This window comes from Oncorhynchus mykiss, chromosome 6 (assembly GCF_013265735.2).
Source record: "Oncorhynchus mykiss isolate Arlee chromosome 6, USDA_OmykA_1.1, whole genome shotgun sequence".
Lineage (NCBI taxonomy): Eukaryota > Metazoa > Chordata > Actinopteri > Salmoniformes > Salmonidae > Oncorhynchus > Oncorhynchus mykiss.
In genome coordinates, this window is record NC_048570.1 from 98,508,082 (window position 1) to 98,568,081 (window position 60,000).

Consider the following 60,000-nt stretch of genomic DNA (forward strand, 5'->3'; position numbering starts at 1 on the left):
TAGACCCGGGAATCTGATCAGATGTAGTGCACTACTTTAGACACAGGAATCTGATCAGATGTAGTGCACTACTTTAGACACAGGAATCTGATCAGATGTAGTGCACTACTTTAGACCCGGGAATCTGATCAGATGTAGTGCACTACTTTAGACACAGGAATCTGATCAGATGTAGTGCACTACTTTAGACCCGGGAATCTGATCAGATGTAGTGCACTATATAAAGAATCGGATGGTATTTAGGACCAATCCTGTTTCTACTATCGAGGGACTCTGTAAACATTTGGGTATCCCTGCGAGGGGTCGGAGGTCAGCTTTCAGGACGTAGCAACGACAACATTTGTAAAGTGGTTAACGTTACGCAACGCCCTGTTGTCAAGGAGACAACAGGACGTCTCCTCACAACTTCTAAAAGGACAACACATAGAAACACGAGAAATAGAGCATGGGTAAACTGTACAGTGTGTTTCCTAGACTGTTGAAGGCTGAAGGAGCTGTGTAGTGTGTTTCCTAGACTGTTGAAGGCTGAAGGAGCTGTGTGGTGTGTTTCCTAGACTGTTGAAGGCTGAAGGAGCTGTGAGGTGTGTTTCCTAGACTGTTGAAAGCTGAAGGAGCTGTGTAGTGTGTTTCCTAGACTGTTGAAGGCTGAAGGAGCTGTGTGGTGTGTTTCCTAGACTGTTGAAGGCTGAAGGAGCTGTGTAGTGTGTTTCCTAGACTGTTGAAGGCTGAATGAGCTGTGTGGTGTGTTTCCTAGACTGTTGAAGGCTGAAGGAGCTGTGTAGTGTGTTTCCTAGACTGTTGAAGGCTGAAGGAGCTGTGTAGTGTGTTTCCTAGACTGTTGAAGGCTGAAGGAGCTGTGTGGTGTGTTTCCTAGACTGTTGAAGGCTGAAGGAGCTGTGTAGTGTGTTTCCTAGACTGTTGAAAGCTGAAGGAGCTGTGTAGTGTGTTTCCTAGACTGTTGAAGGCTGAAGGAGCTGTGTGGTGTGTTTCCTAGACTGTTGAAGGCTGAAGGAGCTGTGTGGTGTGTTTCCTAGACTGTTGAAGGCTGAAGGAGCTGTGTAGTGTGTTTCCTAGACTGTTGAAGGCTGAATGAGCTGTGTGGTGTGTTTCCTAGACTGTTGAAGGCTGAAGGAGCTGTGTAGTGTGTTTCCTAGACTGTTGAAGGCTGAAGGAGCTGTGTAGTGTGTTTCCTAGACTGTTGAAGGCTGAAGGAGCTGTGTGGTGTGTTTCCTAGACTGTTGAAGGCTGAAGGAGCTGTGTAGTGTGTTTCCTAGACTGTTGAAGGCTGAAGGAGCTGTGTAGTGTGTTTCCTAGACTGTTGAAGGCTGAAGGAGCTGTGTGGTGTGTTTCCTAGACTGTTGAAGGCTGAAGGAGCTGTGTGGTGTGTTTCCTAGACTGTTGAAGGCTGAAGGAGCTGTGCAGTGTGTTTCCTAGACTGTTGAAGGCTGAAGGAGCTGTGTGGTGATCCAACATGATATCATAGGAAAACGTCCTCATGGTACGTTTTTGCATAAAAGGTGTTTGTCACAGTAGCTGACGTTTTTCTCAATTTATTGTATACAACGGGAAAATATATATGTCACAGGGTTGACGATTATGTCAATACATTGTATTCAATGGGAAAAGATGCCACAGACCTTTTTTCTAATTTATCTCATCTTCCTCTCCATCTCCCTCCTCTAATCTCTCTCCCTCTCCTCTCTCCCTCCTCTCCCTCCCTCTTCTCTCTCCCTCCTCTCCCTCCTCTAATCTCTCTCTCCCTCTCCTCCCTCCCTCTTCTCTCTCCCTCCTCTCCCTCCTCTAATCTCTCTCCCTCTCCTCTCTCCCTCCTCTCCCTCCCTCTTCTCTCTCCCTCCTCTCCCTCCTCTCTCTCCCTCTTCTCTCTCCCTCTTCCCTCTCCCTCCTCTAATCTCTCTCCCTCTCCTCTCTCCCTCCTCTCCCTCCCTCTTCTCTCTCCCTCCTCTAATCTCTCTCTCCCTCTCCTCCCTCCCTCTTCTCTCTCCCTCCTCTCTCTCCCTCCTCTCTCTCCCTCTTCTCTCTCACCTCTGTCTGTCTGCCTGTCAGTTTCAAGTCAATATAAAGAAATGTGATCAATATCCTCTTCAGAATTCATTCAAGAATTCATAACAAGGCTCTTAATATCTAAAACTGCAAGACCATTGTGTTCAATGGGGGGTCAAAACTGCAAGACCATTGTGTTCAATGGGGGGTCAAATCTGCAAGACCATTGTGTTCAATGGGGGGTCAAAACTGCAAGACCATTGTGTTCAATGGGGGGTCAAAACTGCAAGACCATTGTGTTCAATGGGGGGTCAAAACTGCAAGACCATTGTGTTCAATGGGGGGTCAAAACTGCAAGACCATTGTGTTCAATGGGGGTCAAAACTGCTTTTAGGTTGACTGACGTCAAATTACATATGCCAGGTCATGACGGTCCCCAGGTCACAAATATGTACAATTTGGGAACACCTTTTAAACCCTTCAAAACCCCCCATTTAAGTCAGTTCCTGAAAAGGCAGGAAGATGAAATCCCACGTATAGCCTCCAGGGGACACTCTTTAATGATGTCCTGAGTTTCAATGTTTAAGAATTAACTTTTTTTCACAGAGGATGGAAGACTGTGTTTTTTGTGTAACTGCAGGGAGAGAATGAAGCACCACTTTGAGGATGAATTAAAAACACTTCCTGTTGCCACAGGAAGCTCAACCTCAACACAGGGCTATTCCTATAAGGTCACGATCGGTTGTGAGCAAGGCCCGGTTAGCTAACTCAATCCCAGTTAACGGGGGTCGTCATGAGAGCGCGAGAGACCCTCTCCAATTCGCATACCGCCCTGACAGATCCACTGCCAATCGCCATGGCCATTGCACACTGCCCTCACCCACCTGGACAAAAGGATTACATATGTGAGGATGTTGTTCATCGACTACAGCTCGGCCTTCAATACCATAGTGTCCTCTAAGCTCGCAACAAAGCTCACGGCCCCGGGATCTGAACTCCTTCCTATGCACCTAGGTGGTGAAGGTAGGCAACAACAACAACAACAAGGTAGGCAACAATTCTATCCTCTACACTGATTCTCAACACGGGGGTTCCACAAGGCTGCGTCCTCAGTCCCCTCCCGAAGTCCCTGTATACCCACGACTGCGTGGCTTCACACAGTTCCCCGACTACTTCATCAAGTTCGCTGACGACACGATAGTAGTAGGTCAGATACAGGTTTACACTGTGAAGAGTTCACTCCACATGGTCAGATGCAGGTTTACACTGTGAAGAGTTCACTCCACATGGTCAGATGCAGGTTTACACTGTGAAGAGTTCACTTCACATGGTCAGATGCAGGTTTACACTGTGAAGAGTTCACGTCACATGGTCAGATGCAGGTTTACACTGTGAAGAGTTCACTTCACATCGTCAGATGCAGGTTTACACTGTGAAGAGTTCACGTCACATGGTCAGATGCAGGTTTACACTGTGAAGAGTTCACTCCACATGGTCAGATGCAGGTTTACACTGTGAAGAGTTCACTTCACATCGTCAGATGCAGGTTTACACTGTGAAGAGTTCACGTCACATGGTCAGATGCAGGTTTACACTGTGAAGAGTTCACGTCACATGGTCAGATGCAGGTTTACACTGTGAAGAGTTCACTTCACATCGTCAGATGCAGGTTTACACTGTGAAGAGTTCACTTCACATGGTCAGATGCAGGTTTACACTGTGAAGAGTTCACTTCACATGGTCAGATGCAGGTTTACACTGTGAAGAGTTCACGTCACATGGTCAGATGCAGGTTTACACTGTGAAGAGTTCACTCCACATGGTCAGATGCAGGTTTACACTGTGAAGAGTTCACTTCACATGGTCAGATGCAGGTTTACACTGTGAAGAGTTCACGTCACATGGTCAGATGCAGGTTTACACTGTGAAGAGTTCACTTCACATCGTCAGATGCAGGTTTACACTGTGAAGAGTTCACGTCACATGGTCAGATGCAGGTTTACACTGTGAAGAGTTCACTCCACATGGTCAGATGCAGGTTTACACTGTGAAGAGTTCACTTCACATCGTCAGATGCAGGTTTACACTGTGAAGAGTTCACGTCACATGGTCAGATGCAGGTTTACACTGTGAAGAGTTCACGTCACATGGTCAGATGCAGGTTTACACTGTGAAGAGTTCACTTCACATCGTCAGATGCAGGTTTACACTGTGAAGAGTTCACTTCACATGGTCAGATGCAGGTTTACACTGTGAAGAGTTCACTCCACATGGTCAGATGCAGGTTTACACTGTGAAGAGTTTACTCCACATGGTCAGATGCAGGTTTACACTGTGAAGAGTTTACTCCACATGGTCAGATACAGGTTTGCGGTTATTGGGAGCGTCTGTTGAACAATCCCATACCTGAATTTTGTTTCTAGCCTCAGCCGTCCTGCCGATGTCACTCAAAAGCACATTAACTCTAGGTCAGGCTGCAAGTGAGGCCTACCTTTCTGCCATGTAATGGGAGGAGGAGCATGTTCATTAATTTGTATATTGGATTGAGGTTAGGGTTGTGTCTAGTGTTGAGACCCTAAACCCACACTCAACTCTGACTCTGACCCTAACCCCACACTTCATGTCCACTCTCAGCGCAACTCTGACCCTGACCCTAACCCCACACTTCATGTCCACTCCCAGCTCAACTCTGACCCTAACCCCACACTTCATGTTCACTCCCAGCTCAACTCTGACTCTGACCCTAACCCCACACTTCATGTCCACTCCCAGCTCAACTCTGACCCTGACCCTAACCCCACGCTTCATGTCCACTCCCAGCTCACCTCTGACCCTGACCCCACACTTCATGTCCACTCCCTGCTCAACTCTGACCCTGACCCTGACCCCACGCTTCATGTCCACTCCCTGCTCAACTCTGACCCTAACCCCAAGCTTAATGTCCACTCCCAGCTCAACTCTGACCCTGACCCTAACCCCACACTTCATGTCCACTCCCAGCTCAACTCTGACCCTGACCCTAACCCCACGCTTCATGTCCACTCCCAGCTCAACTCTGACCCTGACCCTAACCCCACACTTCATGTCCACTCCCAGCTCAACTCTGACCCTAACCCTAACCCCACGCTTCATGTCCACTCCCAGCTCAACTCTGACCCTAAACCCAAGCTTCATGTCCACTCCCAGCTCAACTCTGACCCTAACCCTAACCACACGCTTCATGTCCACTCCCAGCTCAACTCTGACATTAACCCCACACTTCATGTCCACTCCCTGTTCAACTCTGACCCTGACCCCACGCTTCATGTCCACTCCCAGCTCAACTCTGACCCTGACCCCACGCTTCATGTCCACTTCCAGCTCAACTCTGACCCTAACCCTAACCCTAACCCCACACTTCATGTCCACTCCCAGCTCACTTCTGACACTGACCCCACGCTTCATGTCCACTCCCAGCTCACCTCTGACCCTAACCCCAACCCCACGCGTCATGTCCACTCCCAGCTCAACTCTGACCCTAACCCTGACCCTAACCCCAAGCGTCATGTCCACTCCCAGCTCAACTCTGACCCTGACCCTAACCCCACGCTTCATGTCCACTCCCAACTCACCTCTGACCCTAACCCCAACCCCACGCGTCATGTCCACTCCCAGCTCAACTCTGACCCTAACCCTGACCCTAACCCCAAGCGTCATGTCCACTCCCAGCTCAACTCTGACCCTGACCCTAACCCCACGCTTCATGTCCACTCCCAACTCACCTCTGACCCTAACCCCAACCCCACGCGTCATGTCCACTCCCAGCTCAACTCTGACCCTAACCCTGACCCTAACCCCAAGCGTCATGTCCACTCCCAGCTCAACTCTGACCCTGACCCTGACCCTAACCCCACGCTTCATGTCCACTCCCAGCTCAACTCTGACCCTAACCCTAACCCCACGCTTCATGTCCACTCCCAGCTCTGAACCGTTGTTTGATGATGTTGTCGGTCTGATACTGGGCTGGGTGATGAAGGGTGAGGACTGGAGGACAGCTGAACTGTTGTTTGCTGTGGGAACGCATCGTGACAGAGAGAGAGAGAAAGACAGAGAGAGAGAGAGGGAGAGAGAGAGGGAGAGAGAGAGTGAGAGAGAGAGAGAGAGGGTGACTGGCTGGACTCACAAATCACCAGGGACAGCTGATTGTATAAGACTCTCTGACCCTCAAACTCTCTGAAATCCCCCCCCCCCCCCCCCCCGTCCTCCTCGTCCGCTGGGCCACACATGGCATCGCACATCGCCAATACTCTAGGAAACACGAGGCTGCCCAGCACTGGGCCCTGGCTCGGTATGGGTCCCATTATGCCCTGGCTCGGCATGGGTCCCATTATGCCCTGGCTCGGTATGGGTCACATTATGCTCTGGCTCGGTATGGGTCCCATTATGCCCTGGTTCGGTATGGGTCCCATTATGCCCTGGCTCGGTATGGGTCCCATTATGCCCTGGTTCGGTATGGGTCCCATTATGCCCTGGCTCGGTATGGGTCCCATTATGCCCTGGCTCGGTATGGGTCACATTATGCTCTGGCTCGGTATGGGTCCCATTATGCCCTGGTTCGGTGTGGGTCCCATTATGCCCTGGTTCGTTATGGGTCCCATTATGCCCTGGCTCGGTATGGGTCCCATCATGCCCTGGTTCGTTATGGGTCCCATTATGCCCTGGCTCGGTATGGGTCCCATTATTTCCTGGCTCGGTATGGGTCACATTATGCCCTGGCTCGGTATGGGTCTCATTATGCCCCGGCTCGGTATGGGTCCCATTATGCCCTGGCTCGGTATGGGTCCCATTATGCCCTGGCTCGGTATGGGTCCCATTATGCCCTGGCTCGGTATGGGTCCCATCATGCCCTGGCTCGGAATGGGTCCCATTATGCCCTGGCTCGGTATGGGTCACATTATGCCCTGGGCCCTGGTTCGGTATGGGTCACATTATGCCCTGGGCCCTGGCTCGGTATGGGTCACATTATGCCCTGGGCCCTGGCTCGGTATGGGTCACATTATGCCCTAGACCTGGCTCGGTATGGGTCACATTATGCCCTGGCTCGGTATGGGTCACATTATGCCCTGGGCCCTGGTTCGGTATGGGTCACATTATGCCCTGGGACCTGGCTCGGTATGGGTCCATTATGCCCTGGCTCGGTATGGGTCCATTATGCCTGGTTTGGTATGGGTCCCATTATGCCCTGGCTCGGTATGGGTCCATTATACCCTGGGCCCTGGTTCGGTATGGGTCCCATTATGCCCTGGCTCGGTATGGGTCCCATTATGCCCTGGCTCAGTATGGGTCCCATTATGCCCTGGCTCGGTATGGGTCCATTATGCCCTGGGCCCTGGCTCGGTATGGGTCACATTATGCCCTGGGCCCTGGCTCGGTATGGGTCACATTATGCCCTAGGCCCTGGCTCGGTATGGGTCCCATTATGGGCACATCGCCAACACCCTAGGAAACACGAAGCTGCCCAGCACTGGGCCCTGGTTCAGTATGGGTCCCATTATGCCCTGGCTCGGTATGGGTCCCATCATGCCCTGGTTCGTTATGGGTCCCATTATGCCCTGGCTTGGTATGGGTCCCATTATGCCCTGGTTCGTTATGGGTCCCATTATGCCCTGGCTCGGTATGGGTCCCATTATGCCCTGGCTCGGTATGGGTCCCATTATGCCCTGGTTTGGTATGGGTCCCATCATGCCCTGGCTCGGTATGGGTCCCATTATGCCCTGGCTCGGTATGGGTCCCATTATGCCCTGGCTCGGTATGGGTCCCATTATGCCCTGGCTCGGTATGGGTCACATTATGCCCTGGCTCGGTATGGGTCACATTATGCCCTGGGACCTGGTTTGTTATGGGTCCCATTATGCCCTGGTTCGGTATGGGTCCCATTATGCCCTGGCTCGGTATGGGTCCCATTATGCCCTGGGACCTGGTTCGTTATGGGTCCCATTATGCCCTGGGCCCTGGCTCGGTATGGGTCACATTATGCCCTGGGACCTGGTTCGTTATGGGTCCCATTATGCCCTGGCTCGGTATGGGTCCCATTATGCCCTGGTTCGGTATGGGTCCCATCATGCCCTGGCTCGGTATGGGTCCCATTATGCCCTGGTTCGGTATGGGTCCCATTATGCCCTGGTTCGTTATGGGTCCCATTATGCCCTGGCTGAAAACCAAACACTGCATTCTACAGTAAGAACCTTAGAACTACGGTAAAGCATGGTGGTGGTGGTAGTGGGATGGTTTAGGTATGCTTTGCTGCCTCAGACCCTCAACGACTTGCCTTAATTGAAGAAACCATGAATTCTGCTCTGTGTCAGTGTGTTGTACAGGAGAATGTCAGGCCCATCTGTCTGTGAGCTGACGCTGAACAGCAGCTGGGTCATGCAGCAAGACAATGATCCAAAACATACAATCAAGTCTACATGAAAATGGCAACAACATTTTTTGTTTTTCATTGAGATGTTGTGGCAGGACTTGAAAAGCTCAGCTCATGTTTTGAAAACCCACTAAATGTTTCTGAGTTAAAGCAGCTCTGCATGGAACTGTGGGCCAAAATTCCTTCACAGCGACTTGAGAGACGGATCAACAACTACAGGAAGTGTTTGTTTTTGAGTCATTGCAGTTAAAGGTTAGTTAGTGTAAGGGGGGAAATTACTTTTTCACACAGGGGCATTTGGTGTCGCATAACTTTGTTTATAAAATAAATGAAATAAGTATGCAATTGTTGTGGTATTTGTTCACTCAGGTTCCCTTTATCTAATATTAGGTTTTAGTTTAAGATCTGATAACATTTTACAAAATTATCAAAAGGGGAAAATACTTTTTCACAGTACTGTATATACATGTAACTATGGTAACCTATATACATGTAACTACGTAACCTATACACATGTAACTACGGTAACCTATACACATGTAACTATGGTAACCTATATACATACTGTATATACATGTAACTACGGTAACCTATATACATACATGTAACTATGGTAACCTATATACATACTGTATATACATGTAACTACGGTAACCTATATACATACATGTAACTACGGTAACCTATATACATGTAACTACTGTAACCTACTGTATAAACATGTAACCTACTGTAAATACATGTAACTATGGTAACCTACTGTATATACATGTAACCTACTGTAAATACATGTAACTACTGTAAATACATGTAACTACTGTAACCTACTGTAAATACATGTAACTACTGTAACCTACTGTAAATACATGTAACTACGGTAAATACATGTAACTACTGTAACCTACTGTATATACATGTAACTACGGTAAATACATGTAACTACTGTAACCTACTGTAAATACATGTAACTACTGTAACCTACTGTATATACATGTAACTATGGTAAATACATGTAACTACTGTAACCTACTGTAAATACATGTAACTACTGTAACCTACTGTAAATACATGTAACTATGGTAACCTACTGTAAATACATGTAACTACTGTAACCTACTGTAAATACATGTAACTATGGTAACCTACTGTAAATACATGTAACTACTGTAACCTACTGTATATACATGTAACTATGGTAAATACATGTAACTACTGTAACCTACTGTATATACATGTAACTATGGTAACCTATATACATACTGTATATACACGAAACTACTGTAACCTACTGTATATACATGTAACTACTGTAACCTATATACATGTAACTACTGTAACCTACAGTATATACATGTAACTACGGTAAATACATGTAACTACTGTAACCTACTGTAAATACATTTAACTACTGTAACCTACTGTAAATACATGTAACTATGGTAACCTACTGTATATACATGTAACTACGGTAACCTATATACATGTAACTACTGTAACCTACTGTATATACAGTTAACTACTGTAACCTACTGTAAATACATATAACTATGGAACCTACTGTAAATACATGTAACTACTGTAACCTACTGTAAATACATGTAACTATGGTAACCTACTGTATATACATGTAACCTACTGTAAATACATGTAACTATGGTAGCCTACTGTATATACATGTAACCTACTGTAAATACATATAACTACTGTAACCTACTGTAAATACATGTAACTACTATATCCTACTGTACATACATGTAACTACGGTAACCTATATACATGTAACTATGGTAACCTACTGTAAATACATGTAACTACTGTATCCTACTGTACATACATGTAACTTCGGTAACCTATATACATGTAACTACGGTAACCTATTGTAAATACATGTAACTACTGTAACCTACTGTAAATACATGTAACTACTGTAACCTACTGTAAAGACATGTAAATGCTGTAACCTACTGTAAATACATGTAAATACTGTAACCTACTGTAAATACATGTAACTACAGTAACCTACTGTAAATACATGTAACTATAGTAACCTATATTCATGTAACTACAGTAACCTACTGTATATACACATAACTACTGTAACCTATATACATGTAACTACTGTAACCTTTATACATGTAACTACGGTAACCTACTGTATATACATGTAACTACCGTAACCTACTGTATATACCCATAACAACTGTAACCTATATACATGTAACTACTGTAACCTTTATACATGTAACTACTGTAAACTACTGTAAATACATGTAACTAGCAATGAGGAAGGGAGATATCAAAGGATACGGTGGATTGAGATACAGCCCACCGCAATGAGGAAAGGAGATATTAAAGGATACAGTGGATTGAGATACAGCCCATGTAAATATCTCCAGCTTAAACAGACGCATCTCCAGGGGATTTTTTTATTACGTTACTTAGATGTCCGCTGGGCCGCGGACATTGTAGGCTAAGGGTTAAAAGGAAAAGTACTGAGTCAAATTGCCAAGGTTACCTATCATGATGTCATGTCCTGACCTTAGTTCCAGTCCGGAGCTGCCAGAGTCGCCCGTCAGTCCGGAGCTGCCAGAGTCGCCCTTCACTCCGGAGCCGCCAGAGTCGCCCTTCACTCCGGAGCCGCCAGAGTCGCCCTTCACTCCGGAGCCGCCAGAGTCGCCCTTCACTCCGGAGCCGCCAGAGTCGCCCTTCACTCCGGAGCCGCCAGAGTCGCCCTTCACTCCGGAGCCGCCAGAGTCGCCCTTCACTCCGGAGCCGCCAGAGTCGCCCTTCACTCCGGAGCCGCCAGAGTCGCCCTTCACTCCGGAGCTGCCAGAGTCGCCCTTCACTCCGGAGCTGCCAGAGTCGCCCTTCTATTCGGGGCCCGCTGTAAGGGTGAGTAAGACTGAGAAACACTGTCTGTAAGGCTTCACCACACAGACAGACAGCATTCTGGGTACAGGACTGAGGAACACTGTCCGTAAGACTTCACCACACAGACAGACAGCATTCTGGGTACAGGACTGAGGAACACTGTCCGTAAGACTTCACCACACAGACAGACAGCATTCTGGGTACAGGACTCACAAACACTGTCCGTAAGACTTCACCACACAGACAGACAGCATTCTGGGTACAGGACTGAGGAACACTGTCCGTAAGACTTCACCACACAGACAGACAGCATTCTGGGTACAGGACTCACAAACACTGTCCGTAAGACTTCACCACACAGACAGACAGCATTCTGGGTACAGGACTCACAAACACTGTCCGTAAGACTTCACCACACAGACAGACAGCATTCTGGGTACAGGACTGAGGAACACTGTCCGTAAGACTTCACCACACAGACAGACAGCATTCTGGGTACAGGACTCACAAACACTGTCCGTTAAGGCTTGACCACACAGACAGACAGCATTCTGGGAACAGGACTGAGGAACACTGTCCGTAAGGCTTGACCACACAGACAGACAGCATTCTGGGAACAGGACTGAGAAACACATATTCATAAGGCTTCACCACACAGACAGACAGCATTCTGGGTACAGGACTGGGGAACACTGTCCGTAAGGCTTGACCACACAGACAGACAGCATTCTGGGAACAGGACTGAGAAACACATATTCATAAGGCTTCACCACACAGACAGACAGCATTCTGGGTACAGGACTGAGGAACACTGTCCGTAAGGCTTGACCACACAGACAGACAGCATTCTGGGAACAGGACCTGCTGGAAACGCGTTTCCCAGTATCACCATGCAAACCAAAGGCATGTGTCTGACTCAGCCCTGTATCCTTCCTTAACCACTAATTGGTAGGATTTGTAGTCCTAACTGGCAGAATCCTGGATTCCATTACATATCAGCATCGGGCCTCTTTAAAACGTCTGTTTCTGAAATGTAGATGACATTCCATAATAAAAACCCAGGGTTGGCGGAAACTGCTCTGGCAGACGTATCAAATGGCACCCTTATTCCCTATTTAGTGCCCTATTGTTTTACCTCACCGGTCTAGAGTAGTGCACTATGTAGGGAATAGGGTTCCGTTTGGGACATGCGGCCTCTGTTTCACATAAACTTAGAGGCCTGGCTCTTGTAAGGAACCTTGCGGTGCTGGGGGTTATGTTTTTTTAGGTTGTTTTTTTTTGCCGTTGCGCAGGAAATACTGATAGAGACGCTAACTCAAAGTGATCCTTTGCTATAACTGCATCTGTCATTGTATTTATATTTTGCTATTTCAATCTACCAATATAGAACTCTGGATGGTTGTAAAACATAATGTGGGACATGCGTTCTGTAGCTGAATGTTTTGCTATTCCTTATTGGGCCTTATGCACAGATACATGTTTAACTCAGGGCAAACTGTAACTAAGAATTCATTTGATGTCGGTGAATGAGCGGTTTGATGCTGTCAAGTCTAGTTGAAATTGTTTCTTTAAGTACAGTGGGGAGAAACAAGTATTTGATACACTGCCGATTTTGCAGGTTTTCCTACTTACAAAGCATGTAGAGGTCTGTAATTTTTTTATCATAGGTACACTTCAACTGTGAGAGTCGGAATCTAAAACAAAAATACAGAAAATCACATTGTATGATTTTTATGTAATTAATTTGCATTTTATTGCATGACATAAGTATTTGATCACCTACCAACCAGTAAGAATTCTGGCTCTCACAGACCTGTTAGTTTTTCTTTAAGAAGCCCTCCTGTTCTCCACTCATTACCTGTATTAACTACACCTGTTTGAACTCGTTACCTGTATAAAAGACACCTGTCCACACACTCAATCAAACAGACTCCAACCTCTCCACAATGGCCAAGACCAGAGGGCTGTGTAAGGACATCAGGGGTAAAATTGTAGACCTGCAGAAGGCTGGGATGGGCTACAGGACAATAGGCAAGTAGCTTGGTGAGAAGGCAACAACTGTTGGCGCAATTATTAGAAAATGGAAGAAGTTCAAGATGACGGTCAATCACAGCCAGCTCTAATCAACCCAGAACTTGTAACCAGTCATAGTAATGCACCCCCCCCCCCCCCCCCAAAAAAAAAAATGTCCCACAGCCAGCTCTAATCAACCCAGAACTTGTAACCAGTCATGGTGATGTGTGTGTGTCCCCCCCAAATGTCCCACAGCCAGCTCTAATCTCTAATAGGTAATAATAGGTAATAGCTCTAATAGGACAACAACCACCCGAGCCACTGCCTGTTCACCCATTCTATATATTCTATATATATACAGTGCCTTGCGAAAGTACCATTCCAGAACCATTCCATTGTAGATTTTGCTTTATGTTTTGGATCATTGTCTTGTTGGAAGACAAATCTCAGTCCCAGTCTCAGGTCTTTTGCAGACTCCATCAGGTTTTCTTCCAGAATGGTCCTGTATTTGGCTCCATCCATCTTCCCATCAATTTTAACCATCTTCCCTGTCCCTGCTGAAGAAAAGCAGGCCCAAACCATGATGCTGCCACCACCATGTTTGACAGTGGGGATGGTGTGTTCAGCTGTGTTGCTTTTACGCCAAACATAACGTTTTGCATTGTTGCCAAAAAGTTCAATTTTGTTTCATCTGACCAGAGCACCTTCTTCCACATGTTTGGTGTGTCTCCCAGGTGGCTTGTGGCAAACTTTAAACAACACTTTTTATGGATATCTTTAAGAAATGGCTTTCTTCTTGCCACTTTTCCATAAAGGCCAGATTTGTGCAATATATGACTGATTGTTGTCCTATGGACAGAGTCTCCCACCTCAGCTGTAGATCTCTGCAGTTCATCCAGAGTGATCATGGGCCTCTTGGCTGCATCTCTGATCAGTCTTCTCCTTGTATGAGCTGAAAGTTTAGAGGGACGGCCAGGTCTTGGTAGATTTGCAGTGGTCTGATACTCCTTGCATTTCAATATTATCGCTTGCACAGTGCTCCTTGGGATGTTTAAAGCTTGGGAAATCTTTTTGTATCCAAATCCGGCTTTAAACTTCTTCACAACAGTATCTCGGACCTGCCTGGTGTGTTCCTTGTTCTTCATGATGTTCTCTGCGCTTTTAACGGACCTCTGGGACTATCACAGTGCAGGTGCATTTATACGGAGACTTGATTACACACAGGTGGATTGTGTTTATCATCATTAGTCATTTAGGTCAACATTGGATCATTCAGAGATCCTCACTGAACTTCTGGAGAGAGTTTGCTGCACTGAAAGTAAAGGGGCTGAATAATTTTGCACGCCCAATTTTTCAGTTTTTGATTTGTTAAAAAAGTTTGAAATATCCAATAAATGTCGTTCCACTTCATGATTGTGTCCCACTTGTTGTTGATTCTTCACAAAAAAATACAGTTTTATATCTTTATGTTTGAAGCCTGAAATGTGGCAAAAGGTCGCAAAGTTCAAGGGGGCCGAATACTTTCGCAAGGCACTGTATATATATATATATATAGCAGATACCATCTACTGTATCTTGCCTATGCCATTCTGTACCATCACTCATTTATATCTTTATGTACATATTCTTTATCCCCTTACACTTGTGTGTAGAAGGTAGTAGTTGTGGAATTGTTAGGTTAGATTAGTTGTTGGTTATTACTGCATTGTCGGAACTAGAAGCACAAGCATTTCGCTACACTCGCATTAACATCTGCCAACCATGTGTATGTGACCAATAAGATTTGATTTGATTTCATCAACCCAGGCCTTCACCTCAGCCAAATGATAATTGCACCAAGAATTTGGCTAAGGAAAACAAGGCCTTTGGTCCTTTCGAGGCCCAGCCAACTGAGAAACGGTATCGTCGTGACTCTTAATTCATATCATTCCTACCAGACCCGGTTCGGAGGCCATTGTGACCATGTCAATCTAAATGGGACGAGCCTGTTGGTTCCCAGTAATTAAACTGTTTTAATGAGGACACACTTTATTCTCTATGACATCACAAAGGAGGAAAGATCCGACTGCAGGGTGCTGACGGGACGAGGGGGAAAAAGGGCTACGGGGGTGTCCTAAATCGCACCCTATTTCTTTATTTGGGCCCTGAACAAAAGGAGTGCACTACATAGGGAACAGGGTTCTGGTCTAAAGTAGTGCACTACATAGGGAATAGGGTTCTGGTCTAAAGTTGTGCACTATATAGGGAATAGGGTGCCATGGGGTCCTGGTCTAAAGTAGTGCACTACATAGGGAATAGGGTTCTGGTCTAAAGTAGTGCACTATATAGGGAATAGGGTGCCATAGGGCTCTGGCCTAAAGTAGTGCACTATATAGGGAATAGGGTGTCATTTGGGAAGTAAGCAGAATGACGACTCTTATCGCACAAAAATGAGGGATTGGACGTCTCCAGACCGGACAGAACAGAGGACTGGCCGTGGTAATGTGTAAGGTCATGAAATCACCCCTACTGCCCCCTTCCTCCCCATCCCCTCTTTACAAAACAGTCTGACCCAACTCCCGGCGTGTCTCCTCATCAACCGTTCAGAAATCATTCCTTGTCTGACGTGGATTTTGGGCCTAAATGTTCCAGAATGTTCCAGAATGTTCCAGAATGTTCCAGGATGTTCCAGAATGTTCCAGAATGGGCCCTGAAGTGTACCGACGCTGAAAAGGGTTTACATGTATCTTCTCTCCACACCGATACAGGCCTCTAAGAAACGGCACTTGTGGAGCACGATGGGCCACATTCAAAAGTAGTGCACTCCATAGGGAATAGGGAGCCATAGGGCTCTGGTGTAAAGTAGTGCACTATATAGGGAATAGGGCTCTGGTCTATAGTAGTACCACTATATAGGGAATAGGGTGCCATAGGGCTCTGGTCTATAGTAGTACCACTATATAGGGAATAGGACTCTGGTCTATAGTAGTACCACTATATAGGGAATAGGGCTCTGGTCTATAGTAGTACCACTATATAGGGAATAGGGCTCTGGTCTATAGTAGTACCACTATATAGGGAATAGGGCTCTGGTCTATAGTAGTACCACTCTATAGGGAATAGGGCTCTGGTCTATAGTAGTACCACTATATAGGGAATAGGGCTCTGGTCTATAGTAGTACCACTATATAGGGAATAGGGCTCTGGTCTATAGTAGTACCACTATATAGGGAATAGGGCTCTGGTCTATAGTAGTACCACTATATAGGGAATAGGGCTCTGGTCTATAGTAGTACCACTATATAGGGAATAGGGCTCTGGTCTATAGTAGTACCACTATATAGGGAATAGGGCTCTGGTCTATAGTAGTACCACTATATAGGGAATAGGGCTCTGGTCTATAGTAGTACCACTATATAGGGAATAGGGCTCTGGTCTATAGTAGTACCACTATATAGGGAATAGGGCTCTGGTCTATAGTAGTACCACTATATAGGGAATAGGGCTCTGGTCTATAGTAGTACCACTATATAGGGAATAGGGCTCTGGTCTATAGTAGTACCACTATATAGGGAATAGGGCTCTGGTCTATAGTAGTACCACTATATAAGGAATAGGGCTCTGGTCTATAGTAGTGTACTATATAGGGAATAGGGCTCTGGTCTATAGTAGTACCACTATATAGGAAATAGGGCTCTGGTCTATAGTAGTACCACTATATAGGGAATAGGGCTCTGGTCTATAGTAGTACCACTATATAGGGAATAGGGCTCTGGTCTATAGTAGTACCACTATATAGGGAATAGGACTCTGGTCTATAGTAGTACCACTATATAGGGAATAGGGCTCTGGTCTATAGTAGTACCACTATATAGGGAATAGGGCTCTGGTCTATAGTAGTACCACTATATAGGGAATAGGGCTCTGGTCTATAGTAGTACCACTATATAGGGAATAGGGCTCTGGTCTATAGTAGTACCACTATATAGGGAATAGGGCTCTGCTCTATAGTAGTACCACTATATAGACAATAGGGCGCTGGTCTATAGTAGTACCACTATATAGGGAATAGGGCTCTGGTCTATAGTAGTACCACTATATAGGGAATAGGGCTCTGGTCTATAGTAGTACCACTATATAGGGAATAGGGCTCTCGTCTATAGTAGTACCACTATATAGGGAATAGGGCTCTGGTCTATAGTAGTACCACTATATAGGGAATAGGGCTCTGGTCTATGGTAGTACCACTATATAGGGAATAGGGCTCTGGTCTAGAGTAGTACCACTATATAGGGAATAGGGCTCTGGTCTATAGTAGTACCACTATATAGGGAATAGGGCTCTGGTCTATAGTAGTACCACTATATAGGGAATAGGGCTCTGGTCTATAGTAGTACCACTATATAGGGAATAGGGCTCTGGTCTATAGTAGTACCACTATATAGGGAATAGGGCTCTGGTCTATGGTAGTACCACTATATAGGGAATAGGGCTCTGGTCTATAGTAGTACCACTATATAGGGAATAGGGCTCTGGTCTATAGTAGTACCACTATATAGGGAATAGGGCTCTGGTCTATAGTAGTACCACTATATAGGGAACAGGGCTCTGGTCTATAGTAGTACCACTATATAGGGAATAGGGTGTCATTTGGGACATAGAAGGTACCTGATGTCCTCAGGTAAAGCATCAGGACCGGTAAGCTGCTGCTGCAGGACAGGTGGGTGGAAGAGAAAAAAGCCCCGTGCGCCAGTTGGCATCTCCTGCGCCAGTTGGCATCTCCTGCGCCAGTTGGCATCTCCTGCGCCAGTTGGCATCTCCTGCGCCAGTTGGCATCTCCTGCGCCAGTTGGCATCTCCTGTGCCTCTTGTCTTTTCATACAAGCGGGAATTTACACAATTACACAACACCATGAGGGTAGAGAGCAGCGTCTGTGTAAACAGTAGCCTTCCTCCTCCTCCTCCTCCTCCTCCTCCTCTCTGACCGTGTGCCCAACCTGAAACCAACCACGAGTCTACTGACAGATATGTGGCAACAGAACATCAGTGTGGTTGGCTGACAGTGGGCGTGAGAGGAGTAGAAAGGGTTGACTGTCTAAAATGTATCAAGGCGGAGGGAGATGAGCTCCACAGGTTGTGTATCTAGTCATCTTTACCTGTACGTGCCTGAAACCATTCTACTGACAGATATGTGCCAAACGAAAACTTAGAGAGTTTTTTCCCCTCCTCTCCATTACTGGCAGTGGGTGGGTTGATGACTGTATAAATACACCTGGGGAGGAACCAAGCTTCACAGGTGGTGTAACCTATTCCCTATATAGTGGTACTACTATAGACCAGAACCCTATTCTCTATATAGTGGTACTACTATAGACCAGAGCCCTATTCCCTATATAGTGGTACTACTATAGACCAGAACCCTATTCCCTATATAGTGGTACTACTATAGACCAGAGCCCTGTTCCCTATATGGTGGCACTACTATAGACAGTTGCTTTGTTATTATGGCGTATTGTGATGTCATTATGGCATATTGTGATGTCATTATGGCGTATTGTGATGTCATTATGGGGTATTGTGATGTCATTATGGCATATTGTGATGTCATTATGGCGTATTGTGATGTCATTATGGGGTATTGTGATGTCATTATGGGATATTGTGACGTCGTTATGGCGTATCGTGATGTCATTATGGGGTATTGTGATGTCATTATGGTGTATTGTGATGTCATTATGGGGTATTGTGATGTCATTATGGGGTATTGTGATGTCATTATGGCGTATTGTGATGTCATTATGGGGTATTGTGATGTCATTATGGGTTATTGTGATGTCATTATGGCGTATTGTGATGTCATTATGGGGTATTGTGATGTCATCATTGGGTAATGTGATGTCATTATGGGATTTTGTGATGTCATTATGGCGTATTGTGATGTCATCATGGCGTATTGTGTGTAAATTGATGATGGGGTGGGAAAAACGATTTGATTCATTTTAGAATAAAGCTGCAACATAACAAAACGTGGAAAAAGTCAAAGGGTCTGAATACTTTACGAAAGGCCCTGTATCTACCTCAACTACCTCGTACCCCTGTACATGGCCTACCTCGTACCCCCGTACATGTCCTACCTCGTACCCCCGTACATGTCCTGCTTCGTACCCCTGTACATGGCCTACCTCGTACCCCTGTACATGGCCTGCCTCGTACCCCTTTACATGGCCTACCTCGTACCCCTGTACATGTCCTACCTCGTACCCCTTTACATGGCCTGCCTCGTACCCCTTTACATGGCCTACCTCGTACCCCTGTACATGTCCTACCTCGTACCCCTTTACATGGCCTGCCTCGTACCCCTGTACATGTCCTACCTCGTACCCCTGTACATGGCCTACCTCGTACCCCTTTACATGGCCTGCCTCGTACCCCTGTACATGGCCTACCTCGTACCCCTGTACATGTCCTACCTCGTACCCCTGTACATGGCCTACCTCGTACCCCTTTACATGGCCTGCCTCGTACCCCTGTACATGGCCTACCTCGTACCCCTGTACATGGCCTACCTCGTACCCCTTTACATGGCCTGCCTCGTACCCCTGTACATGGCCTACCTCGTACCCCTGTACATGTCCTACCTCGTACCCCTGTACATGGCCTACCTCGTACCCCTGTACATGGCCTGCCTCGTACCCCTGTACATGGCCTACCTCATACCCCTGTACATGTCCTACCTCGTACCCCTGTACATGGCCTGCCTCGTAACCCTGCACATGTCCTACCTCGTACCCCTGTACATGGACAAGTTATTGTTACTCATTGTGTATTTATTCAGCAGGTAGCCTAGTGGTTAGAGTGTTGGACAAGGAACCGAAAGGGTGCATGATTGAATCCCCGAGCTGACAAGGTAAAAATCTGTCGCTCTGCACCTGAACAAGGCAGTTAACCTTGTTAACCAGTTAACCTAAGTTCCTTAGGCCAGTTAACCCACTGTTCTTATGGAGATCTACCATCCTGGGAGGTTTCAGTCCAACCCTCTTCCTGGAGATCTACCGTCCTGGGGGGTTTCAGTCCAACCCTCTTCCTGGAGATCTACCATCCTGTAGGTTTTCAGTCCAACCCTCTTCCTGGAGATCTACCGTCCTGGGGGGTTTCAGTCCAACCCTCTTCCTGGAGATCTACCATCCTGTAGGTTTTCAGTCCAACCCTCTTCCTGGAGATCTACCATCCTGTAGGTTTTCAGCCAAACCCTCTTCATGGAGATCTACCATCTTGTAGGTTTTCAGACCAACCCTGTTCCTGGAGATCTACCGTCCTGGGGGGTTTTCAGACCAACCCTCTTCCTGGAGATCTACCAACCTGGGGGGTTTTCAGTCCAACTCTCTTCCTGGAGATCTTAACACACCTGATTCTACTAATTAGCTGAATCGGATTTGTTGGGACTGAACCTACAGGACAGTAGATCTCCAGGAAAAGGGTTGGGCAGCCCTGTTGTAGACAATACAGACCAGTCAGGTATCGGGTAGACAATACAGACCAGTCAGGTATCTTGTAGACAATACAGACCAGTCAGGTATCTTGTAGACCAGTCAGGTATCTTGTAGACCAGTCAGGTATCTTGTAGACAATACAGACCAGTCAGGTATCTTGTAGACAATACAGACCAGTCAGGTATCTTGTAGACAATACAGACCAGTCAGGTATCTTGTAGACAATACAGACCAGTCAGGTATCTTGTAGACAATACAGACCAGTCAGGTATCAGGTAGACAATACAGACCAGTCAGGTATCTTGTAGACAATACAGACCAGTCAGGTACCTTGTAGACAATACAGACCAGTCAGGTATCTTGTAGACAATACAGACCAGTCAGGTATCTTGTAGACCAGTCAGGTATCTTGTAGACCAGTCAGGTATCTTGTAGACAATACAGACCAGTCAGGTATCTTGTAGACAATACAGACCAGTCAGGTATCTTGTAGTCAATACAGACCAGTCAGGTATCTTGTAGACAATACAGACCAGTCAGGTATCTTGTAGACCAGTCAGGTATCTTGTAGACCAGTCAGGTATCTTGTAGACAATACAGCCCAGTCAGGTATCTTGTAGACAATACAGACCAGTCAGGTATCAGGTAGACAATACAGACCAGTCAGGTATCTTGTAGACAATACAGACCAGTCAGGTATCTTGTAGACAATACAGACCAGTCAGGTTATCTTGTAGACAATACAGACCAGTCAGGTATCTTGTAGACAATACAGACCAGTCAGGTATCTTGTAGACCAGTCAGGTATCTTGTAACAATACAGACCAGTCAGGTATCTAGTAGACAATACAGACCAGTCAGGTATCAGGTAGACAATACAGCCCAGTCAGGTATCGTGTAGACAATACAGACCAGTCAGGTATCTTGTAGACAATACAGACCAGTCAGGTATCTTGTAGACAATACAGACCAGTCATTTATCTAACACTTTAGGAAAGGATGTCACATGACGCTGGAGAGCCGAAGCAGGTACGAAGCAGGTACGAAGCAGGTACGAAGCAGGTACGAAGCAGGTACGGCGAGCCAAACGTTTAATAAAGAACGGACATGGAACGAGACAGAAACAGCGTCAACATAAAAGAAAAACAAAGACAGAAAACAATCAATGCATCAGCGGGGAACAGAGCAGGAAACTGATGAATAAAGGGGAGGAAATGAACAGGTGATAAGTGAGTCCAGGTGAGTCCAATATCGCTGAAGCGCGTGCCGAGGGAAGGCAGGTGATACGTGAGTCCAGGTGAGTCCAATATCGCTGAAGCGCGTGCCGAGGGAAGGCAGGTGATACGTGAGTCCAGGTGAGTCCAATATCGCTGAAGCGCGTGCCGAGGGAAGGCAGGTGATACGTGAGTCCAGGTGAGTCCAATATCGCTGAAGCGCGTGCCGAGGGAAGGCAGGTGATACGTGAGTCCAGGTGAGTCCAATATCGCTGAAGCGCGTGCCGAGGGAATGCAGGTGATACGTGAGTCCAGGTGAGTCCAATATCGCTGAAGTGCGTGCCGAGGGAATGCAGGTGATAAGTGAGTCCAGGTGAGTCCAATATCGCTGAAGAGCGTGCCGAGGGAAGGCAGGTGATAAGTGAGTCCAGGTGAGTCCAATATCGCTGAAGAGCGTGTCGAGGGAAGGCAGGTGATAAGTGAGTCCAGGTGAGTCCAATATCGCTGAAGAGCGTGTCGAGGGAAGGCAGGTGATAAGTGAGTCCAGGTGAGTCCAATATCGCTGAAGAGCGTGTCGAGGGAATGCAGGTGATAAGTGAGTCCAATATCGCTGAAGCGCGTGCCGAGGGAATGCAGGTGATAAGTGAGTCCAGGTGAGTCCAATATCGCTGAAGAGCGTGTCGAGGGAAGGCAGGTGATAAGTGAGTCCAGGTGAGTCCAATATCGCTGAAGAGCGTGTCGAGGGAAGGCAGGTGATAAGTGAGTCCAGGTGAGTCCAATATCGCTGAAGCGCGTGTCGAGGGAAGGCAGGTGTGCGTATTTGATGGCAGGAGTACGTGATGCAGGGCAGCTTGGCGCCCTCAAGCAGCCAGGGGAGGGGAGAGCGGGAGCAGACTTGGCAAAGGGAAGGAGTTCCCAGCCCGCTTTGAAATCTTTCTTCTTTCTATTCATTCCCAGAATCTTTCAATAGCAGTGTTTTATTTATAAAGATGAATAATGCTTGTTGTTTCTATGCCAGATAGACACATGTTGTTAGAAAGGAGGCTTCATTCAGTCCTGAAGCATGGTGTACCTTCTGCTGAGTCACGGTAGGCTCCTTCAGTAAGGGATGTTTTCAATCTAGTTAACATTGCCATCTGGTGGCAAGTTTATGATGGTACCAGTCTGTTCTGGTCTTATGATGGTACCAGTCTGTTCTGGTCTTATGATGGTACCAGTCTGTTCTGGTCTTATGATGGTACCAGTCTGTTCTGGTCTTATGATGGTACCAGTCTGTTCTGGTCTTATGATGGTACCAGTCTGTTCTGGTCTTATGATGGTACCAGTCTGTTCTGGTCTTATGATGGTACCAGTCTGTTCTGGTCTTATGATGGTACCAGTCTGTTCTGGTCTTATGATGGTACCAGTCTGTTCTGGCTTTATGATGGTACCAGTCTGTTCTGGTATTATATACTTGCCTTCATTGAGTATGTCATCACACTATCTTCACCATGGCATTACTGCTGGACTTCTGAAAGACACAATAGACAGAATCTCTTTTGATTCCTCACGTCCTTTCACCTTCTACTCGAAACCCACTGGATGGAAATGGAGAGGAGCCAGGAACCAAAGGAAGAGCAACGGACAGCGTTCCATATAAGATAACTCACTACCGGCATCCATCTAGCGCCCATCGCCACTGTAGTAAGGGGACATAAACATCTGAACAGCCTTAGTCAACCATTACACTGTATTTTCATTTAAGCAAAGGTCTGTATTGTGACACTACTACGACAAATACAGTATCTCATGTGTGTAGGCTTTTATGAAAATTAACCAGTTTATTAAAGATGAACTGAAGCCCAGGTTGTCTATTCTAGTACACGGTAGTGAATACTAGTTGATTAAAGATGACCTACTGCCCAGGTTGTCTTTTCTAGAACACGGTAGTAAATACCAGTTGATTAAAGATGACCTACTGCCCAGGTTGTCTTTTCTAGTACACGGTAGTGAATACCTAGTTGATTAAAGATGACCTACTGCCCAGGTTGTCTTTTCTAGTACACGGTAGAGAATAACTAGTTGATTAAAGATGAACTGAAGCCCAGGTTGTCTTTTCTAGTACACGGTAGAGAATAACTAGTTGATTAAAGATGACCTACTGCCCAGGTTGTCTTTTCTAGTACACGGTAGAGAATAACTAGTTGATTAAAGATGACCTACTGCCCAGGTTGTCTTTTCTAGTACACGGTAGAGAATAACTAGTTGATTAAAGATGACCTACTGCCCAGGTTGTCTTTTCTAGTACACGGTAGTGAATACCTAGTTGATTAAAGATGACCTACTGCCCAGGTTGTCTTTTCTAGTACACGGTAGAGAATAACTAGTTGATTAAAGATGAACTGAAGCCCAGGTTGTCTTTTCTAGTACACGGTAGAGAATACCAGTTGATTAAAGATGACCTACTGCCCAGGTTGTCTTTTCTAGTACACGGTAGTGAATAACTAGTTGATTAAAGATGACCTACTGCCCAGGTTGTCTTTTCTAGTACACGGTAGAGAATACCTAGTTGATTAAAGATGACCTACTGCCCAGGTTGTCTTTTCTAGTACACGGTAGAGAATACCAGTTGATTAAAGATGACCTACTGCCCAGGTTGTCTTTTCTAGTACACGGTAGTGAATAACTAGTTGCTTTGAACAGACTTCTCTTTCCATATAGTATTTATTACATTTACAACTCATTTCACAAACAAGACACAGAACTCATTTTAACAGGACCGTGACAGCGAGACATGGACTTTTACATCATGCCAAAAAATACACAAAAAAAATACACAAATCATTAAAATCATTTTGAAATATATATAAATCCTTGTATAGTTTAAACATTACATTTTCTGTTCTCTTTCTCCATATCTAAGCACATAACATCTATTTCAACCCAGGGAGTCATTTGCAGTAGTATCTGGACTGTTCAGGTCCAGTCATCTCATTTACAATAGGACATCATTCATATTATTTATAAAGACAGGGACCATAATCCACACGTATCATTTTCAGAGAATAACAGAACATGTCTCGGGAGGGTGAACATTATTTCAGTAAACTCTGCTCATCCATCTATGGATATTGTACATGACAGTATCTGGGGGGGGGGGGGGGGGGGGTCCCAAATGGAACCCTATAGAGTGCACTACTTTTGACCAAAACCAAGTGCACTACTTAGTGAATAGGGGCCCCTGGTCAAACTAAGTGCACTACTTTTGACCAAAACCATATGGGCCCACCAAGTGTACTACTTAGTGAATAGGGTTCCATGGTTAAACTAAGTGCACTACTTAGTGAATAGGGTTCCATGGTTAAACTAAGTGCACTACTTAGTGAATAGGGGTCCATGGTCAAACTAAGTGCACTACTTAGTGAATAGGGTTCCATGGTTAAACTAAGTGCACTACTTAGTGAATAGGGGTCCATGGTCAAACTAAGTGCACTACTTAGTGAATAGGGGTCCATGGTCAAACTAAGTGCACTACTTAGTGAATAGGGTTCCATGGTTAAACTAAGTGCACTACTTAGTGAATAGGGGTCCATGGTCAAACTAAGTGCACTACTTAGTGAATAGGGTTCCATGGTCAAACTAAGTGCACTACTTAGTGAATAGGGGTCCATGGTCAAACTAAGTGCACTACTTAGTGAATAGGGGTCCATTAGACACACACAGACACACTTAAACTGCTGAATGTAAAGAGTTCCTTCACTTCTATAGCGACTACAAAAAAACACTCAACCAATCAAGACAGTATTGTACATTGTCAGAACAAGCAACCAGCTAGGGACAAGATACCTTTCAACAGGGTGATGACGGACTCACACCGGACTCAAATATCTGATCCACTCCGGCTATACAAGTCAAAAGGATGAGAGATGGAACGCGTTTCTGTCTAAAGTGAACCTGCTGATGGCACGTTCACTTCCTGTGATTTTTTTAAGGGCAAAATAGACTGTGCCGATGATTAGTTAAAAACAGCAAGCAGCCATCCAATAGCCCATCATTCCTTAGTGGAGTTGGCTGGCTGGCTGGGGGAATGTCTCAGAGGAGAAACCAGTGTGCTCTTCTGAAGTCACGTTGACCCGTGTGTGTTATAGAAGTAGCAGTATCTTTCAGAAATAAATTAAAACCTTGTTAAGTTACTAGTTGAACGCCAGCGGTAGAGGATGCCTGGTATTTAGCATCTATCCATGAAGAGACAAAAACAACGGGAGTTGGAGCACATTTACCCGTTCCCAATGCAGAAGGACTAGACATGGCATCGCTCAGCTATTGAAAGAAGAGGTGTCAATCTCAAATTAGAAGATACATGTGTTTGTACAGAAGCTGTGGATCGGAGAGAAGCTGTGGATGGATACGTGGGATTAGAAGATAAAGATGACGTGTGTGTGTGTGTGTGTGTGTGTGTGGTGTGTGTGTGTGTGTTCAGATCAGAATGTAGGGAGGTACTGGTGTGTGTGTGTGTGTATGTGTGAGATCAGAATGTAGGGAATTACTGGTGTGTGTGTGTGTGTGTGTGTGTGTTCAGATCAGAATGTAGGGAGGTACTGGTGTGTGTGTTCAGATCAGAATGTAGGGAGGGACTGGTGTGTGTGTTCAGATCAGAATGTAGGGAGGTACTGGTGTGTGTGTTCAGATCAGAATGTAGGGAGGTACTGGTGTGTGTGTTCAGATCAGAATGTAGGGAGGTACTGGTGTGTGTGTTCAGATCAGAATGTAGGGATGTACTGGTGTGTGTGTTCAGATCAGAATGTAGGGAGGTACTGGTGTGTGTGTTCAGATCAGAATGTAGGGAGGGACTGGTGTGTGTGTGTTCAGATCAGAATGTAGGGAGGTACTGGTGTGTGTGTTCAGATCAGAATGTAGGGAGGGACTGGTGTGTGTGTGTTCAGATCAGAATGTAGGGAGGTACTGGTGTGTGTGTTCAGATCAGAATGTAGGGAGGGACTGGTGTGTGTGTGTTCAGATCAGAATGTAGGGATGTACTGGTGTGTGTGTTCAGATCAGAATGTAGGGAGGTACTGGTGTGTGTGTGTGTTCAGATCAGAATGTAGGGATGTACTGGTGTGTGTGTGTGTGTGTTCAGATCACAATGTAGGGATGTACTGGTGTGTGTGTTCAGATCAGAATGTAGGGAGGTACTGGTGTGTGTGTGTGTTGAGATCAGAATGTAGGGAGGTACTGGTGTGTGTGTGTGTTCAGATCAGAATGTAGGGAGGTACTGGTGTGTGTGTGTGTTCAGATCAGAATGTAGGGAGGTACTGGTGTGTGTGTTCAGATCAGAATGTAGGGAGGTACTGGTGTGTGTGTGTGTTCAGATCAGAATGTAGGGAGGTACTGGTGTGTGTGTGTGTTCAGATCAGAATGTAGGGAGGTACTGGTGTGTGTGTGTGTTCAGATCAGAATGTAGGGAGGTACTGGTGTGTGTGTTCAGATCAGAATGTAGGGAGGTACTGGTGTGTGTGTGTGTTCAGATCAGAATGTAGGGAGGTACTGGTGTGTGTGTTCAGATCAGAATGTAGGGAGGTACTGGTGTGTGTGTGTGTTCAGATCAGAATGTAGGGAGGTACTGGTGTGTGTGTGTGTTCAGATCAGAATGTAGGGAGGTACTGGTGTGTGTGTGTGTTCAGATCAGAATGTAGGGAGGTACTGGTGTGTGTGTGTTCAGATCAGAAGATGGGGATGTAGTTGTCTATCTTGGCGCGGTGCCTCTGAGCGATACACTCAGCGATCCACACGATGTTCCTGCACTCCTGCTCCTTCAGCTTGACGTAGGCATAGAACACGCTGAAGTGGAACTGGTTCAGGAACGCCAGCTTGTTCAGCTTCACCTGCAGGACATCAGGGTGGTGGGTTAACGAGGACACCGGGGGGGGGGGGGTCTTTGAGAAACACTGGACTGTAACTTCAGCCCATTCTAAAAAACCAATGACAATATGAACAAAGCAAACCCTGAATAAAAACTAGTCTACACACCTTCAATAGCCTGATTTATACCATTTGCTCGTACCTAAAACACCCCCCTGTTAACACTATGATGAGATGGGAGTGTGTGTGTGTAAGTCGCGCTGCTCACCTCATGCTCAAAGAACCTGTCCTCCAGTGTCTTGTCCCCTGGGTTGCTGCCTGCTCCCTCAAACAGGAGCTTGTATTCCTGAGAGGAGAGGAGAGGAGTTAGCCGGTCTGAGCGGGATCACCATATGTTTTGACTATCAATAGGATGAGGCAAGAGGGTAGATGTATTGCTGGGGGATTGAGAGCATATTTCATTGGTCCTCTGCTTTAGATCAATGGTTCTAGGAAGTGATACCATGTCCTTATAGCAGGTGTACCTCTCTAAATACAGTCAGAAGATACAGTCACAGAATACAGTCACAGAATAGAAAGAGACTTGGTGAAGGTGGTGGAGCAGGTTGATGTTCAGGTCACAGGACAGAAAGAGACTTGGTGAAGGTGGTCAGTATCACGCCCGGTTCATGTCCTTATAGCAGGTTTACCTCTCTAAATACAGTCACATACAGATCTGTCTGGTCAGGTTAGACTTAGTACCAAACCTGGCCGCAGAAGTGGAAAAAACTAAAGTGTGAGTCTTTAGGCCAAGCACTGGTGTAACACCGGGTGGCGTCACGCCGGGTGGTGTAACATCGGGTGGTGTAACACCTGTAACACCGGGTGGCGTCACGCCGGGTGGTGTAACACCGGGTGGTGTAACACCTGTAACACCGGGTGGTGTAACACCTGTAACACCGGGTGGTGTAATACCAGGTGGTGTAACACCGGGTGGTGTAATACCAGGTGGTGTAACACCGGGTGGTGTAACACCGGGTGGTGTAACACCGGGTGGTGTAATACCGGGTGGTGTAACACCTGTAACACCGGGTGGTGTAACACCGGGTGGTGTAACACCTGTAACACCGGGTGGTGTAATACCAGGTGGTGTAACACCGGGTGGTGTAACACCTGTAACACCGGGATGGTGTAACACCGGGTGGTGTATAGTGAGTGACATTATTATCCAGTAGACAGACAGACTCCCAGGTTGGCAAGGCTAGCCAGTGAGATGATTTGACTTGTAGTAAGGACCAGTAACTGACAGGGTAGTAGCCAGTAGGCTAGGCTAGTAGTAGCAGTAGGAAGGACCAGTAACTGACAGGGTAGTAGCCAGTAGGCTAGGCTAGTAGTAGCAGTAGGAAGGACCAGTAACTGACAGGGTAGTAGCCAGTAGGCTAGGCTAGTAGTAGCAGTAGGAAGGACCAGTAACTGACAGGGTAGTAGCCAGTAGGCTAGGCTAGTAGTAGCAGTAGTAAGGACCAGTAACTGACAGGGTAGTAGCCAGTAGGCTAGGCTAGTAGTAGCAGTAGGAAGGACCAGTAACTGACAGGGTAGTAGCCAGTAGGCTAGGCTAGTAGTAGCAGTAGGAAGGACCAGTAACTGACAGGGTAGTAGCCAGTAGGCTAGGCTAGTAGTAGCAGTAGTAAGGACCAGTAACTGACAGGGTAGTAGCCAGTAGGCTAGGCTAGTAGTAGCAGTAGGAAGGACCAGTAACTGACAGGGTAGTAGCCAGTAGGCTAGGCTAGTAGTAAGGACCAGTAACTGACAGGGTAGTAGCCAGTAGGCTAGGCTAGTAGTAGCAGTAGTAAGGACCAGTAACTTACAGGGTAGTAGTCGGCCACAGCTTTGACCTGTTCGTAGTCGTCAGCGCGGGCAAGCTGAGCCAGCCCCTCAGGGTACAGCTTGCCACAGTGGGGGAACAGCTTGGCACGGTCCTCCTTAGACAGTTCCGTACCAAATGAGTTGATGGTGATGATGAAGGCCCTCCTGTCCGCCTCAAACTGGACACACAGAGGGAGAGGAAATAGGAAACTGACTGATTGACAGGTGAGAGATTAATATACTAGAACACACTTCAAGGTGTGGGTAAATTTGTCCTTTAAATTGGATGGTCCAGTATAAATTACTAAAGAGAACAACCACAGTGGCATTCAGAAAGTATTCAGACCCCTTGACATTTTCCACATTTTGTTACATCCCCACAGCATGATGCTGCCACCACCATGCTTCACCGTAGAGATGGTTCCAGGTTTCCTCCAGATGTGACACTTGGTTTCATCAGACCAAAGAATCTTGTTTCTCATGGTCTGAGAGTTTTCAGGTGCCATTTGGCAAACTCCAAGCGGGCTGTCATGTGCCTTTTACTGAGGAATGGCTACGGCAGCCATAAAGGCTTGGTTTGTGGAGTGCTGCAGAGATGGGAGAACCTTCCAGAAGGACAACCATCTCCACAGAGGAAGTCTGGAGCTCTGTCACAGTGACCATCGGGTTCTTGGTCACCTCCCTGACCAAGGCCCTTCTCCACTGGGCGGCCAGCTCAAGGAAGAGTCTTGGTGGTTCCAAACTTCTTTCATTTAAGAATGATGGAGGCCACTGTGTTCGTGGGGACCGTCAATGCTGCAGAAATGTTTTGGTACCCTTCCCCAGATCTGTGCCACGACACAATCCTGTCTCTGAGCTCTATGGACAATTCCTTCTACCTCATGTCTTGGTTTTTGCTCTGACATGCACTGTCAACTGTGGGACCTTATATAGACAGGTGTGTGCCTTTTCAAATAATGTCCAATCAATTGAATTTACCACAGGTGGACTTCAATCAATTTGTAGAAACATCTCAAGGATGATCAATGGAAACAGGATGCACCCGAGATCAATTTCGAGTCTCATAGCAAAAGGTCTGAATACTTATGTAAATCTGTTTTTTATTTTTAATACATTTGTGAAAATTTCTAAAAACCTGTTTTTGCTTTGTCGTTATGGGGTATTGTGATGTCATTATGGGGTATTGTGATGTCATTATGGGGTATTGTGATGTCATTATGGGGTATTGTGATGTCATTATGGGGTATTGTGATGTCATTATGGGGTATTGTGATGTCATTATGGGGTATTGTGATGTCATTATGGGGTATTGTGTGTAGAGTGATGAGTTTCTTTTTTAATCCATTTTAGAATGAGGTTGTAACGTAACAAAAATGTGGAAAAAGTCAAGGGGTCTGAATACTTTCCCAAAGACACTTGTATATCAAGTTAACTTTCTAATAAAGGGACACGCTCACGGACCTCTAGAATAGGACACATGGTGTCACCAGTGGTTCCTCCCAGAGTGGAGCAGAACTTGTAGAAAGCCTCCAGATAAGCCTGGAAATGGAGACACGGATTCAAGTCAATGACCATCTATCTAGTGATGCATCATGTTGTTTAACATTGTGAATGAAATCCCTTTGCTCACCTCATTACAGAGTATTACAGGTGAATGAAATCCCCTGCTCACCTCATTACAGAGTATTACAGGTGAATGAAATCCCCTGCTCACCTCATTACAGAGTATTACAGGGTGAATGAAATCCCCTGCTCACCTTATACAGAGTATTACGGATGATCTCGATGTTCATCTCATCCAGATCCTGCTCAGATATGCAGTCTTGGAAGAAAGCAGCTGAAGAAATGATCAGACATTTAAAACAGGATTTAGAAGATTACACATTTATGAGCAAAGTTGAGTTTTAGCGCCATCTAGTGTTCGCTACAGGATATAAAATCCCTCCAGTCTGTTGTTCAAAGATTCTTCTTCCTTGCATTCTCAAATCCATGAGTTCCATAAGCAAACCACCCAGGATGGGGAGGGGGGAACAGTTCCATTAGTAAACCACCCAGGATGGGGGAACAGTTCCATTAGTAAACCACCCAGGACGGGGGGACAGTGCCATTAGTAAACCACCCAGGACGGGGGGACAGTTCCATTAGTAAACCACCCAGGACGGGGGGACAGTTCCATTAGTAAACCACCCAGGATGGGGGAGGGGGGAACAGTTCCATTAGTAAACCACCCAGGATGGGGGAACAGTTCCATTAGTAAACCACCCAGGACGGGGGGACAGTGCCATTAGTAAACCACCCAGGACGGGGGGACAGTTCCATTAGTAAACCACCCAGGACGGGGGGACAGTTCCATTAGTAAACCACCCAGGATGGGGGAGGGGGGAACAGTTCCATTAGTAAACCACCCAGGATGGGGGAGGGGGGAACAGTTCCATTAGTAAACCACCCAGGACGGGGGAACAGTTCCATTAGTAAACCACCCAGGATGGAGGAACAGTTCCATTAGTAAACCACCCAGGACGGGGGAACAGTTCCATTAGTAAACCACCCAGAATGGGGAACAATTCCATTAGTAAACCACCCAGGACAGGGAACAGTTCCATTAGTAAACCACCCAGGACGGGGGAACAGTTCCATTAGTAAACCACCCAGGACAGGGAACAGTTCCATTAGCAAACCACCCAGGACGGGGGGGGAACAGTTCCATTAGTAAACCACCCAGGACGGGAAGGGGGGGGAACAGTTCCATTAGTAAACCACCCAGGATGGGGGGGAACAGTTCCATTAGTAAACCACCCAGGACGGGGGGGGGGGAACAGTTCCATTAGTAAACCACCCAGGATGGGAACAGTTCCATTAGTAAACCACCCAGGACGGGGGGGGAACAGTTCCATTAGTAAACCACCCAGGATGGGAACAGTTCCATTAGTAAACCACCCAGGTTTGGGGGGGAACAGTTCCATTAGTAAACCACCCAGGTTTGGGGGTGAACAGTTCCATTAGTAAACCACCCAGAAGGGGGAACAGTTGAGAAAAGCGATCCACACTACAAAGCAGTACTAGTGCATCAGTAAATCAACCCAATAGTGTGTGTAGCACTGCCAGAATGTGTCCCAAATGGCACCCCATTTCATTGTGCATTACTTTGGACCAGAGCCCTTTCTGTGCATTCAAAAGTAACGCAGTACAGGGGGTATCATTAGTATTCATCCTCTTGGATATACAGCTACAGTACATACAGTGGGTATCATTAGTATTCATCCTCTTGGATGTACATCTACAGTATATACAGTGGGTATCATTAGTATTCATCCTCTTGGATGTACATCTACTGTATATACAGGGGGTATCATTAGTATTCATCCTCTTGGATGTACATCTACAGTATATACAGTGGGTATCATTAGTATTCATCCTCTTGGATGTACATCTACAGTACATACAGGGGGTATCATTAGTATTCATCCTCTTGGATGTACATCTACAGTACATACAGTGGGTATCATTAGTCAGCCCCTTGGGTATACAGTGGGTATCATTAGTATTCATCCTCTTGGATGTACATCTACTGTATATACAGGGGGTATCATTAGTATTCATCCTCTTGGATGTACATCTACAGTACATACAGGGGGTATCATTAGTATTCATCCTCTTGGATGTACATCTACAGTACATACAGTGGGTATCATTAGTATTCATCCTCTTGGATGTACATCTACAGTACATACAGGGGGTATCATTAGTATTCATCCTCTTGGATGTACATCTACAGTACATACAGTGGGTATCATTAGTATTCATCCTCTTGGATGTACATCTACAGTACATACAGGGGGTATCATTAGTATTCATCCTCTTGGATGTACATCTACAGTACATACAGTGGGTATCATTAGTCAGCCCCTTGGGTATACAGTGGGTATCATTAGTATTCATCCTCTTGGATGTACATCTACTGTATATACAGGGGGTATCATTAGTATTCATCCTCTTGGATGTACATCTACAGTACATACAGGGGGTATCATTAGTATTCATCCTCTTGGATGTACATCTACAGTACATACAGGGGGTATCATTAGTATTCATCCTCTTGGATGTACATCTACAGTACATACAGGGGGTATCATTAGTATTCATCCTCTTGGATGTACATCTACAGTACATACAGTGGGTATCATTAGTATTTATCCTCTTGGATATACAGCTACAGTACATACAGTGGGTATCATTAGTATTCATCCTCTTGGATGTACATCTACTGTACATACAGTGGGTATCATTAGTATTCATCCTCTTGGATGTACATCTACAGTACATACAGTGGGTATCATTAGTATTCATCCTCTTGGATGTACATCTACTGTATATACAGTGGGTATCATTAGTATTCATCCTCTTGGATGTACATCTACAGTACATACAGTGGGTATCATTAGTATTCATCCTCTTGGATGTACATCTACAGTACATACAGGGGGTATCATTAGTATTCATCCTCTTGGATGTACATCTACTGTATATACAGTGGGTATCATTAGTATTCATCCTCTTGGATGTACATCTACTGTATATACAGTGGGTATCATTAGTATTCATCCTCTTGGATGTACACCTACTGTACATACAGTGGGTATCATTAGTCAGCCCCTTGGGTATACAGTGGGTATCATTAGTATTCATCCTCTTGGATGTACATCTACTGTATATACAGTGGGTATCATTAGTATTCATCCTCTTGGATGTACATCTACTGTATATACAGTGGGTATCATTAGTATTCATCCTCTTGGATGTACATCTACAGTACATACAGTGGGTATCATTAGTCAGCCCCTTGGGTATACAGTGGGTATCATTAGTATTCATCCTCTTGGATGTACATCTACTGTATATACAGTGGGTATCATTAGTATTCATCCTCTTGGATGTACATCTACTGTACATACAGTGGGTATCCTTAGTTGTCATCCTCTTGGAATTTTTTTGAGTTATAAAGTCTAATTGATATTGATTCAATTGTGATTTTTGGTCAATGATCTCCACAAAATACTCTAATTTTAAAGTGGAAGAAAAATGCTAACATTCTTTACACAATTAATGAAAAATAAGACAAATATACGTTAGATTAGGTAAGTATTCAACCCCGAGTCAATACGCTTATTTAGATAAGTAAGCACTATATAGGGAATAGGGTTCTGGTCTATAGTAATACAACTATATAGGGAACAGGGCTCTGGTCTATAGTAGTACCACTATATAGGGAATAGGGTTCTGGTCTATAGTAGTACCACTATATAGGGAATAGGGCTCTGGTCTATAGTAGTACCGCTATATAGGGAATAGGGCTCTGGTCTATAGTAGTACCACTATATAGGGAGTAGGGCTCTGGTCTATAGTAATACAACTATATAGGGAACAGGGCTCTGGTCTATAGTAGTACCACTATATAGGGAATAGGGCTCTGGTCTATAGTAGTACCACTATATAGGGAACAGGGCTCTGGTCTATAGTAGTACCACTATATAGGGAATAGGGCTCTGGTCTATAATAGTACCACTATATAGGGAATAGGGCTCTGGTCTATAGTAGTACCACTATATAGGGAATAGGGTTCTGGTCTATAGTAGTACCACTATATAGGGAATAGGGCTCTGGTCTATAGTAGTACCACTATATAGGGAATAGGGTTCTGGTCTATAGTAGTACCACTATATAGGGAATAGGGCTCTGGTCTATAGTAGTACAACTATATAGGGAACAGGGCTCTGGTCTATAGTAGTACCACTATATAGGGAATAGGGCTCTGGTCTATAATAGTACCACTATATAGGGAATAGGGCTCTGGTCTATAGTAGTACCACTATATAGGGAATAGGGTTCTGGTCTATAGTAGTACCACTATATAGGGAACAGGGCTCTGGTCTATAGTAGTACCACTATATAGGGAATAGGGCTCTGGTCTATAATAGTACCACTATATAGGGAATAGGGCTCTGGTCTATAGTAGTACCACTATATAGGGAATAGGGTTCTGGTCTATAATAGTACCACTATATAGGGAATAGGGCTCTGGTCTATAATAGTACCACTATATAGGGAATAGGGCTCTGGTCTATAGTAGTACCACTATATAGGGAATAGGGTTCTGGTCTATAATAGTACCACTATATAGGGAATAGGGCTCTGGTCTATAATAGTACCACTATATAGGGAATAGGGCTCTGGTCTATAGTAGTACCACTATATAGGGAATAGGGTTCTGGTCTATAGTAGTACCACTATATAGGGAACAGGGCTCTGGTCTATAGTAGTACCACTATATAGGGAATAGGGCTCTGGTCTATAGTAGTACCACTATATAGGGAATAGGGCTCTGGTCTATAGTAGTACCACTATATAGGGAATAGGGCTCTGGTCTATAATAGTACCACTATATAGGGAATAGGGCTCTGGTCTATAGTAGTGTACTATATAGGGAACAGGGTTCTGGTCTATAGTAGTACCACTATATAGGGAATAGGGCTCTGGTCTATAGTAGTGCCACTATATAGGGAATAGGGTTCTGGTCTATGGTAGTACCACTATATAGGGAATAGGGCTCTGGTCTATAGTAGTACCACTATATAGGGAATAGGGCTCTGGTCTATAGTAGTACCACTATATAGGGAATAGGGCTCTGGTCTATAGTAGTACCACTATATAGGGAATAGGGTTCTGGTCTATAGTAGTACCACTATATAGGGAATAGGGCTCTGGTCTATAGTAGTACCACTATATAGGGAATAGGGCTCTGGTCTATAGTAGTACCACTATATAGGGAATAGGGCTCTGGTCTATAGTAGTACCACTATATAGGGAATAGGGTTCTGGTCTATAGTAGTACCACTATATAGGGAATAGGGCTCTGGTCTATAGTAGTACCACTATATAGGGAATAGGGCTCTGGTCTATAGTAGTACCACTATATAGGGAATAGGGTTCTGGTCTATAGTAGTACCACTATATAGGGAATAGGGTTCTGGTCTATAGTAGTACCACTATATAGGGAATAGGGTTCTGGTCTATAGTAATACCGCTATATAGGGAACAGGGCTCTGGTCTATAGTAGTACCACTATATAGGGAATAGGGTTCTGGTCTATAGTAGTACCACTATATAGGGAATAGGGCTCTGGTCTATAGTAGTACCACTATATAGGGAATAGGGTTCTGGTCTATAGTAGTACCACTATATAGGGAATAGGGCTCTGGTCTATAGTAGTACCACTATATAGGGAATAGGGCTCTGGTCTATAGTAGTACCACTATATAGGGAATAGGGTTCTGGTCTATAGTAGTACCACTATATAGGGAATAGGGCTCTGGTCTATAGTAGTACCACTATATAGGGAATAGGGTTCTGGTCTATAGTAGTACCACTATATAGGGAATAGGGCTCTGGTCTATAGTAGTACCACTATATAGGGAATAGGGCTCTGGTCTATAGTAGTACCACTATATAGGGAATAGGGTTCTGGTCTATAGTAGTACCACTATATAGGGAATAGGGTTCTGGTCTATAGTAATACCACTATATAGGGAACAGGGCTCTGGTCTATAGTAGTACCACTATATAGGGAATAGGGTTCTGGTCTATAGTAGTACCACTATATAGGGAATAGGGCTCTGGTCTATAGTAGTACCACTATATAGGGAATAGGGTTCTGGTCTATAGTAGTACCACTATATAGGGAATAGGGCTCTGGTCTATAGTAGTACCACTATATAGGGAATAGGGCTCTGGTCTATAGTAGTACCACTATATAGAGAATAGGGCTCTGGTCTATAGTAGTACCACTATATAGGGAATAGGGCTCTGGTCTATAGTAGTACCACTATATAGGGAATAGGGCTCTGGTCTATAGTAGTACCACTATATAGGGAATAGGGCTCTGGTCTATAGTAGTACCACTATATAGGGAATAGGGCTCTGGTCTATAGTAGTACCACTATATAGGGAATATGGCTCTGGTCTATAGTAGTACCACTATATAGGGAATAGGGCTCTGGTCTATAGTAGTGTACTATATAGGGAATAGGGCTCTGGTCTATAGTAGTGTACTATATAGGGAATAGGGTTCTGGTCTATAGTAGTACCACTATATAGGGAATAGGGCTCTGGTCTATAGTAGTGTACTATATAGGGAACAGGGTTCTGGTCTATAGTAGTACCACTATATAGGGAATAGGGCTCTGGTCTATAGTAGTGCCACTATATAGGGAATAGGGTTCTGGTCTATGGTAGTACCACTATATAGGGAATAGGGCTCTGGTCTATAGTAGTACCACTATATAGGGAATAGGGCTCTGGTCTATAGTAGTACCACTATATAGGGAATAGGGCTCTGGTCTATAGTAGTACCACTATATAGGGAATAGGGTTCTGGTCTATAGTAGTACCACTATATAGGGAATAGGGCTCTGGTCTATAGTAGTACCACTATATAGGGAATAGGGCTCTGGTCTATAGTAGTACCACTATATAGGGAATAGGGCTCTGGTCTATAGTAGTACCACTATATAGGGAATAGGGCTCTGGTCTATAGTAGTACCACTATATAGGGAATAGGGTTCTGGTCTATAGTAGTACCACTATATAGGGAATAGGGCTCTGGTCTATAGTAGTACCACTATATAGGGAATAGGGTTCTGGTCTATAGTAGTACCACTATATAGGGAATAGGGCTCTGGTCTATAGTAGTACCACTATATAGGGAGTAGGGTTCTGGTCTATAGTAGTACCACTATATAGGGAATAGGGCTCTGGTCTATAGTAGTACCACTATATAGGGAATAGGGCTCTGGTCTATAGTAGTACCACTATATAGGGAATAGGGCTCTGGTCTATAGTAGTACCACTATATACGTAATAGGGCTCTGGTCTATAGTAGTGCACTATATAGGGAATAGGGCTCTGGTCTATAGTAGTGTACTATATAGGGAATAGGGCTCTGGTCTATAGTAGTACCACTATATAGGGAATAGGGCTCTGGTCTATAGTAGTGTACTATATAGGGAATAGGGCTCTGGTCTATAGTAGTACCACTATATAGGGAATAGGGCTCTGGTCTATAGTAGTACCACTATATAGGGAATAGGGCTCTGGTCTATAGTAGTACCACTATATAGGGAATAGGGCTCTGGTCTATAGTAGTACCACTATATAGGGAATAGGGTTCTGGTCTATAGTAGTACCACTATATAGGGAATAGGGCCCTGGTCTATAGTAGTACCACTATATAGGGAATAGGGTTCTGGTCTATAGTAGTACCACTATATAGGGAATAGGGCTCTGGTCTATAGTAGTGTACTATATAGGGAATAGGGCTCTGGTCTATAGTAGTACCACTATATAGGGAATAGGGTTCTGGTCTATAGTAGTACCACTATATAGGGAATAGGGCCCTGGTCTATAGTAGTACCACTATATAGGGAATAGGGTTCTGGTCTATAGTAGTACCACTATATAGGGAATAGGGCTCTGGTCTATAGTAGTGTACTATATAGGGAATAGGGCTCTTGTCTTTAGTAGTACCACTATGTAGGGAATAGGGCTCTGATCTATAGTAGTACCACTATATAGGGAATAGGGCTCTGGTCTATAGTAGTGTACTATATAGGGAATAGGGCTCTGGTCTATAGTAGTACCACTATATAGGGAATAGGGCTCTGGTCTATAGTAGTACCACTATATAGGGAATAGGGCTCTGGTCTATAGTAGTACCACTATATAGGGAATAGGGCTCTGGTCTATAGTAGTACCACTATATAGGGAATAGGGCTCTGGTCTATAGTAGTACCACTATATAGGGAATAGGGCTCTGGTCTATAGTAGTACCACTATATAGGGAATAGGGCTCTGGTCTATAGTAGTACCACTATATAGGGAATAGGGCTCTAGTCTATAGTAGTACCACTATATAGGGAATAGGGCTCTGGTCTATAGTAGTACCACTATATAGGGAATAGGGCTCTGGTCTATAGTAGTACCACTATATAGGGAATAGGGCTCTGGTCTATAGTAGTACCACTATATAGGGAATAGGGCTCTGGTCTATAGTAGTACCACTATATAGGGAATAGGGCTCTGGTCTATAGTAGTACCACTATATAGGGAATAGGGCAGCAGTCAGTCCTTACCCAGAGGGGTGTCGACCAGGATGGCGTTGTAAAGTTCTGCTGGGGTCTGGGCGATGTTGACTGCCTCCATCTGCTCAAAGCTGCCCAGCGGGTGGCACTTAGGTACCAGCTCAGAGATGGCCCGCTGGTGCAGGGTGCCCGTGATCAGCAGGATCACATTGTCTATCATGTAGCTGTACCTGTGAGGATGGGAGGAGAGCGCGTGTTTCAGTGATGACTGGGTAGTTAAGAGCATAGCAAATATTACATTTCATTTTGCAAGATGGTGAGAGCCAGTACGAGGGTTCTCAGGCTAGAATGAAAGGCGGTCGGTACGAGGGTTCTCTCTCAGGCTAGAATGAAAGGCTGACGGTAAGAGCCGGTACGAGGCTTCTGTCTCAGGCTAGAATGAAAGGCGGACGGTGAGAGCAGGTACGAGGGTTCTGTCTCAGGCTAGAATGAAAGGCGGCCGGTGAGAGCAGGTACGAGGCTTCTGTCTCAGGCTAGAATGAAAGGCGGACGGTACATGGGAGACAAAAAAAACATATGTAGAGTTCAAAAAGTCCTGGGAATCAAAATCACGAAGAGGAATTCATGTCTCATGTCTTCATCAATACTGTACTAACACATGAACAACACACATACTGAAGACCCATACTGGACATAACAGACCCAAACCTCATGTCTTCATTAATACTGTACTAACACATGAATAAGACCCCTGCTGGACATAACAGACCTCTACAGGTGCAAGCAGATAGTCAGAGACTGGCGAATAGGGAGTCAAAATAAATATATAGGGAGTCAAAATAAATAAATAAATAAATAAATATATATATATAAATAAGAGTATGAAACATGGACCATTCAGATGTCACATAACTGAAAAGAGATGGGAGACGGACAAACACAGTTTAACCAATAGCTGATTTGTTCCGGGCAATAATAAGACAAGGTGATGTTCTAAGCCTAAATCCCCCCCCCACCCCAAAAATGCACGGGAAAGACAGGCTCAATTTAATTAGACAATATGGGCACCCAATTTACCCCTTCATTTTGGATTAGAGGCTTGGCAGACACCAGAGAGAGCCTGTGAATGACTCTTACGTGATGAAGTCCATGAAGCTTGCCAGCGGTTCGTAGGACTGGTTTCTCATGTGCCGGAACTCCACCACCATCTTCTCTTTGAGCTTGTCGTCGATGACGGACACGGTGAGGGGGGACGGCTCGTTGGCCAGGAAGCTGCCATAGTCCGTGCTCTGCAGATGGAGTTTCAGGTCTGCATGGGGGGGGGGGGGGGGGGGGGGGGGGGGGGGGGGGCAAGACGTCTTCAGATACTGGGTAACAGTGGCTTTCAACAAGACACAATAATGACATGCACAGGACAAGTACAAGCTCATATTAAATGCTGCTGTGAGAGGGCATGATGCTAACGGTACATTAGAGACCCATGCACAAGGGAAGAGGCTAGCTAGCTGTGTGTGTCTAGAATGCTTCCATTTTACTTGATGTGTAAAGCGAATTGAGCAATACTTTGAGCAATAGTTTCAGTTCCTCATAGAAATCCCGCTGTTGATCAATCTAATGTGATTTATTGAACCTTTTATGTAGGCAGCCTGGTAATGAATAGCTGCTAATGGTTCTTGCTAACGGTTCTTCAAGAAATACTAGCTTGTTAATACTAGCTAGCTACTAGCTTGTTAATACTAGCTAGCTACTAGCTTGTTATTACTAGCTAGCTACTAGCTTGTTATTACTAGCTAGCTACTAGCTTGTTAATACTAGCTAGCTACTAGCTTGTTAATACTAGCTAGCTACAGCGGTCAATGCAATTTAATAACCAGGGCCTGGTTTCCCAAAAGCATCTGAAGGCTAAGTTTATCTTTAGATTCTTCTTATGAGCAATGGGAAAATCTCAGAGCTTCTTTCCTGAAACCACTGTTACTTAGCAAGCCAGGCAACAAAAACATTTTCAGTTCTGCCCACAAATTTTCTATAGGATTGAGATTAGGGTTTTGTGATGGCCACTTCAATACCTTGACTTTGTGGCAAAACGGCTTAAAGACAACTTTGGAAGATTGCTTGGGGTCATTGTCCATTTGGAAGACCCATTCGCGACCAAGCTTTAACTTCCTGACTGATGTCTTGATGTTGCATCAATATATTCACAATTTTCCTACCTCATGATGCTATCTATTGTGTGAAGTGCACCAGTCCCTCCTGCAGCAAATCACCCCCACAGCATGATGCTGCCACCCCGTGCTTCACAGTTGGGATGGTGTTCTTCAGCTTGCAAGCCTCCCCCTTTTTCCTCCAAACATAACGATGGTCATGATGGCCAACATTTCAGGTTATGTCGATATAGGACTCGTTTTACTGTGGATATAGATACTTTTGTACCCGTTTCCTCCAGCATCTTCACAAGGTTGTTCTGGGATTGATTTGCACCTTTCTCACCGAAGTACGTTCATCTCGAGGAGACAGAACGCGTCTCCTTCCTGAGCGATATGACAGCTGCGTGGTCCCATGGTGTTTATACTTGCGTACTATTGTTTGTACAGATGAACGTGGTACCTTCAGGCGTTTGGAAATTGCTCCCAAGGATGAACCAGACTTGTGGAGTTCTACCATTTTTTCCTTTTGATTTTCCCATGATATCAAGCAAAGAGGCACTGAGTTTGAAGGTAATGAAATACACCCACAGGTACACCTCCAATTTACTCAAATGATGTCAATTAGCCTATCAGCAGCTTCTAAAGCCATGACATTATTTTCTGGAATTTTCCAAGCTGTTGAAAGGCACAGTCAACAACTTCTGACCCACTGGAATTGTGGTACAGTGAATTATATGAAATAATATGTCTGTAAACAATTGTTGGAAAAATGACTTGTGTCATACACAAAGTAGATGTCATAACCTACTTGCCCAAACTATAGTTTGTTAACAAGACATTTTGAAGTCGGAAGTTTACATACACTTCGGTTGGAGTCATTAACTGGTTTTTCAAACACTCCACAAATGTCTTGTTAACAAACTATAGTTTTGGCCAGTCGGTTATGACATCTACTTTGTGTAGATAGCCGACATCGTCTTAACTTTCGCTGCTTTTTATTTATTATGACAGAAAAATAATGCCACAACAACATTATTTACAAGGTGAGGTTAATGGTGAACTGACAGAAAACAACTTCCTGTCAGTGTGACGAAATAAAATTCTCAGGTAGAATGACCTACTTTTAACACTCCTGCATCATGTTACAGTAGGATTTGGTCTGGTCGCTGTGACGTTGCCACAGTCGCAGATAGATATATTATTGTATGTCTGTGCGACAGGAAACTGGCAGTCGCAGATCCTTTTTATTTGTATTATATGTGTGCGACAGGAAACTGGCAGTCGCAGATCCTTTTTATTTGTATTATATGTGTGCGACAGGAAACTGACAGTCGCATGTCGTTCAAACAATTATAAAACGGTCCTTTTAAGAGTAACGCCACTCCTTTAGTCCACTATTGGGCTAACTGGCACGCTAGCTTCCCAGCTAATTAACTGTAGCTAGGTAAATTAACGTCCTTTAGTCCACTATTGGGCTAACTGGCACGCTAGCTTCCCAGCTAATTAACTGTAGCTAGGTAAATTAACGTCCTTTAGTCCACTATTGGGCTAACTGGCACGCTAGCTTCCCAGCTAATTAACTGTAGGTAGGTAAATTAACGTCCTTTAGTCCACTATTGGGCTAATTGGCACGCTAGCTTCCCAGCTAATTAAATGTAGCTAGGTAAATTAACGTTAGCTAACTAATTCAAAGAATAATATCGGGTTTGAGAGACCCAATTTCATCTCGAAATCTAGCGCCCAGCCCATTTAACTCGAATTACCTACATCCATATACAAAACTGATCATTAATAAGCTACTATTCATGACAGAGTAACCTTATATAGCTAACGTTAACTAAATTGATAATACAAGGACCCATCATGAGATATTAGTTAGTAACCTACTGTTATAGCTGGCTAGAGTGGAAACGCCACATGTTTTTTAAAATCCAGTAACGTTTATTAAACGTTAACAATACCATTTGAAGAGCCACTGTGTACATTTGACAACATAGTTAGCCAGATGACCAGCTGGTTAGCTAGCACGCTAACGTTAGCTTCGACTCACCTTCCAGGGTTTCACACTGGACGAGATTTAGATAGTCTCCCTGTGAAAGAATTCCAGCCTTAAAACCCCTGACCAACCCTTCCAAGTAACCATTATCCACATTAAAATACAGCTCCGAGAATATAGGCATATTGAGGCCTCAAAATATATCCGTATATTGATGAAATACAACCGTTTTAGGAGGAAAATAAATTCTAGACAGGGCTGAGCTACAGATTACCCGGCTGTAAAAAAAGACACGTGATCACTCGCCACCGATATCATGTGACTCAACATCTGCTTTCGATAACGTTGAGCGCAAGACCTAATGACGCGTTCACATCAACTGGGAACTCGGAAATATCCGACTTCAGCCGCGTTCAAGATTACTGGGAACTCGGGAATAAGCGAGCTCCAACTGGGAAAAATCGTTTTGAAGGACATTGGGCACTGACGTCATGATTTTACCTCTTTTTTTAGGTCCCAGTTGTCTTGAAAGTGCCAGGAGGAGGAGCTGTGGAGAGGGCTTGACAACATGCTCAGGTTGGAAAGGGCAGCAAGTAGTGTGGACGAAATGGAGAAAAGGGTTGAAGAAGGAACAGCTGTGCTGGAATGCCAACAACATGGCTGTCAGTTCTGATGATATGGAGGGGAGGATGAGGCCCAAGTACCTGAATGGTCAGTACTGGAAAGACACAGGAAGAAGAGAGATCATGATACTGAAAGACACAGGAAGAAGAGAGATCATGATACTGAAAGCAGTGGAGCGTCTAGTGAAGAAAGCATAAAGAGGGTCGGAAGCAGGAGATAGGAAGCAGGAGATAGGACGCAAGAGTAGTGATGTGTTGGTGGGAAGTGGTGATGGTGGTTTGATGAGACCACAGGGCCTCATTTACACCCTATCTGACCAACCACTCCCGTAGAGAAAGAGGTAGGTGAAGTCTAACTAGCTCGGTTCATTGGAAATGTCAGAGTCATGTGTGTAGGTGGCAGGGAAGTCAGGCGCAGGAGAGTCAAACGGAGTGTAAATGGAGTCTATTAATATAAGTCCACTTTAACATGCTCTAAACACGCACATACATACATACATACATACATACGTAACAGTATAAGTTTAGACCGTCCCCTCGCCCATACCCGGGCGCAAACCAGGGACCTTCTGCACACATCAACAGTCACCCTCGAAGCATCGTTACCCATCGCTCCACAAAAGCCGCGGCCCTTGCAGAGCAAAGGGGAACCACTACTTCAAGATCTCAGAGCAAGTGACGTCACTGATTGAAACGCTATTTAGCGCCCACGCTAACTAAGCTAGCCGTTTCACATCCGTTACACATACATACCTACATACATGCATACATACATACATACATACATACATACATACATACATACATACATACATACATACATACATACATACATACATACATACATACATACATACATACATACATACATACATACATACATACATACATACATACGAGGACCCGTCGCGCACCTATACAACACTACACTGACAATAAAACAATCTCTGACAAAGACATGAGGGGAAACAGAGGGTTAAATACACAACAGGTAATGAATGGGATTGAAACCAGGTGTGTAGGAAGACAAGACAAAACCAATGGAAAATGAAAAAATGGATCAATGATGGCTAGAAGGCCGGTGACGTCGAACGTCGAGCACCGCCCGAACAAGGAGAGGCAACGACTTTGGGCAGAAGTCGTGACAGGAAAAGGTAGATTACTTATATTTTGTGGTAGTCAGGCTCAGCAAAGGTAAGATTCTGCAAATGGAAAATCTTAATGGGAAGCAGATTAAAAGCCATGTCCCTGGTGCTTATGCCAGGTGGAGGGGAGTCCTCCCTGGTGTTTATGCCAGGTGGAGGGGAGTCGTCCCTGGTGCTTATGCCAGGTGGAGGGGAGTCGTCCCTGGTGCTTATGCCAGGTGGAGGGGAGTCGTCCCTGGTGCTTATGCCAGGTGGAGGGGAGTCCTCCCTGGTGCTTATGCCAGATGGAGGGGAGTCCTCCCTGGTGTTTATGCCAGGTGGAGGGGAGTCCTCCCTGGTGTTTATGCCAGGTGGAGGGGAGTCATCCCTGGTGTTTATGCCAGGTGGAGGGGAGTCCTCCCTGGTGTTTATGCCAGGTGGAGGGGAGTCCTCCCCGGTGTTTATGCCAGGTGGAGGGGAGTCCTCCCTGGTGTTTATGCCAGGTGGAGGGGAGTCCTCCCTGGTGTTTATGCCAGGTGGAGGGGAGTCCCCCCCGGTGTCCCATTATCCACAGACGACAGTAAAGAAAATGAGACAGGGAGGCAGAGTGATTGAGGCCAAAAGGTGGATCAGTAGGAAAGAAGGGTCAAAGGACTGAAAGCCTCTCAGTGATGCTGAGGTTTGAGCAGGTTGTACCTGGAAAAGTACAGAGAGGATTTGCTTCCTTTCAATGTTAGAGAATATGTCCCATCCCCATTGTTCTAAATGCTAAAGAATGGGACATGCAGCTGTTCACACCAGGTGTCTTAGGCTTAGTTGTAGTGGAAACACGTCAATTCCGATCTGCGCTGTGACAGTTTGTTGCAGAAGTTATACATTTTGGTGTTTTACTAGTAAATCTAGCTATTTTGCCCCTAGCGGGTCCAACTTGTACATTTTAAATCGTGATGTAGTGGAACCACGTCATCTCAGCGGAGGGGTTCAGTGTGAGATACCCTTCTAGATGTGCTGGGTGTTACCCATAGACATTAAAACCACTAGATGGTGACAGCGCTGAAGTCCTCCATGTAATTCCTATCGAAAGTATTTCAATTTGTGTTTGAAGAGCCAAGCTGAACCACTGATAAAGTCTTTTAAGGGGGCATGTAGAATTTAATGATTTATTTTGTTTCCTTAAAAGGAGACGAGATTATATGGGTACGGTGCACACTCCAGGCCAGCTGGTGGCGCTAATGCACCTTCAAGTTGGTTGTCAACTGCCATATAAAATAAAGAGTATTTTGATATTTCAAAAACCAACTTTGACTGAGATGTGAGATACTGGTATTCAATTTCAAGATACAGCCAATAGAAAATTAATTCAATTCCTCATCATATTCAATATTTGTTATTTTTATTATGGGATTGTCTGAAATAGCCACTGAGGTGAGATCTTCATACGAGTGGTAAGGAGAAAGCAACCGCCGAGGAGTCGAGGAGTGAGTGTGGAGGAGGTGCATCTGCGACAGCCGAAAGTCAGACACTAATGTGGTTTTCCAACAGCAAGTCTCATATCAACATGGCACTGTTGTCATTGTTTCTAAAATGTTTTCCAACTGGCAGCAATGGTTTCTTTGAGTAGCAGCCATATGTAGCTGCCAGGGAAACAGCTTGTTCTCACTTAGAAGATAGAACCCAAGGAGCACTCAGTTCTATTCCAGAACCCAGGTAAAGAACACCAAGGAGCACTCAGTTCTATTCCAGAACCCAGGTAAAGAACACCAAGGAGCACTCAGTTCTATTCCAGAACCCAGGTAAAGAACACCAAGGAGCACTCAGTTCTATTCCAGAACCCAGGTAAAGAACACCAAGGAGCACTCAGTTCTATTCCAGAACCCAGGTAAAGAACACCAAGGAGCACTCCGTTCTATTCCAGAACACAGGTAAAGAACACCAAGGAGCACTCCGTTCTATTCCAGAAGCCAGGTAAAGAACACAGAGGAGCACTCAGTTCTATTCCAGACCCCAGGTAAAGAACACCAAGGAGCACTCAGTTCTATTCCAGAACCCAGTTAAAGAACACCAAGGAGCACTCAGTTCTATTCCAGAACCCAGGTGAAGAACACCAAGGAGCACTCAGTTCTATTCCAGAACCCAGGTAAAGAACACCAAGGAGCACTCAGTTCTATTCCAGAACCCAGGTAAAGAACACCAAGGAGCACTCAGTTATATTCCAGAACCCAGGTGAAGAACACCAAGGAGCACTCAGTTCTATTCCAGAACCCAGGTGAAGAACACCAAGGAACACTCAGTTCTATTCCAGAACCCAGGTAAAGAACACAAAGGAGCACTCCGTTCTATTCCAGAACCCAGGTAAAGAACACCAAGGAGAACTCAGTTCTATTCCAGAACACAGGTAAAGAACACCAAGGAGCACTCCGTTCTATTCCAGAACCCAGGTAAAGAACACCAAGGAGCACTCAGTTCTATTCCAGAACCCAGGTGAAGAACACAAAGGAGCACTCAGTTCTATTCCAGAACCCAGGTAAAGAACACCAAGGAGCACTCAGTTCTATTCCAGAACACAGGTAAAGAACACCAAGGAGCACTCAGTTCTATTCCAGAACACAGGTGAAGAACACCAAGGAGCACTCAGTTCTATTCCAGAACCCAGGTAAAGAACACCAAGGAGCACTCAGTTCTATTCCAGAACCCAGGTAAAGAACACAAAGGAGCACTCAGTTCTCTTGTTCTCACTTAGAGGATAGAACCCAGCCTGAGTGTTGTTTATCTGAATGCTGAGAACCTGAGAACAACAGTTATTTTGCTCGACTACAGCTTGAAATAAGTTGTTTTTTTGAAAAGATTGACCTTATTTTTTAAAAATGTAACCTTTATTTTAACTAGGCATGTCAGTTAAGACCAAATTGTTATTTACAATAACGGACTACCAAAAGGCAAAAGGCCTCCTGTGGGGACGGGGACTGGGACTGGGACTGGGTTACCATTTTTTAAATTTAAATATATATATATATATATATATATATATATATATATAGGACAAAACACACATCACGACAAGAGAGACCTAAGACAACAACATAGCATGGCAGCAACACATGACAACACAGCATGGTAACAACACAATCTAATTAGCATAGTAATAAATACAAAAGAATTCACCATAAAAATCTGTCTGTTAAAGCTAGAGATATCTGCATGGGCTGCATCACAATCCATCACGTCCACCACACGTCGGCCTTCCGAGTCTGCGACTGAAGGTGGCAGAACTTCAGTGGTGTTTGTCAGACCAGGAAAATCGGTCTTCTCACAAAAACTTCTGTAGCGTCCGAAACGGTTTGTCCGAACGGTAAACTATTATTTACCCCTCCGTGGACGAGACTCACAAACACCACGTTGTTCTCTGTTTTGCTCTACGACCTGTCACCGATCTCGTCTGAAGTCGATACCGCCGATCTGCCAACTTCTGTCCTGTAGTGTCGGGAACAAGTACGTGACTTCTATGACTGGAAGTCTATGGGTATCTGCTAGCGTTGAAAAGCATGCTAACAGAAACACATAGACTCCGGTCTCTGCGCTAACGCTAGTTAGCATTGGATCGCGAAACTATCTCTAACTTCCTTCGTACTGGACACAGAAACATGAAAATTGTATCCACGAGTTAATCTGACTCTGGGTCAGTAGATAAAGGGCCTCATCTGACTCTGGGTCAGTAGATAAAGGGCCTCATCTGACTCTGGGTCAGTAGATAAAGGGCCTCATCTGACTCTGGGTCAGTAGATAAAGGGCTTCATCTGACTCTGGGTCAGTAGATAAAGGGCCTCATCTGACTCTGGGTCAGTAGATTAAGGGCCTCATCTGACTCTGGGTCAGTAGATAAAGGGCCTCATCTGACTCTGGGTCAGTAGATAAAGGGCCTCATCTGACTCTGGGTCATTAGATAAAGGGCCTCATCTGACTCTGGGTCAGTAGATAAAGGGCCTCATCTGACTCTGGGTCAGTAGATAAAGGGCCTCATCTGACTCTGGGTCAGTAGATGAAGGGCTTCATCTGACTCTGGGTCAGTAGATAAAGGGCCTCATCTGACTCTGGGTCAGTAGATAAAGGGCCTCATCTGACTCTGGGTCAGTAGATTAAGGGCCTCATCTGACTCTGGGTCAGTAGATTAAGGGCCTCATCTGACTCTGGGTCAGTAGATGAAGGAACTCTGACTCTGGGTCATTAGATAAAGGACCTCATCTGACTCTGGGTCAGTAGATAAAGGTCCTCATCTGACTCTGGGTCAGTAGATAAAGGGCCTCATCTGACTCTGGGTCAGTAGATAAAGGGCCTCATCTGACTCTGGGTCATTAGATAAAGGGCCTCATCTGACTCTGGGTCAGTAGATAAAGGTCCTCATCTGACTCTGGGTCAGTAGATAAAGGGCCTCATCTGACTCTGGGTCAGTAGATAAAGGGCCTCATCTGACTCTGGGTCAGTAGATAAAGGGCCTCATCTGACTCTGGGTCAGTAGATTAAGGGCCTCATCTGACTCTGGGTCAGTAGATTAAGGGCCTCATCTGACTCTGGGTCAGTAGATAAAGGAACTCTGACTCTGGGTCATTAGATAAAGGACCTCATCTGACTCTGGGTCAGTAGATAAAGGGCCTCATCTGACTCTGGGTCAGTAGATAAAGGGCCTCACCTGACTCTGGGTCAGTAGATAAAGGGCCTCATCTGACTCTGGGTCAGTAGATTAAGGGCTTCATCTGACTCTGGGTCAGTAGATAAAGGGCCTCGTTGCCAGCATCTCTTTATCACCACCCCAGTGCTCCTTTCAGAGGCGCCGTGGTCCGGAGTCACAGGTCTTGTCCCGAGGGATGTGACTCATAGTACCTGCTCTGGAGTCACAGGTCTTGTCCCGAGGGACGTGACTCATAGTACCTGCTCCCTCTGGAAGAAAAAATACTGCATATGGATCAGCCAAAAGGAAGGAATTCAATTTTCTTCAAAAGATGTCACTCCCATCGGAGCTAGAATCATTCTCTGCGTGACCATCGGGGCGAGGCTCGGACTCTGAGGTCTTCATAGTGTGGACCTACTGTATAAAACACTGTTTTTTTTTTAATGCACTGGGCCTTTAAGTATCTCCATTAGAATCATAGCATTTTGTTGAATATTTCTCAACATGGAAATGTTAATGCATAGTTCTACTGTAGGCCTTTCCACTGAGCAGAACCCCCCCCCCCCCACCCCATGTTAATGCATAGTTCTACTGTAGGCCTTTCCACTGAGCAGACCCCCCCCCCCCCCCCCACCCCATGTTAATGCATAGTTCTACTGTAGGCCTTTCCACTGAGCAGACCCCCCCCCCCCCCCCACCCCATGTTAATGCATAGTTCTACTGTAGGCCTTTCCACTGAGCAGACCCCCCCCCCCCCCCCACCCCATGTTAATGCATAGTTCTACTGTAGGCCTTTCCACTGAGCAGACCCCCCCCCCCCCCCCCACCCCATGTTAATGCATAGTTCTACTGTAGGCCTTTCCACTGAGCAGAACCCCCCCCCCCACCCCATGTTAATGCATAGTTCTACTGTAGGCCTTTCCACTGAGCAGACCCCCCCCCCCCCCACCCCATGTTAATGCATAGTTCTACTGTAGGCCTTTCCACTGAGCAGAACCCCCCCCCCACCCCATGTTAATGCATAGTTCTACTGTAGGCCTTTCCACTGAGCAGAACCCCCCCCCCACCACCCCATGTTAATGCATAGTTCTACTGTAGGCCTTTCCACTGAGCAGAACCCCCCCCCCCACCCCATGTTAATGCATAGTTCTACTGTAGGCCTTTCCACTGAGCAGAACCCCCCCCCCCACCCCATGTTAATGCATAGTTCTACTGTAGGCCTTTCCACTGAGCAGAACCTCCCCCCCCCCCCACCCCATGTTAATGCATAGTTCTACTGTAGGCCTTTCCACTGAGCAGAACCCCCCCCCCCCACCCCATGTTAATGCATAGTTCTACTGTAGGCCTTTCCACTAAGCAGAACCTCCCCCCCCCCACCCCATGTTAATGCATAGTTCTACTGTAGGCCTTTCCACTGAGCAGAACCTCCCCCCCCCCACCCCATGTTAATGCATAGTTCTACTGTAGGCCTTTCCACTAAGCAGAACCTCCCCCCCCCCACCCCATGTTAATGCATAGTTCTACTGTAGGCCTTTCCACTGAGCAGAACCCCCCCCCCCCCCCCCCACCCCCCACCCCATGTTAATGCATAGTTCTACTGTAGGCCTTTCCACTGAGCAGAACCCCCCCCCCACCACCCCATGTTAATGCATAGTCCTACTGTAGGCCTTTCCACTGAGCAGAACCTCCCCCCCCCATGTTAATGCATAGTTCTACTGTAGGCCTTTCCACTGAGCAGAACCTCCCCCCCCCCCATGTTGATGCTCATTAGACCCAGACCTAGGCCTCTAGCCCCCCCCCCCCCCCCACCCCATGTTGATGCTCATTAGACCCAGACCTAGGCCTCTAGCCCCCCCCCCCACCCCATGCTGATGCTCATTAGACCCAGACCTAGGCCTCCAGCCCCCCCCCCCCCCCCCATGCTGATGCTCATTAGACCCAGACCTAGGCCTCCAGCCCCCCCCACCCCATGCTGATGCTCATTAGACCCAGACCTAGGCCTCCAGCCCCCCCCCACCCCATGATGATGCTCATTAGACCCAGACCTAGGCCTCCAGCCACCCCCCCCCCCCCCACCCCATGTTGATGCTCATTAGACCCAGACCTAGGCCTCCAGCCCCCCCCCCACCCCCCCCCACCCCATGCTGATGCTCATTAGACCCAGACCTAGACCTCCAGGCCCCAACCCCCCACCCCATGCTGATGCTCATTAGACCCAGACCTAGTCCTCCAGCTCCCCCCCCCCCCCCCCCCCCCCCCCATGCTGATGCTCATTAGACCCAGACCTAGACCTCCAGCCCCCCCCCCCCCCCCCTCCCACTGGTTGACCTACTGTATGCCGTCATCCAAGTTGATGCTTCATTGCTTTCTTGTGTCACTTCCGTACTGACTTACGCTAACCACCATAAATAACCACGGCCAGGAATTCCCATTAAAAATGTTCTATGAAACATTATAGAAATAACATTTTTAAAAATCTATTAAATTAAAATATGCCCTAAAAGCAATGCAGAGTTCAACAAGATGCGTTGTGAGATGTATTTGCAAAGGTTTTGGCGACTCACCAATTCCAGGAAATGAATCAAGCCTCTCCCTTATCAGTCCCCATTCTGAGTATATTACATCCGAATGAGCTACTACATACATTAGACCACAAAGTGACCAGATCCACAAATGGATTTGTACTCAAATTTGATGTTTTTCAAAACATTTACTGAGAAATATATTGAATCATAATAACAACAGGTTTACTTGGTACTTCCTATTTACCTAATAAAATAAAATAGAGCAGTATTCATTATTTTATAAAAGATTGTTACACATAGACCTGTGCAAAAGATTCTGTACTTACCCTTTTCGGCCGACTCAGAATTGTTATGCATTATTACAAAATACTATAAACAATCATCGAGATAAGTGACACGTTAAAAACAAACTATATTTGCTTACATGAACAAACCTCCCCCCAGTACAAAACGGTTCATGGAATCAGACGTCAAAGCCAGCTCTGTGAAGCACTGAACAACTATGTTGAGAGTCATTAGTTACCGTGAGGTCAAAGGAATGAAAAAACAATGACTTCTGGGTATTTCCCTTCACATTAAGTGCTAAACAAGCCAACTGTAATCAGCTACTTATTAATGAGGATCCAGCTTCTACAACATATTGTGTTTCTGAGTAATGTGTCTATTTAGGAGGGGTTGGGTAATGTGTCTATAGGAGGGGTTGGGTAATGTGTCTATAGGAGGGGTTGGGTAATGTGTCTATATAGGAGGGGTTGGGTAATGTGTCTATAGGAGGGGTTGGGTAATGTGTCTATAGGAGGGGTTGGGTAATGTGTCTATAGGAGGGGTTGGGTAATGTGTCTATAGGAGGGGTTGGGTAATGTGTCTATAGGAGGGGTTGGGTAATGTGTCTATAGGAGGGGTTGGGTAATGTGTCTATATACAGTGCCTTGCGAAAGTATTCGGCCCCATTGAACTTTGCGACCTTTTGCCACATTTCAGGCTTCAAACATAAAGATATAAAACTGTATTTTTTTGTGAAGAATCAACAACAAGTGGGACACAATCATGAAGTGGAACGACATTTATTGGATATTTCAAACTTTTTTAACAAATCAAAAACTGAAAAATTGGGCATGCAAAATTATTCAGCCCCCTTAAGTTAATACTTTGTAGCGCCACCTTTTGCTGCGATTACAGCTGTAAGTCGCTTGGGGTATGTCTCTATCAGTTTTGCACATCGAGAGACTGACATTTTTTCCCATTCCTCCTTGCAAAACAGCCCACTTCAACCCTGTTGAAGGGTTTCCAGAAGAAAGCACCATCAGACTCCACCTCCACAACTACAGGCTCTTTAGAAGGGTTTCCAGAAGAAAGCACCATCAGACTCCACCTCCACAACTACAGGCTCTTTAGAAGGGTTGCCAGAAGAAAGCACCATCAGACTCCACCTCCACAACCACAGGCTCTTTAGAAGGGTTTCCAGAAGAAAGCACCATCAGACTCCACCTCCACAACTACAGGCTCTTTAGAAGGGTTGCCAGAAGAAAGCACCATCAGACTCCACCTCCACAACTACAGGCTCTTTAGAAGGGTTGCCAGAAGAAAGCACCATCAGACTCCACCTCCACAACTACAGGCTCTTTAGAAGGGTTGCCAGAAGAAAGCACCATCAGACTCCACCTCCACAACTACAGGCTCTTTGGAAGGGTTGCCAGAAGAAAGCACCATCAGACTCCACCTCCACAACCACAGGCTCTTTGGAAGGGTTGCCAGAAGAAAGCACCATCAGACTCCACCTCCACAACTACAGGCTCTTTGGAAGGGTTGCCAGAAGAAAGCCCTTTCTGACCCTAAGACACAGACGCAAAGCGCTTGGAGTTTACCAAACGTCATTTAAATTATGATTGGAAGAAGGTGCTCTGGTCAGATACAGCATCGGCATGTTCGGCGTCGAAACAGAGATGCATACAAGGAGAGGCACCTCATACCCACGGTGAAACAGAGATGCATACAAGGAGAGGCACCTCATACCCACGGTGAAACAGAGATGCATACAAGGAGAGGCACCTCATACCCACGGTGAAACAGAGATGCATACAACGAGAGGCACCTCATACCCACGGTGAAACAGAGATGCATACAAGGAGAGGCACCTCATATCCACGGTGAAACAGAGATGCATACAAGGAGAGGCCCCTCATACCCACGGTGAAACAGAGATGCATACAAGGAGAGGCACCTCATACCCACGGTGAAACAGAGATGCATACAAGGAGAGGCACCTCATACCCACGGTGAAACAGAGATGCATACAAGGAGAGGCACCTCATACCCACGGTGAAACAGAGATGCATACAAGGAGAGGCACCTCATACCCACGGTGAAACAGAGATGCATACAAGGAGAGGCACCTCATACCCACGGTGAAACAGAGATGCATACAAGGAGAGGCACCTCATGCCCACGGTGAAACAGAGATGCATACAAGGAGAGGCACCTCATACCCACGGTGAAACAGAGATGCATACAAGGAGAGGCACCTCATACCCACGGTGAAACAGAGATGCATACAACGAGAGGCACCTCATACCCACGGTGAAACAGAGATGCATACAACGAGAGGCACCTCATACCCACGGTGAAACAGAGATGCGTACAAGGAGAGACACCTCATACCCACGGTGAAACAGAGATGCATACAACGAGAGGCACCTCATACCCACGGTGAAACAGAGATGCATACAACGAGAGGCACCTCATACCCACGGTGAAACAGAGATGCATACAAGTAGAGGCACCTCATACCCACGGTGAAACAGAGATGCATACAACGAGAGGCACCTCATACCCACGGTGAAACAGAGATGCATACAAGGAGAGGCACCTCATACCCACGGTGAAACAGAGATGCATACAAGGAGAGGCACCTCATACCCACGGTGAAACAGAGATGCATACAACGAGAGGCACCTCATACCCACGGTGAAACAGAGATGCATACAAGTAGAGGCACCTCATACCCACGGTGAAATATGGAGGAGTGCCAATAATTATGAAACCTTGATTTTGGTGAAATGTATTTTGCATTAATTAAATAATTGTATGTTTTATTGGTTAGTTCCATTTAAACATGAATAAAATACGGTATTTCTCACATGTTGGTATTTTGAGTTTATCTCCATAATTATATTGTTTCTATTTGTTCTAAAGTATTGTTTGTGCATAGTGCCAGTCATTTTGGAGCCCACTGTACCTCCATTAAAGAGGATGTGTGAGGACATCGTATTAAAGAGGAGAGTGACTCTACTTTCAGGTTCTTCCATTGAGCAGCCGACTAGTTGAAACGCTCACACATGAACCATGTTGACATAGAAAACTATTATGTTTCCTGTGTCCCATGAAGGGTTTTTGTTATGTGCACATTAAGGCAAGACTAAAAGGACGTACACACAGAGGGAGGTCAAGTCAACAATCCCCAAAAACAAAAGCGGAATCCCAAATGGAAGCCTATTCCCTGTTTTAGTGCACTACATTTGACTGGTCATAGGTAGAAGTGCACTACGTTTGACTGGTCATAGGTAGTAGTGCACTACATTTGACTGGTCATAGGTAGGAGTGCACTACATTTGACTGGTCATAGGTAGTAGTGCACTACGTTTGACTGGTCATAGGTAGTGCACTTCATTTGACTGGTCATAGGTAGTAGTGCACTACGTTTGACTGGTCATAGGTAGTGCACTTCGTATGAAATAGGGGCTCCGTTTGTGCTGCAGTCCCTTGTTTTTTGACTGAGGACTTGATTGAAGCCTTGTAAATAACCACGTCAATGAAGAACACTTCTGGGAACAGTACATTTGTGACGTTCACCAATCAGAAGCATGTAAAAGGTCAACGTATTTGCCATTATATTGAACATGGTAAGGGTGTACTTCCTGTTCGTTACCTGGAAGGGGCTATTAGGAGTTTCATGGATGTTGAAGCAATGGATTTAATACAACATCATTTGGATGAGAGGATTCTTGTATTTCCCATTTATTAGGCTATATATTATGCATTATACACATCTACATATTATACATAGTACACATATTATGCATAGTATTATGCATAGTACACATGTATATATTATACATAGTACACATCTATATATTATACATAATATAATGATAATGATGGAGGAACTATAGACACTAACCTGTCCATAATGATGTAGAAACTATAGACACTAACCTGTCCATAATGATGTAGAAACTATAGACACTAACCTGTCCATAATGATGTAGAAACTATAGACACTAACCTGTCCATAATGATGTAGAAACTATAGACACTAACCTGTCCATAATGATGGAGAAACTATAGACACTAACCTGTCCATAATGATGGAGAAACTATAGACACTAACCTGTCCATAATGATGGAGAAACTATAGACACTAACCTGTCCATAATGATGTAGAAACTATAGACATTAACCTGTCCATAATGATGGAGAAACTATAGACACTAACCTGTCCATAATGATGTAGAAACTATAGACACTAACCTGTCCATAATGATGGAGAAACTATAGACATTAACCTGTCCATAATGATGTAGAAACTATAGACATTAACCTGTCCATAATGATGGAGAAACTATAGACATTAACCTGTCCATAATGATGGAGAAACTATAGACACTAACCTGTCCATAATGATGTAGAAACTATAGACATTAACCTGTCCATAATGATGTAGAAACTATAGACATTAACCTGTCCATAATGATGGAGAAACTATAGACACTAACCTGTCCATAATGATGTAGAAACTATAGACACTAACCTGTCCATAATGATGGAGAAACTATAGACACTAACCTGTCCATAATGATGGAGGAACTATAGACATTAACCTGTCCATAATGATGTGGAAACTATAGACACTAACCTGTCCATAATGATTTATGGAGAAACTATAGACACTAACCTGTCCATAATGATGGAGAAACTATAGACACTAACCTGTCCATAATGATTTATGGAGAAACTATAGACACTAACCTGTCCATAATGATGTAGAAACTATAGACACTAACCTGTCCATAATGATGTAGAAACTATAGACACTAACCTGTCCATAATGATGGAGGAACTATAGACACTAACCTGTCCATAATGATGTAGAAACTATAGACACTAACCTGTCCATAATGATGTAGAAACTATAGACACTAACCTGTCCATAATGATGGAGGAACTATAGACACTAACCTGTCCATAATGATGTAGAAACTATAGACACTAACCTGTCCATAATGATGTAGAAACTATAGACATTAACCTGTCCATAATGATGTAGAAACTATAGACACTAACCTGTCCATAATGATGGAGAAACTATAGACACTAACCTGTCCATAATGATGGAGAAACTATAGACACTAACCTGTCCATAATGATGGAGAAACTATAGACACTAACCTGTCCATAATGATGTAGAAACTATAGACACTAACCTGTCCATAATGATGGAGAAACTATAGACACTAACCTGTCCATAATGATGGAGGAACTATAGACACTAACCTGTCCATAATGATGGAGAAACTATAGACACTAACCTGTCCATAATGATGGAGAAACTATAGACACTAACCTGTCCATAATGATGTAGAAACTATAGACACTAACCTGTCCATAATGATGGAGAAACTATAGACACTAACCTGTCCATAATGATGTAGAAACTATAGACACTAACCTGTCCATAATGATGGAGGAACTATAGACACTAACCTGTCCATAATGATTTATGGAGAAACTATAGACACTAACCTGTCCATAATGATGTAGAAACTATAGACACTAACCTGTCCATAATGATGTAGAAACTATAGACACTAACCTGTCCATAATGATGTAGAAACTATAGACACTAACCTGTCCATAATGATGGAGAAACTATAGACACTAACCTGTCCATAATGATGTAGAAACTATAGACACTAACCTGTCCATAATGATGTAGAAACTATAGACACTAACCTGTCCATAATGATGTAGAAACTATAGACACTAACCTGTCCATAATGATGGAGAAACTATAGACACTAACCTGTCCATAATGATGTAGAAACTATAGACACTAACCTGTCCATAATGATGTAGAAACTATAGACACTAACCTGTCCATAATGATGGAGGAACTATAGACATTAACCTGTCCATAATGATGGAGAAACTATAGACACTAACCTGTCCATAATGATGGAGGAACTATAGACATTAACCTGTCCATAATGATGGAGAAACTATAGACACTAACCTGTCCATAATGATGTAGAAACTATAGACACTAACCTGTCCATAATGATGTAGAAACTATAGACACTAACCTGTCCATAATGATGGAGGAACTATAGACATTAACCTGTCCATAATGATGGAGGAACTATAGACACTAACCTGTCCATAATGATGGAGGAACTATAGACATTAACCTGTCCATAATGATGTAGAAACTATAGACACTAACCTGTCCATAATGATGTAGAAACTATAGACACTAACCTGTCCATAATGATGGAGGAACTATAGACACTAACCTGTCCATAATGATGTAGAAACTATAGACACTAACCTGTCCATAATGATGGAGGAACTATAGACACTAACCTGTCCATAATGATGTAGAAACTATAGACACTAACCTGTCCATAATGATGGAGAAACTATAGACACTAACCTGTCCATAATGATTTGGAAACTATAGACACTAGGCTTCCCGAGTGGCGCAGTGGTCTAAGGCATCGCAGTGCTTGAGGCGTTACTAAAGATCCGGGTTCGATCCCAGCCTGTCACAGTTGGCCATGACTGGGAGACCTATGAGGCGGCGCACAAATGGCCCAGCTTCGTCCGAGTTAGGAGAGGGTTTGGCAGGCCGAGATTTCCTTGTCACATCACGGTCTAGTGGCTCTGACACTGTCGCCAGGTGTACGGTGTACGGTGTACGGCTCCTTAAGTGGTGCTTCCGGCTTAAGTGGGCATTGTGTTAAAAGGGGTACATTTAAAAAAAATTATAATTATGTCTCGCATTGAAGTGCCCGGTGGGCCGGTTACGGTCCGTGGGCCGTACTTTTCCTCCCTTTGGACTAGAGCATGCTTATATACAAGGC

General features: G+C 45.1%; 1 protein-coding gene across 1 annotated transcript; it reads right to left on the reverse strand.

Annotated features, from left to right (window-relative positions):
* Positions 1-27,556: 27,556 nt before the first annotated feature.
* LOC110512666 (V-type proton ATPase subunit d 1) lies at positions 27,557-44,257 on the reverse strand. Its single transcript, XM_036981694.1, has 8 exons — positions 43,981-44,257; positions 40,924-41,095; positions 39,838-40,016; positions 31,411-31,490; positions 31,115-31,192; positions 29,656-29,832; positions 28,077-28,154; positions 27,557-27,831 (listed from the first exon to the last, which is right to left on the reverse strand). The coding sequence occupies exons 1-8, from the start codon at positions 44,108-44,110 to the stop codon at positions 27,670-27,672; spliced, it is 1,056 nt and encodes a 351-aa protein (XP_036837589.1). The 5' UTR covers positions 44,111-44,257; the 3' UTR covers positions 27,557-27,669.
* Between the last annotated feature and the right edge of the window lie 15,743 nt (positions 44,258-60,000).

What these genes read in the sequence shown, in the direction of transcription:
- LOC110512666 (XM_036981694.1), bottom strand. Translation starts at nt 44,110, where the DNA reads ATGCCTATATTCTCGGAGCTGTATTTTAATGTGGATAATGGTTACTTG. An exon ending in TCCGTAATACTCTGTATAAG is followed by an intron (nt 31,193 to 31,410) that starts GTGAGCAGGGGA and finishes CTCCATTTCCAG; the next exon opens with GCTTATCTGGAGGCTTTCTA. An exon ending in ACAGGTTCTTTGAGCATGAG is followed by an intron (nt 27,832 to 28,076) that starts GTGAGCAGCGCG and finishes GATGTCCTGCAG; the next exon opens with GTGAAGCTGAACAAGCTGGC.